Source organism: Gossypium raimondii, chromosome 10, assembly GCF_025698545.1.
Source record: "Gossypium raimondii isolate GPD5lz chromosome 10, ASM2569854v1, whole genome shotgun sequence".
NCBI lineage: Eukaryota > Viridiplantae > Streptophyta > Magnoliopsida > Malvales > Malvaceae > Gossypium > Gossypium raimondii.
In genome coordinates this window covers 16,757,733-16,829,821 of record NC_068574.1, presented here as the reverse complement: position 1 = coordinate 16,829,821, position 72,089 = coordinate 16,757,733, and the positions used below count along the sequence as shown (strand labels likewise).

The window sequence follows — 72,089 nt, the reverse complement described above, 5'->3', positions numbered from 1 at the left end:
ATTGTTTTCGCCCTTAATGTAGATGGGGTGGTTTTCGTGATCATTTGTTTTGGAACTTTTAGGTCTGTACTCTGTAAATTGGTTTGAACTTGTGTTGCATTTTGTTAACTCATCGATAACATCTGATTTCAAATGTGAAACCATAAAATCACACAAGTCGACAAAATGGATTTTGGTTTTCAAAATTAAAAAATCTGAAAAGATTTTTCCGCTATAAAATAATTCATACCTCAAATGATTTGTTGTAATTTCTCCAGATTTTGTCATAACTTTTGGGCTAGGTTTAGGGTGTTACATTTAGTGGTATCAGAGTCAAGTTGCAAAACTCGGGCTGTTATTTTTAGGTTCAAATCTCTCTGAAAAGTGTTTTAAGTAAACTGAATTTTTGATTGAATTTGATATTTGGGATTTATGGGAAGTGTTTGTCCAAATTTTGATTATTTTTGAGTTTGTCAAAAGAGAATTCGAGACTCCAACGTTGATCCTATAAATATCTTACTTTAGCTATACTGGACATCCTAGCGAAAACTGTAGCTCCAGGATTACTCTATCTTAGTTGAAGATTGTGGAAATTTTGTGAAAATCTTTGTTAGAACTTTAGGCTTGGGATTTCAATAAACCTAAGCTAACTTATAAAATTTCTGAAACTGTAGATTAGTATAATGAGTACTTGTGATCATGATGTGTGAGGATGTGGTGGATATAACCGAGCGACTTGAGCCAAGTCTTTTTTTTGGGGGCAATAAGCTTAATATGGAAATTTATGTGTCTGTTAGAACACTCGAATCTGAGGGCGATAGTTAAGGAGCTAGGGACACTGATGTGTCCCAAGATGTGTTTGAGGATTTGCAAAGGGGTCGATGTGACCCAATTTGGATTTGTAGGTCAAGAGTTTTTGATTGAGCGACCTCAGATAACTAAGAGAAGTGCAGGTACTATTGATTTGAATCCGCGCCCTAGGAAGCGGGCCAGAATAGTCAAGCCTCAACAAGTTGAGGATGTTGTAAACAAAGATCGAGTTCTGATTTGCGAATATTGTGGTATCAGATGTGGTTCTGTGAAGCATCAAGTTAGGAATTACTCAAGATAATCTTTTAGTCAGATACGAGCTTTGACTCGGAAACGAAATCAGAGACGGGGATATAAGACTAGGCATTGTGGAAGCTAGGATGTGTCAAAAAATGATACAGGTATTTTACAATCTGGTTCAATTTAGGTTTTTGTGATAAGTGTTCAGTTGTGTATTTGAGAATCTGAGTTAGAGAGGTAATTATTGATATTTTGTGATGAGTTCGTGTGATATTTTGTGTGATGAATGGAAGGTTGTTAGAAATATGGTTTGATTTTGTATTGTAGGAATGAGAATATTCCATATTTTGTGGTTTAGAGATTGATGAAATTGTGGGTATTTTAAGGACGAAATTCTTTTAAGAGGGAGAGTTGTAACATCCCAAAAATCAGGTTATAAGAGAGTTAATGAAACCAAGAGTGGTTATCTCTCGATTCTGAGGTAAGATTTTTAAAAGTTTGCAAGCAATTTGTTCTAGTTCATTGGTTAAGTGTTGTGCTTTTGTCTGTGAGGTTCTGGGCTCGAATCTTGTCTCTTGAATTTTTGTCAGTTGATTAAACCCCTATCTCTGGACATTTTAGTTATAAGTTATTTTCAATCTATTGATGACAAGAATAAGCCTGCTAGTTCAACGGTTAAGCTTTTGCATACCCTTTGGTCTTGTGTTCGAATCTTTGCGGAAGCAATAGGAAAACATTTATTTTTATGATTCTTATGAGTTGGTTTTTTTTCTTTTAAATTTAACTAAATTCCCAAGACTCCCTTTGTTTAGGATCATTTTCATTGTCTTTCTATCGTTCTTTTTCGTTTCTGTAACCTTCCAAACTCGGCCTAAACATTATGGTCGAATTGGAAAGGCCAAACTGGACACCTTAGTGTCGAACTTACCCTAATGATAGTTAAAAACCTTCACGTATTTCTTTTTATAAAACCGTGGTTTCTATTATTAGCTTTGGAAACGTCCATTTACTTAGTCCAACCATGCTTAGATCAAATTAGCAAATTAGGTGAGTTTTTGTAAAACCTTATTGACAGCGTTGCCTTTGAAAGATCTTTTTGTTATCTTCTTAGTAGTAGAAATGTACCATTACTAGTCAAATTATTAATTTAGTCATATATCATGCATAGTCCATTTCAACATATTATAAAAACCATGTATCTATACCAAATAGGTGTGCCATGCATGCATGAAAAACCCCAAAATCTCGAATAGTCCTAAACCACAGTTTAAAGAAACTTTACAATCCAAAACCAAATAATAATAATAAAATAACCTAATAATATAATTAAGTTAAAACAATATGACGAAGTAAAGTCCGAAGCCCTTCACACGTCTACATGCAAATTTCGATCCTAAGTTCAATCACTACCTGAGAAGTTGAGATAATGGGATGAGCTTAACAAGCTCAGTGTGAGACTAAACGAGAATTTAGCATTCATACAGGCAATTTCATAGAGGTACCAATAGCACAATCAAACATTAACAATAATAATTTTCAAATGCATATGATCGTGAAAAATGCACATGTGAGACCTTACCCATACCATCCGCTACACACCACGTGTTCCCCAGAACCCGTCTACCAAACTCCAACGTATGTTAGCAATGCTCAATGTTGTAAAGCCACCAATAATCAATAATGTAGTGAAACTGCCAAATATATAATGCGATATAATGGCCAATCCCCTCAGTACTCCAAATGCAGTGCACTGACTAAAAATATATGCGGACTTAATATGCCGCCGGTACTCCACGAAACTCCTCCATCAACCACAAAATCTCATCCCAATGCACATGCAATATGTCAAACAAATTCATACACAATTACATTTCAATACTTTTCACTTTTATTCGACATGCTCAACATGTCCTCAATAATCACATACTTTCAGAGAAAGAAAATAATGTTCCGATTTTCAAATTACCATTAAGATGGTATCCATCAATATTGTTCAATCACATACTTTATGAATTTCATTGTGCACTAATAGCAACCTCACGTATATATATCATATTAAACATTTCATGCATTTAAATCATGCATAAAACTAATATCTCAAAATTTCATACAATTCCATCAAACATTCTCATACCACATAATATAACTATGCATAACAATTTCAACTAAACATTCTTACAGTCAAACTAGCAATTTTGCCAACACATCAATCTTTTAAGGCTCGAAACGTACCTGGTTCGGGCACTCGCAAAACTAATATTTTGACTGCTATGTGGAAACACAAATTTATATACTTTTCATACCTAATTTTACTTAAAATCATGCATTTTCGATAGAATTTTTGTCATAAAATAATTAAATTGTATTAAAAATTTGAACATGTTAATTTTTAGTCAATTTTACAATTAGTTTTAGTGAATTTTTATTATTTTTGACAGATTTGTACAAAGGGAGAAATGGACTCGGAAGACACCGTTAGATGAACAAAACCGAGAAGCAATTCAAAGTAACAAGGAAAAATAATTTCCAGCCTAAGATGGTCCGAATATGTGTATTAATTCATAATATAATTAATTTTAATTTATTCCAAATTTAATTTGGGCTAAATAAATTGCTTTTAATTAATTATGAAAAAAGGGCCTAGTTGAACCGCACCAGTTGAACCAAATTTGAGCGAACAGAACCAGCCACCAATTGGGCAGCCCAGAATCGTTCAAATGCTGACCCAAATCAGCATTTTAGCTGATTAAATGAGGTGAAAAAGTGCCCTCAGAAGACTTCCAAATTGCATTCAAACCTCACCTTAAATTAAGGCTTTATGGATTTGCCCCAGGCTAATTTTAGCAAAGTTGAAAGTCTCAACTTTGCCATGTAGGATGGCAGACCATGAGGGGGCTCTTTGGCTGCTAAAATTTTCTATTTTTAGCAGCCACCTTCAGCTATATAAACCCCCCTTTTCTGCCCATTCAAAGCATCCCTCATTCACATCCCTTCTCTCACAACTCTTCTCTCCTCTCTCACTTTTTTCTCTCATTTTCCCATTCAAAGTTCATTACTCTTCTGTCGATTTCTCCTCTTGGGAAAGGGGTCTTCTTCAGCCATTTTGGAGCAGCAATTGAGTGTTCATAGCAGCCTTGACCGGCGAGGACAACAAAGAAGGAAGAACGGAGCAACCTAGTCAAGCCACGGAAAACTATCGGATTTGATTCTTGTTCCTTATCTCTTTAATTTTTGTTGTTTTTATGATGAACATATCTATGAATATTTATGATATTGGAATGGTTAATTTAATCAGCTTAGCTTGAATTTAATTCATGTTGGGTTGATTGCATTCCGTCCTCTTGATTTGTTAATTTTATGTTTATGCTATTATAAGCCTCTGTAAAATGTTTGATTAAGTAAAACCATGATTAAGTTATTCTTGCATTACAATCGTAAGATAACTGAAGAATTAATTATTTAAACGCATTGAAACTATAATTAATGGACACAGTACTTAATCAGTGCATGTTTAATTCTTCTCAGGTAGCTGAAGATTAGATTAGCATTGTATTTGGCGATACATATGCCTTGCATAACTTGCAAGATTATTGTCATTACACTGTTTCAAGGTAAGGATACTTTGTTACCTCACATAGTCTTTTATATGCTTATTAGGTTGAATTACTCATTTGAATCAACATAGGAATATGCGAGAGATTGTTTAATCTAATAAGTATGTATGTCCAATAACATGTTTTTCTTTATAAATTTATTTTATCGGTTGAATTGACATAGGAATGTGTACAAGAGATGAATGGATTTTGATTTGTAAATATGTTCATAAGTTAGCAAATTACCGAGTTACTGTGACTTATTATTAACAAGTATAAGCATAATTTTAATGATTCTAAGGTAAGGAAATGTAATTAATCCAACACAATTATATCATCTTGATTAAAATCAGCTTTTGAAATCGTGCATTAGAACTTTATTTTATTTTATTTTATTTTATTTTACTTTATTTTCTAGTTTTTAATCATTTCCCAAATCCAAATATGTTTCTTTCACCAAAGTCTTTAAACTTACTTTCATAAATAATTCTTTTACAGTCCCTGTGGGTACGATGACTCGACATTTACTTGTCACTTTATTACTTGTTGCGATTGTGTATGTCACGAACTTAGAGTTTTCCCACGTGATCCGTGCGGCCTTAGGCAGTTTTTTTTCTTAAAAATGCCTAAGTCAGCCTAACTCGTAACGATAAAGGATTCAATAGAATTCCCTCAAGGCTTCCACGAAGAACAGTAGAAGAACGAAGTAAGAACGACCTTTGAAAGATGAACAAAAGCAAGAACACTTGAGAGAAAAGTTTGAGTGAATACTCTCAAAATTCTTATTGACAACTGAATGAATTACAATGAGCAAAGAGGTCTCTATTTATAGTTGACCCTCAAAGTACATCAAGGGCTACAATTAAAAGCTATATACAATTAAAACGCTAAGACACAATTAGAAGTTGTATACAATTAGAACTCTAAGATTACATAATCATATCTTCTTGGATCATTTTCCATATTTACCAGGCTCTTGAGATGGGCTTTTAATCTCTTAAGGCACTGGGCCAGTTTGGTTGGGCCAAATGACCTCCCTCAAATACGATGGATCACACAAGCTTGTCATGGTTGCATGCACCCATGCGCAACCCATGACATTCTCCCCCACTTGTTCTAGCGACGCCCTCGTCGCATCCTCCTTATGGAACTGGTCAATCTTCCCCTGGAATTTCCACAATGCCTTGGCAGGTTCCCAACTTGCTTCGCTATCAGGAAGTCCCTTCCATCGAACTAAGTACTCATGCTGTGGTCGATGGTACTTTTGTCTAATTACCCGATCTGCCTCAATGTTTTCGACTTCACGATCATACGACACCTTTACCCCCATCAGTGCTCTTTCGGAGTTGCCTCGATTCGGATCCTCTTGATCCCCATGAAATGGCTTAAGCATACCTACATGGAAGATCGGGTGGACTTTAAGTTTTGCTGGTAGCTCAAGCTTGTAGGCCACCTTGCCTACTCTTTTCACAACTTTGAACGGCCCCTCATACCTTCGCACAAGACCCTTATGCAAGCCAGTATATCGCAAAATTAAGTGTAGTTTAGCGAGGACTGAGTCACCCACTTGAAATTACACATCCCTTCGTTTTTGATCAACCCACTTCTTGCTACGCTTACTTGCCTTGTGTAAACAAGCTCTAGCCAAGTCATTCTTCTCTTGCCAATCTTTTGCGAATCGATAGGCTGCCGGATTTGGTCCTTTATAATGGGTCACAACAGCGTTGGGTGTGAGTGGCTGTTGACCTGTCACTATTTCAAATGGACTTTGATTCGTGGCCCCACTTCGCTACAAGTTGTATGAAAATTGGGCCGCATCCAACAACTTTGGCCAATCCTTTTGTGTGGGACTTACGTAGTGTCGAAGATATGTCTCCAACAAGGCATTTACTCATTCAGTTTGCTCATCAGTTTGTGGATGCATGCTTGTGGAGAAGTTCAAATCTGAGCCCATTGACTTGAACAACTCCGTCCAGAACCGGCCCGTAAATCGCTCATCTCGATCACTGATAATAGATAGTGGCACTCCCTAATATTTCACCACGTGTCTAAGAAACAACCAAGATGCTTCCTCAGCAGGGCACTCCTTGGTCGCCGGAATAAATGTCGCATACTTTGAAAACCTGTCCACCACAACAAGAATACTCCCAAACCCTTTAGACTTAGGCAAACCAATAATAAAATCCATGGAAAAACTCTCCCATGGCCTTTCCGGAACTGGCAAGGGTTGAAACAAACTGGCTGGAGTCTTTAACTTAACCTTGTGTTGTTGGCACACTAGACAAGTTTTCACATAGGTTTTCACATCAGCACCCATGTGAGGCCAGTAATAACGTTCCTCCAAAAGGGCCAAAGTGCGATGCATCCCTGGATGGCCTGCCCATTTCGAGTCATGACACTCCTTCATGACTTCCTTACGGAGTTTCCCATAATGGGGCACATAGAGGCGGTGTCCATGAGTGTATAACAGCTCCCCATCAAGCCAAAATCTTCTTTTTTTTCCTTCCATGGTAAGCTCAATCAAATTTTTGGTCGTGGGATCATGGGACAATCCCTCTCGAAAGCGTTCCAACAAGGAACCATCAAGTTGACTGATTGCTGTGAATTCCATCTTTCGACTGAGTGCATCAGCCACAATGTTGGCACTTCCTGGTTTATATTCCATTGTAAAATCAAACTCCGCTAGTAAAACCTACCAACGAGCCTGCTTGGGAGACAACTTTTTCTGGGTTAGAAAGTAACTATTGGTAACATTATTAGTAAGGACCACGAACCTGGAACCCAATAGATAATGTCTCCATGTGCGCAAGTAGTATACTACCGCAGTCATCTCTTTCTCTTGGACCGTATATCTACGCTCCGTCTCATTAAGCTTTCGACTCTCGAAAGTAATTGGGTGCCCATCTTGCATCAGTACTCCTTCAATAGCATAATCCGATGCATCCATGCGTACCTCATAAGGCTTCACAAAATCCATCAAGGCAAGTACGGGTTCATTCATCATTTCTTGCTTCAATTGATTAAAGGCCTTCTCACATTTCGGTTTCCAATCCCATACCTTCCCCTTTTTCAACATGTCCGTCAAGGGAGTCGTAATTCTAGAGTAGCCTTCGACAAAGCGTCGATAGTAATTTGCCAACCCAAGGAAGGATCTCAACTTCGTTACCTTGGTTGGAGGCTCCCACTCTGAAATGGCTCGAACTTTGCTCTTATCCATTCGGATCTTACCACCTCCCACAATGTGTCGTAGGAATGACACCTCTTGTTGGACAAATGAGCATTTCTCCTCCTTGATGAACAGCTCATTTTCCCTCAAAGTTTGGAACACCTCCCTCAAGTGTCCCATGTGCTCTTCAAGAGATTTTCTATATACCACAATATCATCAAGGTAAACAACCACAAAACGATCAAGAAATGATTGAAGTACCTTATTCATTAGGGTGCAGAATGTAGCTGGGGCATTCGTGAGCCCGAAAGGCATCACAAGGAACTCATACGATCCGTACCGTGTCACACAAGCTGTCTTTGGTTCATCCCCCCCGGTTATCCGAACTTGATGATACCCCGATCTTAGATCTAACTTGGTAAACCATCTTGCACTACCAAGCTGATCAAACAAATCTGTAATAAGAGGAATAGGGTACCTATTCTTCACAGTGATCTTGTTTAGAGCTCGATAATCGATGCACATTCTCAAGGACCCATCATGTTTCTTTTGGAACAACATTGGGGCACCGTATGGGGATTTAGATGGTCTAATGAATCCCGCATCCAAAAGTTCCTTCAATTGTTTCCGCAACTCTTCTAATTCTGCTAGCGACATACGATAGGGGGCCCTTGCTGGCGGCACCACATTGGACTCTAGCTCGATTTTGTGGTCCACCTCCCTCTTGGGTGGCAAACTTTTAGGCAACTGAGCAGGCATTACATCTCAAAATGATTGCAACAATTGACCCACTTCTTTCGGGGTCTCACTAGCAGACTCAGCGGTCTCTTCGATCTTTAAGGTGGCTAAATATGAGACTTCATTTCTATGTACACCTTTAGCAAATTGAATTGCTGACAGTGTTTTTCCCTCAAAGCTTCTTTTCCTTGTCACTTTCACCATGCATTGATGTTTCACGTCCAAAATCACCATATAATTGCTCGAAGGGGAAATAAGAGCATTAACCTGATCAAGGAAGCTTAGTCCAACCACAAAATCATAATCATCAAGTGGTATTACCTTAATGGATACCTTCCCAGACCATTTGCCGAGCTGAAGATCCACTGCCTTTGTAACCCCCTTGATTGGAACACTTCCTGAGTTCACTGTTTTGATCTGACTCACTTCATTATCTATCTTGAGGCCCAGTTTACAAGCAGCCTCCTCGGACATGAACAAATCAGAAGCACTGTGTCAACGAGTGCATTCAATTTTCTGCCAGCCACGATGATGTCTACAAACATCAAACCATGGCTCATTCTATCTTCGACACCCCCTAGTATCGAACCAAGGTTGTTATCCTCCATATCGGACTCCCCCTTTGCTTCTATAGCCGTGAGAGCGGCCTTCTTTGGGCAATCCTTGATCATATGTGGACCATCACAGTGAAAGCAACTTATAGGCCCACTCTTTTTCTTGTCCCAAGGCTTCTTACCATTGTCATTCCTAGTGGACCTTTCTTTATCTCCCCCACTATTGCCCTTTTGATTAAATCTGGGCTTAGAAGAATTGGCATTGTCTTTCTTCCCACCAAATTCAGCAAGCGATTCTACTATGGACATAGCCTTGGTGAGTTCTTGAACTCCTCGGCGTTGCAGCTCCTGCTTCGTCCACGGTTTTAATCTACCCATGAAGGAAAAGGATGCCTTTTTCTCCCCCATATCTGAGATTTGAAGCATAAGTTCGCCAAACTCTTGCACATACTCCCTCACCGTGCCTTGTTGCGCAAGCTGACGCAACTTTGCCCGAGCCTCATCCTCAGCATACTCTGGGTAAAACTGTGCTTTGAACTCACATCGAAACTCCTCCCAAGTTCTGATTTCGGTCCCACCATGTCTCACATCAGTGGACCTATGATGCAACCATAACAAAGCAACGTCAGATAAATACATCGCAGTAGTAGTAACCTTAGTGACATCCTCTGTGATGCCTTTGGCACGGAAGTATTGCTCAATTCCCCACAAAAAGTTGTCCACATCTCTTGCGGACCTTGTTCCCTTGAACTCCTTGGGTTTTGGAACATCAATATTGGGCTTGGGTGCGACAGCAACTAACCTACCATTGCCCAAAGCAGCCTTGTAGATTGTGAGTTCACCCTTGAGCTCCACAATCTCCCCTTTCAAGACCTCCGCCATAGTCTCAATGGCATCATCTCTACCCGTTAACTGTTCCACACTGTCCAACAAATATACTTTGAGCTGCTCCTGCATGGACTGCAATCCATCATGGAGCCTATCATTGACATCATCAATCCTCTCCTTGATATCCCTCACGGAATTCTCGAGAGTGATGACACGATCCTCTAAAGCTGACAATATGTCCCTTGAGCAACTAGCTTTCCTAGCCCTCCCACGGGTCTCCATTCCCTCAACATTCCCAGCTACTTCTTTCGACATCTTTCAACGATCGCTTCGAACCTGGCTCAGATACCAACTGTCACAGACTTAGAGTTTTCCCACATGATCCGTGCGGCCTTAGGCAGTTTCTTTGCTTAAAAACGCCTAAGTCAGGCTAACTCGCAACGATAAAGGATTCAATAGAATTCCGTCAAGGCTTCCACGAAGAACAGCAAAAGAACGAAGTAAGAACGAGCTTTGAAAGATGAACAAAAGCAAGAACACTTGAGAGAAAAGTTTGAGTGAATACTCTCAAAATTCTTATTGACAACTGAATGAATTACAATGAGCAAAGAGGTCTCTATTTATAGTTGAGCCTCAAAGTACATCAAGGGCTACAATTAAAAGTTGTATACAATTAAAACTCTAAGACACAATTAGAAGCTGTATACAATTAGAACTCTAAGATTACATAATCATATCTTCTTGGATCACTTTTCATATTTACCAGGCTCTTGAGATGGGCTTTTAATCTCTCCAGGCACCGGGCCAGTTTGTATCACACAAGTTTGTCATGGTTGCATGCTCCCATACGCAACCCATGACATGTACACTTGCACATTTTCGTCGTTCCACTATGCCAAACTAATCAGCAAGCTAATTATCAAATATAACCTAACATTTATCATTATCAAACAAAATTTACAATTTTAAGACCCACACCTTATTTTTTGCTTTCTCGCAACAACACCCTAGTGAATCTTCCAATTTTCCTTAATAAACCTTTATACGATCCTAAACCAAAATTCAATATAAATTAAATCAATTTACCACTTAACCAACTCCCAATTACCCACTAATAGGTTCAAACCAATTGTTGAATTAATAACTATTTTACAAATTCAACTAGTTCGATTCCTTACCTCGTATCAATGCAAACCGTATGTACGATTGTTCTTCGGCTTTACGGTTGATTTGAGGCTTTTGGATCAGCATCTAACTCCATAATATACTAAAAATCAGTAGCTAATAATTATTTAATTCTTTCACTTAATCAATCCATAACATTTACCCTACAATTATGTCAAAACAACAATTATTTTTACACTTAACCGCACTTACGCTTCCCGATTTGTGATATTCGAATGCCCAAACGATCAAGAATATTTTTTCCCTAATTGACATAGGTTTAATAGATTATTAGGAGGGTTCAAGAACTCAAATTAAGGCTGGAATTAATTGGGCAATACTTAAGAAACAAAACAACCCCCTATTCTACACATATGCGCACGCACTACCATCCATGGTGGTCCAAATTGGGGATGAATTTTAAAATGATTTGAAACCTCATTAAAATCTGGAAAAATACATTGAAAAACATTTAAAATCCATAAATTCCAGATCTAGAAATTTATGTTTTTAATAGACAAGATTAATTAAGAAATTGAAGAGAGAAGAGACCTTACACAATCTAGTCGAGAGAAAAGACAATGGCCCTTCTAGGCGATGTTTGGTATCGATCTTGGAGTTTAAAATTTTAGATTTAGGGCTAATTTAATTGAGGGAAAATTTCAGCAATATAGAAATGGAGATGGTGCACAATATTGATGCAAATAGAAGAATATGATGATGATAAAAGGGGAGGTGTAGGCAACGACATCAATGGAGGAAAAAAGGGAAAAGAAAAAAATAAAGATGAAGACAGGGAGAGGGGGTTAGGGACGGCTAAGGTAGAAGAAAATGGATTAAAAGATTGATTATTTTGATAAAAATTTTATTTATACCTAGGTTTACTAAACTTGGATGCCAACACATAAAAAAACAAGGGAATTTGCAAAAACTTAATTTATTTTGGAAAAGTTGTGACTTGAACTTAGGACCTCCAACTAACCTTCAAGCTTTCACATTTAATGAATAACCATTGGGTCAATTCCCTATTTTTGATATATTTCTAAAATTTATGGAGCTAAATTTGGGATGTAACAGCTTTACGCTCCTTAAAGAAATTTCGTCCTCGAAATTACCTGTTTCGAAGAAATAAGGATACTGAAGCCGAACTAAGTCCTCCGGCTCCCAAGTAGCCTCTTCGATGCCATGATTTCTCCACAATACTTTAACTAATGGAATTTTCTTTCGTCTTAGCACATTGGTCTCACGTTCTAATATTCAAACCGGTTCTTCTTTAAATGATAAATTCGGTCTAACCTCAATCTCCTCAACTGAAACAATATGCAATGGATCGGATCGATACTGTCTCAACATCGAGACATGAAAGACATTGTGAATATGATCTAACTCAGGTGGCAACTCAAGTTGATAAGCCATAGAACCAACCCTTTTAAGCACTCGATAGGGACCAATTAATCTAGGGCTTAACTTGCCCTTTCGACCAAATCTCAAAACTTTCTTCCATGAAGAGACTTTAAGGAAAATGAAATCCACCACATTGAACTCAATGTCCTTGCGCTTCAAATCGGCATATGACTTTTTTCTATCAAAAGCTACCTTCAATCTTTCTTAAATTAATCGAATTTTATCCTCAGTTTCTATAATCAATTTTGGACCAATCAACTTCCTTTCGCCCACTTCAATCCAACATAAAGGCGAGCGACAATTACGACCATAAAGAGCTTCGTAAGGTGCCATTTGGATACTTGACTGAAAACTGTTATTATAGGCAAATTCTGCCATTGGTAAATGCTCCTCCCAACTGCCTTGGAAGTTGATTACACAACTCCTTAACATATCTTCCAATATCTGAATGACCTTTTCTGATTGACCATCGGATTGCGGATGGAAAGTCGTACTGAAATCCAATTGCGTACCCAAAGCCTCATCCAACTTCTTCCAGATCGAGACGTGAATCTAGGATCCAGATCTGAAATAATCGATACTGGCACACCATGCAATCTCACTATCTCAGAAACATAAAGCTTAGTTAACTTTTGGAGAGAGTAATCGGTACAAACAAGAACAAAATGGGCGGACTTAGTCAATCTATCAACCACAACCCAAACTGAATCTTTCTTAGTAGGTGTTAAGGGTAACCCACTAACAAAGTCTACTGTTACTCTCTCCCACTTCCACTGTGGAATTCGAATCAGTTGGAGCAACCCTGATGGAAACTGATGTTCAGCTTTAACCTGATGACAAGTCAAACATTTGGATACAAATTTGGTCACTTCACGTTTAAGACCCAGCCTCCAATACACTTCCCTCAAATCATGATACATCTTAGTACTACCAGGATGCATAGCATAAGGGCTGTTATGTGCTTCCTGAAGTACAGACTGTCTCAAATTCTGATCATTAGGCACACAATATATCCCCTTAAAGCTTAAAATTCCATCAGAATTAATCCCAAACACCTCAGTCGAACCATCCTCGACCTGTTTAAACTGAGTTATTAGAGTTTCATCCAAACTTTGTTTATCCTTGATTTCTTGAAGCCACGTAGGCCTTACTTGCAATTCAGCCAAGATACCTCCATCATCCAAAAGACTCAAGCGAGTGAACATAACCCTTAAATCAAACATTGCCTTTCTATTCAAGGCATCAACCATAAATTGGCCTTTCCGAGTTGATACTCAATCGTACAATCATAGTTCTTTAACAACTCAATCCACCTCCGTTGCCTCAAATTAGGTTCTTTCTAGGTGAGTAGATATTTGAGACTCCTGTAATCGGTGTAAATAATACACTTCTCACCATACAAGTAGTGTCTCCAAATTTTGAGAGCAAAAGCAACAACTGCCAACTCCAAATCATGAGTGGGGTAATTACATTCATGTGGCCTAAGTTATCTTGAGGCATATGCTACAACTTTACCATCTTGCATTAGAGCACAACGAAGCCCAACATGCGAAGTATCGTTATACACAACATATTCCTTACCAGATTCTGGTTGAATTAAGACTGGAGGTTCTGTCAACACGGACTTCAATTTTTTGAAACTGGCTTTTTGTCCGTCTTCCCACTGAAATGGAGCATTCTTCCTCAACAACTTAGTCAATGGGGCTGCTATCAAGGAAAAACCATCAGAAAACCTTCGATAATACCCAACAAGATCTAGAAAACTCTGAATTTCTAAAACATTCTTCGGTTACTTCCAATCTAGGATAACTTCAACCTTACTGGGATCTACGCAAATACCCTTAGCTGATACTACGTGACCCAAAAACATTTCCTTCAACCAAAATCCACACTTATTAAGTTTGGCAAAAAGTTGTTTTTCACGGAGTATCTGCACCACTCTTAAATGCTCATCATGCTCGATTTTTGTCTTAGAGTAAACAAGGATATTGTCAATGAAAACCACGACGAACTGATCAAGGAAAGGTTGGAAGACACGATTCATAAGATCCATGAAGGCTGTTGGTGCATTTGTCAACCCAAAAGGCATGACAAGGAACTCGTAATGTCCATAACGAGTCCTAAAAGCATTTTTAGGAATATCTGATTCTTTCACTTTGAGTTGGTAATACCCAGATCTTAAGTCAATTTTGGAAAAGACAGTTGCACCTCTGAACTGATTGAATAGGTCATCAATCCTTGGTAGAGGGTACTTATTCTTGATAGTTAATTTATTCGGTTGTCGATAATCAATGCACAACCGTAAGGTTCCATCTTTCTTCTTTACAAATAAAACTGGTGCACCCCATGGCGAAACACTAGGTCTAATAAAACCCTTATCCAATAGTTCTTCCAAGTGCACTTTCAACTCCTTAGGCTCTTTCGGTGCCATGCGGTAGGGAGCGATGCGCACCGGTGCCGTTCCTAGTAACAACTCAATTCCAAATTCCACTTCCCTCTTCGGAGGTAACCCTAGCAGTTCATCAGGAAACACATCGGGAAATTCCCTCACTGTACGAATACCTTCAACTACAGGGTCAACGAAGCTTGCATCTCGAACATAAGCCAAAAATGCTTCGCACTCTTTTCGAACCATCTTTTCTGCTACTAAAGTAGAGATAATATTAGACAAATAATTCCGACGTTCCCCTACCATAATAACTTCTTTCCCAAGCTTAGTTACCAAAGTCACCCTCTTCAATGCACAATCTAATCAAACTTAATGCTCAACCAACCAATCCATCCCCAAAATTAAATCGAATTCATTGAAAGGAAGTTCAATCAAATCGACAAGGAATACCTCTCCTTGGACCTCTAAAGGACATCTTTTATAAACTTTATTGACAAGTGTAGAGGATCCTAAAGGACTAACTACAATTACAGTGTTTTCGGTTTCCTCTACCCTAATCCCCAATTTTACAGCCACATTACAAGCAACATATGAATAGGTAGATCCTATGTCAATCAAAGAAAAATAGGGAATCGAGTAAATAGTGAAGGTACCTGCTATGATATTAGACGCATCTTTATCCTCTCGGTGCCTAGCCGCATAAACCAAGATAGGTTGTCTCGCCTCAACTCGGTTCGCACCTTGTGCTGGTGCTCTCTGACCTCGATTACCATTCTTATTTCGATTCTGATTATGGCCCCTCTGAGCACCCTGATTACCTCTCTGATTTTGACCCCCAATTGGGCCTTGATTCTGAGCTGGAGCTTACACCTGATACTGACGATGAGAAAAATCCCTAATCTTATACTCCATCGAACCAAAAACCAAACAAGCACCCATCCTCCTCCAACACTCACCCGGATGGCACCTCTAACAATACTGGAAAACCTGAATCTGCCCTTCTCTAGGGTCTACTGCTTCCCTATTCTACGATGGCCTAGCCTCTTTAGCTCGCTTAACAAGTCACGGATTTGGGCCAGTGGGGCCCGTTTCTCTTTTGGGATGATCTATTAGTTTCCCTTTCCTCTTACACTCTACGAGTTTAATCTCCTTAATAATTTTTGTCTTCTTAACCAAAGCCTCAAACACACACTCTTGGTGTGGAGCTACTTGAACCTTGAGGTCATAACTTAGACCTTCTTGAAAACGGAAACTCTTATCCTACTTAGACGCCACCATACTAGGTGCATAGCGGCTCAACCTTAGAAATTCTACCTCATACTCAGAAATTGTCTTGTCTCCCTGTTTAAGTTCAATAAATTTCAACCGTCGGGCCTCCACATAATGAGGGCCCACATATTTACCCTGAAAGGCCTCCTAAAAATAAGCCCAATCAATACGCTCTAGCAGCATTCCTCTAACCACTGATTGCCACCACTGATATGCCTCATCCCTTAATAGAGACACGGCACCCTTAAGTTTCTACTCTGTAGTGCATTCCAAATCCTCCAAAATTCATTCAGTGGTTTCCATCCAGTACTCAGCCACAATAGGAGTAGTTCCAACAATACCCTTAAACAATTTTGCCCCATTCGAGCAGAGCCTTTCAACAATCATCCCACGACTAACACCTCCTACTGAAGCCCCAACAACCCTATTCAAAGCCCTCAATAAAGCTTGAGTTACTGGATCATTCCCAACATGGTCATCATTCATATTCCCATTTTTCCATATTCCCACCCTTAGTAGAAGTTTCAATGTTAACCTCATTCTGTTCATTACCTAATTCTGGCCCTAATGATGCAGCTGACTCAACCGGAGCCTTTAGAGGTCGCCCCCTACGACCCCCTCTACCATGAGTTATCATTCCACGTGCATTCATTTCGGTGTTTTATGGATCTACAATTTTACAAGTAAGAGCTTTTAGTACCTTGTTTTAGTCTTTTACGCACTCACATTTTATAATTCTTTTATAAAAGTTTTATGCAATGGTCTCTATAGTCTTAATAGATTTTCAGTATTATTTCCATGGACTTGGCATCGGACCTACAGACTTCGTTTTTTCCTGTATAAAACATTTTCCAAATCCATTATGGTTTGTTTTTCCCCAAAATTTTCCCTTTTCATGTATGCATGCATGCAGACTAACTTAAGTAGACATAAAATCTCAGTCCAAGGTTTTGAACCAAGGTTGATACCACTAAATGTAACCTCTCAAACCCGGCCTAAACATTATGGTTGAATCGAGAAGGCCATACTGGACACTATCCTAATGATAGCTAAAAACCTTCAAGTACTTTTTTTTATAAAACCGTGGTTTCTATTATTAGCTTTGGAAAACGTCCATTTACTTAGTCCAACCATGCTTTAGATCAAATTAACGAATTAGGTGAGTTTTTATAAAACCTTACTGATGGTGTTGCCTTTGAAAAATCATTTTGTTATCTTCTTAGCAGTAAAAATGTACCATTACTAGTCAAATTATTAATTTAGTCATATATCATGCATAGTCCATTTCAACATATTACAAAAATCATGTATCTATACCAAATATGTGTGTCATACATGCATGAAAAACCCCAAAATCTCGAACAGCCCCAAACCACAATTTAAAGAAACTTTACAATACAAAACCAAATAATAATAATAAAATAACCTAAAAATATAATTAAGTTAAAATAATATGACGAAGTAAAGTCTGAAGCCCGTCATATGTCAGCATGCCAATTTCGAGCCTAAGTTCGATCATTACCTGAGAAGTTGAGATAATGGGGTAAGCTTAACAAGCTCAAGGTGAGACTAAGCGAGTATTTAGCATCCATACAGGCAATTTCATAGAGGTACCAATAGCACAATAATAATTTTCAAATGCACATGATCGTTAAAAATGCACATGTGAGATCCCCAGAACCCGTACCATCTGCTACCACACCACGAGTTCCCCAGAACCCATCTGCCAAACTCCAATGTATGTGAGCAATGCTCGATGTGGTAAAACCACCAATAATCAATAATGTAGTGAAACTGCCAAATATATAATGTGATATAATCGCCAATCCCCTCTGTACTCCAAATGCAGTGCACTGACTAAAAATATATGCGGATTTAATATGCCACCGGTACTCCAAGGAACTCTTCCGTCAACCACAAAATCTCACCCCAATGCACATGCAATATGTCATATAAATTATTTTTTAATGAAAATAGTGAAGAAGTGAGCTATGAGAGTATTATCTAGTTAATGTACTTATTTATAAGGTAAATGTGAGAGATGAGAGTGTTCTTTAGTCAATGTGGGATTGAAATTAAATTTTTAATGAAAATAAAGAAAAATTTATATTTATTTATAAGGTAAATGTGAGCATGTGAGTATTCTCTAAATAATTAAAATTAACTTTTAAAGGACTAAAATTAATTTTTAATGAAATAGTGAAAAAGTGAACCATGAGAGTATTTTATAGTCAATGTATGATTAAAATTAACTTTTTAATGAAGATAGTGAAAAAATATCACTTATTTATAAGGTAAATATGAGATATGGGAATGTTCTCCATCAATGTTGGATTAAAATTAAAATTTTAATTTCTTAAATTATATCTAAAACATGTATCTTTTTATTTTACCAATTTATCTAAAATAAAATAAAATAAATGGTAGTTCTAGGCTATTTCAAACCAATAGAGCTCTTCTATATTAATAAAATATTATATATAAATAATTTTAAACTATAACCTCTTTCTCATAAATTTCTTCAACGAAAATAAAAAACTCTAGATAATTTAAAAAATAATGAAGAAATTTACACTTATTTATTATAAGTGTGAGTTATGAGAGTGTTCTCTATTCAATGAGGGATTAAAAATTGGTTGTATAAACAATTGCCACATGTTAACAAAAAAAAGTATGTCATGTGTCAAGAAATTAGGTTGTCCACATCAGTAGGTCCCCTTAGCCTCTATTTATGTCCCTCCTTGTAAGGTAATTTTCGTCTAATACCAAGTAATGTTTTACATTAGGTGTGAGCAAAATTCAATTTGATTCAAGTTAATCAATTTGAGTAAGTCAAGTTATTTGAGTTTTCATATCAACTCAAATAATTATTTCGAGTTAGCCAAATCCATTTAACCAAAACCACGTTACTTTTGAGGCTTAGACATTTTTACATTTCTTGTTTTGATGTAAATATCTTTGGGGTCTCTGTCAATTTTAAAACCGAGCAAATTAATATTATATTTCTTTTTAATTTTAAAAATTTGACCAACTATAGTTTTAAAAGTTATATAATATTAAAATAATTTGGTCAAATTATTTGTTGGATTGTTTTATGGTTCACTAGCTAAATATAGAGGTGCGACCAGGTCGAGCCGAGTTGGATTTGGGTTAGTCCCATGCAAGGTATTTAGACCACGTTTTCAAGTCCGGACCTGACTCGAAAAAGGACATACTTTTTTCCCAAGCCCAACCCAAAAGGTAAACCCGAGCCCGACCATATTTGATATTTTTAATATATAAAAATAAAATTTTTAAAAAATATAATACACTAAATGCACTAAAAACTGCTAAAATAATTTTTTTCTAATACATTAAAAAAATTTTATATAAAAAAACACTACCATAAATATAATAAATGTTTAATTATATTAAAAATAAATATAATAAATATTTTTATTAAATATAATTTTTTAAAATTTTATATTTTGGGTTGGATTATTTAGTTGGGTAAGTTTTTTTTAGGTTTTGGGTAATAAGTTTAATTGTTATTGGGTTAGTGATCTAATATAAATGTAAATATATATAATTATTATTTAACATATATAATTAATATAATATTTTTATAACATAATATATTTAGGCTGAGGCCAAAAAATCTTGCTCAAGGTATGACCCATATAGAAAACGAGCATTAAAATTTACCTAAGCCCATTTTTTGGGCAATGTATTTTTGTTCAAACCCTCCCATTTTTTGGACGGACCTTCGGGCCTAAGTGAGTGGCCAACCCATGAACAGTTCTAGGTGAATATAGAGAAGAGATAGTTGATTGTTAATAATTGTATTAGGTTAAATTATGGTATTAGTTGTTGTGCTATGCGAAAGTTGTGGATTTAGTCCATATACTTTAATTTGGTCAAAGTCAGTCCCTATACCTTTAGAATTTTAAAATTTTAGTCTTGGCCAAATGGTAATTGTTAAATTCATTAAATTATGCTATTTTTAAAATTTGATACAACAAACATATTATTGCACATGTAATGTTATGTTGGCTTGATATTTCCACATATTATTTAAAAATCAGTTAATAGATTTAACGATTGTCATTTTGCATTAAAATTGAAAATTTGAAATTCAAAAATATAATGGCTAAGAATGATTCGGTTGGAGAACATTGACTAAATCTACAATTTTACGCATAATACAAGACTAAAAGTAGAATTTAACCAAATAGATTTAATTGTTACCATTTGGTTAGAAATAAAATTTCAAAAATTAAAAAGTACAAGGACTAAAATTAAACAAATTTAAATTTAAATTCTAAATCCACAACTTACGCAAAGTAGAGGTTTAATAGCATAATTTGACCATCGTATTATACTAAGTGAGCTTGAACAGTTGTATTAATCAAATTAGGCTTAATTTAATAAACAGCCCTCAAACCATACTACTTTTTTAGTTAAGCACCTCAACTTTTTTTGGTCTAAACTACAATTCCGTAACTATTATGGGCCCTTATTAATTTATCCATGTTAAAAAAACCTCTTGAGCCAATCAAGTGTTAACACGTCACATTTTTAGTAATATAAAAACATTAAATTTAATATTAAATAAAAATTAAATTATTATTTAATATAAGATTCTCTCTCACATAGATCTTCACCTTTTTCTCTCCCCTTTATTTGCAACACGAAAAATGAAAAAAGACGAGGGCCAGTGTACATGTAAAAGAATATATATGTAGGGGGGAAAAGAACACGAAAAACCCTAGATTTAATGGGAAAAAATCTGAAAAAACTGGGGGGTAGAAAAGAAAACGAAACAATGAGAAAAGAACGTGAAAGAAAAAGAAAAAAGAACATGGGTGATTTGAAGAAGAAGAACAGAGCTTGAGGGAGAGACCGGAAATAAAAATAATTTAATTTAATCTAATATATATTATTTAAATTAACATATTGGAACGTATATGGTGATATTCAGTTTTACCTAAGTTAAACATCTGCCAATTTTCACATTCTGATAGGTCGAAAACAAATTGAATGATGACATTTGCCTTATTAAATTAAATATAATATTTGAATAAAATGATCAAAATTACAACTAATATATTCAACATTTAATTACATGCACACCCATGAAGTAGTTTTTTATTGTTTATATTTATTTTACTGTTTATATTTAAAATTTGTGATTACCTCTTTTAATAATATATTTTTAAAAATTTGAATCTTATTCTCTTCTTGAGGACGCAATGTAATGTCATCGGTTGAGATAAGCTCAATTTTTATTTAAAAATAAATTATTTTCTATAATTTATCTAAATATATTTTAGTATTATACTTTTCCTGTCCTACTAAACTTCTTATAATTAAAAAATTCAAACTTTAATCTCTTATTCTTTAAAATTTATTATAAATAATCTTTAAAAATATATATTATAAAAGCATTCAATGAAGTATTAAGTAAATATATTTTTATAAAATTTAATTAATTAAAATGTTTGAATAATTGATATCAAAATTCAAAATTTGGCCTAAAAATGGAATTTTTACAACGATAGTGAAAGTAAAAAAAGTTAAAAAATAAAAAGCTACTTATATTGTAAATAAAAATTCAATTCAATTAATTGCATTTTTTTTTTTTGAACTTTTGACTGAATCCAACCAAACTGCAAATTCCATTATAGCAGAGCTTGGCAGATACAATGTAAAAAATGGCTACAAATTTTAATTACCCAATCTGCTACATAAGACTCTAATTGCCAATTACATATCCGCCTACAAATGTGATGATTTAGTATGGCTGCTTCACAACAATTTTGCTGTCATGAAATAAATTTTAGATCGCCCTACTAAGTATCCTATATATGGTGCACATTATAGTTCAACAAGATAATCATAAAAAGAAGAAGAAGATAGATTCATCAGTCCATGCACGACGAAAACTAAATAAGAATTAGATGCAGATATTTTACTAAATCAATATATACATTTGAAGAACGTGGCATATTATAATTATATATAAAAAGAGGTAGAGAAAGGTGAGCATTAGTTGAAAGCGCATCGCCTGCCATAGTATAAAGACATCAAATGATTATTTGCAGAATTGGTTTGAAGTGAGTAATGGTGGAAGGTGGATTCAGATTCAAGGAATCTAGGCAACCACACACTGTCTCTTACTTGCTTCAATGTTTGTGTATGCACCAATCTCTGCCCCATGCATGATATCTCTACCTGCCATGCATCCACATTAAGTTGCAATTTGAAACTAAGAATAGAAGAAATTAAAAAGAAAATTTGACCTTTCAACATTATTTTCAAGTCGAAAATTAATAGTCACATGATTATGATTAACTAATCTTACTATTAACAATGATGAAAAAACAATAAGATAAATTGTAATAATATAGTTTTAATTTTTCTTAAATTATATGCATAAAATTATGTTACAGACAAGCATAAAAGTTGTATAATAAGTATAGATAAAAATAGTATAAATAATTAATATTATATGATAATTTAATTAATATGATTCCTTAAAATTAAAATAATATACAAAATAATATTTGTATCTAGAATATTAATATAAGTAAAAATGGTGGGCAGAAAGATAGAGAAAATACAAAAACATACATAATGCAATTGATAGAATAGATAGAGAAGGTATGGTGGTTGTAGGGAATATAGAAAAGGTAGAGGACAAACAAGCTTACATATAATTGCCCAAAAAAGAATATGGAATTTATTTAAAGGGTCAGTTTCAGCGGGAAATCTCATCATCTATCTATGTCATAGATTTAGCCTCCATTCATTTTGAATATATACATTACAATTTTTATTTTACCTTTCTAGAAGTTTCTATGCATTTTAATATACTGATTTGTCGTTTTCCTATTGAAAAGTTATAGAGATTATGTGATACTATGCTACAATTCAATTCAGTGAAAACATATAAATAATTATATATTGAAAAAATAAAATTTAGAAAATATTTTTTTACTATTATTAATAAAGGAAAAGAATATCTTATTAAAAGTAAATGACATATTTATCCTTGATAATTATATTATAATGAAATTTTGATTTTTATAAAGTGGCACCAAACTTAATTTGTCAGTATAGATATAGATAGATAAACATCAATATTTTATATATTCTTCATAAATGTATATATAATAAAACATTTATATGCAAAAATATAAAGTTGGTAAATAGAATTATAATATGGATTGTTATTATTTGATATATTTACAGTGATAAAATTTCACAAATAGATTTAAGAAACCGTCCACTACTCTTAATTGATATTTTAAAAGAGTTAATATTTGGTACTTTATTCTATAAAAATCTTAAAAAATTTATTATGTATATCTCTTTTTTAAATATTTATTTTTTAATATTTTATTATATTTTTATGAGACACTTGTCAACCTTTAACCTTAATTATGGAGTCCACTAACAGTGTACCAAAAGAAAATATTTGGCAAATTGGCTACATATTTTTTTCTATAAACAACCTTAAAAAGATTATTATATTTTTTAATATTTTACTATATCCTTATAAAATATTTGTCAATAATTTAGTACTACTTGTAGAGTCTAAAAATTTCATCGAACATTATACCAAATATTATTCTTTTAAAAATAAAAACTAAATAGGAAATGTTTGTAATGAATGTAAAGGAGGTGTGCATACTTCTATCACGCATGCAACAATGGATTTGAAACCGTCAATTCTCATCCCTAAAATCTCATCATCATTTCAACCCTCTCCTCGGACAATCCCTAAAAATCTCATCATTTTCTTGTGTGATGAGATCAAGTTTGGATTATTTGATGTGTTGTGTCAAATTAAAATCCTCAAAAAGTGGGGAGAGACCCATCCAAATCTTTTAGAGTTTTAATTAAGAAAGGAGTAGCTACTATCCTCCAACACCCAGCCACAATAAAAAGAGGTGGTGTCAGAAATGGAGAAGTGAGGCAATCGAATGGTCTATATTTATATCCCCCAAAAACCCTAACTCAATCAAACCCAAAGGGCAAAATGAGTGAATCTGCCACTGCCGGCTGCCATGTGATTTGCTATTATTACCATATTTACATTATTATCATCTGCTTAAAAAACATGACCCACGTAACGCTAGAAACACCTTGTCACTTCAACCAACACAACAATCAACTTTCATGCACTACATTGCATTTGCATGCCTATTTCCTTTGTTGTCGGAATAATAATAATAATAGAAATAAAATAAAATAACAAGGAGCGTATTAATTACCTCAGCTTCGTTGGAGAGACCAAGCTTTCTAACCAGGTACTTTTTAACCATGAAAATCGTCACGTTCTCGTCCCTTTTTTTGATGTTTTCATTTTATTTAAAACAACAAAACAAAACCCAAAAAGAAAAGCAACGTCAGCTTTTTCTCACTCATTTTGCTGAACACCATCATTAGCTAGTTGAAAGATAGGAAAAAGAGAAAAACACACACACACACACGACAGTGATACGATCAACTAGTCACTGCTAACGTGCACCCACTTACTTCACTCTAATGTATGCCTTTGGTATTTGAGGCAGTGCTTCCCCGTTCCTGCCATTTCATAATGTAAATACCAATTAGCAACTAAATAGTACATTAAAGGCAGATTTAAATGGTAATTGCGGATGTATTATTTACAACAAATATGCGAAAACCATTACATCAACCCTGATTTAAATTAATATACGTGCATTAATTTCTTTCTGTGGGATCATCATTATGGAGCAAGGATTTTTGTTCCTTTTATTTCCTTTCATGCCATTACTCAAATGATGTGTTCTTTACATCTATAAACTAACCCACTACCTAAAACAATAGAAAACCAAAAAAAAAAAAACAAAAATCCTTTTTTCAGGTTTTGCTAAATGAAGAAAATTAATGTATGTAGGAAATGGAAAATGGTAGTATAGTACTGTGTAGAAAGGGAAGAAACGGAAAAATCTGAGAAAATAGATAAAAGAGGTTAATGATGAATTCAGATGAAGAAAACGAAACGTCGATGAGGGAATATAAGCAAAAAAAAAAAAAATGGAGCATGTGAAAGAGAGAGCGTGCGATGTGTATTAATGATGGTCAGATTGAAAAAAAAATAGAGCTCACCGGTTGGTATATGAGTGAAGGGTAAACCACAAGCCAGAGTGGGGTCTGGTTCTTGGTATGTAATGATGGGAGTTATTGGGAACCGGCACTTGCCAGTCATTGAAGCAACCTGAATTCATGTGGCACGGCCACCACCATGCCATGTCATCGTAATCATCATCATCATCACCATAATCATCGCCTCCATCTTGATTTCGCCACACGGCCATCTGCCCATAATTGCCACCTTCATCATCATCTTCATGAGTCTCTGAATCTATTCCTAGACTTAAACCTAGCTCCAACCCTTTAGTACTATTACTACTACTACAACCAGGTGGCTTCTGCTTGGCTTTGAGATGTGAAGAAGCAGCGGCTGAAACTGGAAAAGGAACGGCAATGTTAGGGTTGGGTTGATGTTGCCCGTCATCTTGTTTCTTTGGTGCAATGCTAAACCCTAACCCTAACTCAAGCCATTCATTCTCTTCTGAAGATGGGCAGTTGTGAGTATCCTTACTGGTTCTCTCAGAATGCGAAAGATAGGCCATTTCCACCACCCACTTGTTGAGGATTTGTTTGGCAAATGTTAAAAATGAGGTAGTGTTGGTTTCACCCTTTTAGAAAACGGCAAACTTTGCCTGCAGCAGGTTCTAAGTTCTAACCACACTCAGCCCCCAAATATTCACCCTCAAAATCAACCCTCATTTCTCGTATATATTCATTCCAGTTATTTATTTATATTTAATAATTTCAGAAAAAAATTATTTATTTTATTATTAACATGATATGTTCCGAGATCAATAATAAAAATATAAACTAACAACACTTCAAATACAGTTCTTATATTATATTTAAGATTGTATACATCAATCAAAACTAACAGTAAAAACTCAAGTAGACATGTCATGGCCGGTGAGATTGGACGTGAGTCGAATTATTTCCAATCCTATTGGTTCGGTTAGTAAAGAATTTATATTATTTTGATTTTTTTTCAAATCTAATTAAATTAATTTTAAACATATTATTTAACTATGGATTGCATTATAATAAAATCAATTTACCATAGTTAAATAATATGTTTAACCATATTTTAACCATATGTTAAATTTAACATATTATTTAACCATATTTGCTCTTAAAATCAATTAGAATTGCATTTGGATTAGAATATTTAATTTCAAAATAAAAGAATAATGATAAATAAGAGAATATTAATACATCAATTTCATGTACTATCAATAAATAATAATATAATATATTATTATTAAATAAAATATAAAATAGTGAAAATTTTATAAATAAATAATAAAAATAAATATTAAACTTCAAAACCCTAAATCTCAATTATAAATCCAAAAGTTATTAATATATATTTTAATAATTATAATTAATTAATATTTATTATATTTAAATAAAAATATTAGCATTTATTTATAATTCTTTCATTTAATAATGAGGTGTGCATGCATCAATAATTTATATTTGTAATTACAAATATTTTGGCGAAGGATTTGGTGATTATATTGGGTTGGAACTATATTAAAGTAAAATGACATTAGATGTTGAAAAAGAATTACAAGATTTAAAATTGACTTAAAAGAGAGAGAAAGTGTAGCCGTCGGTCAAGAGGTCATGATGATATACAGTATATAGTTGGATCCCTTGTTGTTGATGTGTTGTCTTAAAACTCCACACGGGGAAGTTACCCTATTCTTAGGGCGAATAGATTGCTCTTTTGTGAGCCCTCCATGCATCTCATGGTTTCATATCTTTCTCATGTCTCTACAGATAAAAGAAGAAACTATGGGTAGGATTGTGATTTTGTTGTTGGTTTCTGGTTTCTACATGTATCAGCACGCAACTCAAGACAAAATAATTACTAGTGTGTGTTTAGTGTAGGTGAAGAAGAAGATTTTGGGCTAAGCGTGGCTTTGCTTCTTGCTTTAGCCTTTAGTACGAATTGTAGCCATTGCATCGACCCATACCACAACCGATCCTACTAAACTTTGTCTTCCCTATAAAATCGGTAGCCCAGAGGCTCACCACTCAATCACCAGGTTTGGACAGGATTTGCTTTTGCTTGCTCTACTTTCAACTTCTTTTTTCACAATTGTAAAGAGTGTGAAAGCAAGATACTAGCATGTTTAAATCACTATGCTTTCATTTGAGAAACTCAATTTCAGTTCAATCTTTTCTCAAATTATGGCTTCAGTAGTTATTTTAATTAGTCTTGAAAATTCTCCTTACTATAAACAATTGAGTCTGAAGTTGAAATTTAAATAAATTCATTTTTATAATAATAATGTTTTATATATATAAAGATCTTATTGTTTAGCTTGTTAAAATCTGAATCAACCGAAACAAAGAGAGTAAATAGAGCTGACAAGTGTTGGACAGTGCTACAGCGAATTGCCAAGTAAGGAAGCTCGAAGAGAACAAAACGCTAAGAAAAGGGGGTAATTGGCAGAAATATGAAAGCATGGGTCAAAGTGGGGGCATATTGGTGCAAATTCAAGGGCTGAGAGGGACCGCAACCATGTTATATATATATGGAGTGTTATGTTCAACCAAGGATGGCCAAACCCACTGCCACCAAACATCGTTCAGCGTGTAATCTTTTGAGTAAAAACCATATGCATACATCAAGTTCCAATATAAGTCCTCCAACATAATCATGGCAGCCGGACCTACTACACACCACCAATTATTTTTTTTATGAGCTGCAAAATATGATAAAAAAGGAAATACATTTTCAATGAATTTGGTTTCAAAATTTTATTTAAAATAAATTCATTAATCCAAGCTCCCCCTTACACCTAATATATCAAAGAAACCAACCCTACAAAGACGAGTTTGGAATTAGAAAGAATATGAATTAAGATTATAGTTTTTTAGTTTTTTATATAATGTTTAGGATTATTTATAAGTATTTTTAATCTTTAAATAAGATAAAACATGCTTAAACTCTTATTTTCTAGGCTGACAATAATGTCAATACTAGTAAAAAACAAAATAGGGTTTTATTGGCATTGTTAACATATTGATAAATTATATAACTTTATACCTAGAAGATAAAATGTAAGGGTTATTTGTGACAGAAACTCTTCCACAATTGTTATAAAACCTCTTGCTTTTTTTAAAAAATTTAATCCCTATAGTTTTATAATCATTTTAATTCAAAATAAGAAATACCTTGTATGAACTTTTCATTAGAAAAAATAAATACTTTGACCAAGAAGGAATTTCTTCTTTAATATTTAAAGTAAAAATATTATGTGTTTAATTATAATTTTATAGTTATTGTACATTCTCTATATTATGCGTTTAATTTTTTAAATAAATCTTTTATTTGTTAAATTTGTTAATGTGGCATTTTGAAATAAAAAATACTCACTTCATAGCTATGTAACTAAAAAAGAATGTAATAAACTTGAATTTAATAAAATAAGTTTAAAAGTGTTACAATTGGACTTGAATTTTAAAATCTGAAAAGTAGGACTAAATTCCTAAAAATAAAATTATAGCAACAAAGACTTTACCTAATAAAATGGAAAGATGGAAAATTGAAAGTGATAAAAAAATATGATGGAAAATACAATTTTATTTCCATAAGTGTACTTGGTAGGAAAGATGAAAAATGGAAAGAAAAATTAATTTTCTTTCTATCCTTTACTTGGTAGAAGTGAAAAATAAAAGAAAGTAAACTAAAACCATTCGGAAAATGTATAATTTTAAATTAACATACGCATCTCTCTCATGCTTTCCTCTCACCATCTCAACTTATAAAGATTGATTTTTACACGTTAGGTTGGAAAATTGTTATCTCTCTTCTTTTTTTCCTCTCACTTTTTTTCGTACTAAGCGCACTCAAAATTTATTTTCTTTTCACTTTTCTACTTCCTCCTCTCACCCCTCCACTTTTCTACCCAATCAAGCACACCCTAAGGCTTTGCCTGGTAGAGTGGAATTTTTTAAAAAAGATGAAAATTTGAAGGGATTAAAAACTAGAAAGATGGCAACTACAATTTTTCTTCTCATAAGTGTGTTTGGTAGAAAATATGAAAAAATAGAAAAAAATAATAATTTCTTTCCATCCATTACTTGGTAGAGTTGAAAATGAAAAGAAAGAAAATAAAACATTTTAAAAATGCATAATTTTGAACTAACATACACATCTCTCTCACTTTCTCTCCTCTCATCATTCCAATTTGAAAGGATTAGGTTTTTATGCATTAAGATAGAAAATGATCGTCTCTTTTTTTTTTCCTCTTAATTTTCTTCCCTACTAAACACACTCTAAATTTATTTTCTTTCCACTTTTCCATTCCCTCCTATCCATCCACTGTAACACCCTCAACCCCTCTTTGTCATCAGATTAGGGTCACGGGCATTACTAACCAATCAAAACATTTAATTTCATCGCAAGCAATAGTGCAAGCTAAAAATTAACATCACATGATACAGGAGCAATGTATGCTAATTTAATATTTACATAATCGTGTCTTATACAATTTAATAATGAATCATGCTATATCATACTAATTCAAAGTAAAAGTTACTCTTACAGTCCTTAGTACTAGTTTATGGGAGCCTAAAAATAGTCTAAAAACAGGCAGGGACTAATTTGAAATAATTCTAGAAGTTTAGGGTGAAATCTCAAATGCCTAGAAACAGGGGAAACACGGTTGTGTGGCCAGGCTGTGTGGAATGCCCCAGACCGTGTGACTTTCGAAGTTGGGACATATGGCCGTGTCTAAGCTCGTGTAACTCACTGACTTGGGTCACATGGCCGTGTGTCAAACCATATGGAAACTACACTTATACTGTTATTCTACACATTTAGGGCACAAGCTCGTGTGTGTTGCCCGTGCGTGACACACAGCCGTGTGACAGACCGTGTCCCAGGCTGTATGTACGTAAATGTACCTTAAAACTCAAGTTTACCAAATTGTGTTTACTTGGACACTAAGCAACCAATTCACCAGCCATTTAACCTATTTAAAACTCGATTAAACATGCCCAAAACAAGCCAAAACAACCATCCTAAGTGCCTAACCATTGTACCCTCAGTGGTACCATATTTTATATCTTCAAACATATCAACAACACATCAACCATTCAAGGCTTTCATTCATACCAAATTTGTCAATATTGAACTAACATTTAGCTACTTATGATATCAAGCTTTAAGCTACAAACACATATCAAAAACTTAGGCCAAGCTAACATACCAAATATAGCTTCAACCAGAATTATATATATATATATATACAAATGACCATTATCGAGCTAGAAAACCAAAATATCGACAAATTATAAACAACTTCAATAAAGGACCTCCTAGGTACATACCATTGTAAAATAGATCATCACCACACTTGAGTCCGGGATTTATTGTTGGACGTTGAATCTGCGGCAAACCGAAAAGTACCTAACCTGCGCACGGAAAACAAAACCGCACGCTGAGTAAAAACTCAGTGGTATTTCTATAATCGAACAATAAAACATATTATAAAGGTTATAATGCATTTTAACATGTCAATATATAATTCCTATTATATCATCTAATTATTCAATCTATTTACATATCTTAAACCGAGCTTATAAACTAATATCTATTATCTACCCTTGTTTCAATTTCATTATACTCAATTTCTCATTTCTACAATATAATTTCATCAACCAATCATTAAATCACATATGTAACAGCATAATTCATCATTAATTGAACTCAATTGCACAATTATAATAATATATCATATTCAAATCTATTCAATTTAGTCCTTATCACAATAAGTAATTCGAATTAGTTCAATTCAACTTGTTCTAATATTTCCAACTTACCGTATGTCATTACCATGCAGCACAATTTGTGAATGTAACAATTGAAAAGATCCGAGTTATAGAAATACAAATCGTTATCTCTAATCTATTAGTCGACAACCTTGCCTTTTCCCTTATTTTTTGAGGAATTTGAGTCGACGTTAGCTACGGAAATAAATAAACCATACATATAATTTATACACAAACAATTTCACATTTAATTGCTAATTTATAAAACTTTTACACTTTATTCAATTTAGTCCTAAAGCTTAGCCTAACTTAACTTCCACATTTAACCCTAAATTTTAATACAAATTTCACTCCAAGCTAAATTTAGCTCCCTATTTTCAATTTTATCCTTTAATTTTGAATTTTTTCACAATTTAGTCCCTATTACTCAAAATCAATAATTAATTCTACAATTTAGTCCTTTTCCACTTTTAACTTAAAAATCTATCAATTTAATCCCAAAAACTCTAATTAACCAACAATGGTAACATCTTCAATCTTGAACAATACTAAAATTTATGACATGGGTCAAGTAGCTCTAAGTACCGGGATTCCGAAAACCTAAGAAATACAAGAAAATGGACTAAATTAACTAACCAATTGGAGTTTGAACCCTCAAAATTTCTTAGGTCGTGTGTGCTCTTCTCCCCCTTAAGATTTCAAATTGTTTGCATGTAAAAGAGAATGAAATCTTCTCTTTCTTTCATTTTGTTATTATTATTATTATTATAACATGTATATATATACATTAAATTAACATAATATTATATATATATCACAAATGCCACATTATGACCGTCCACTTAGAAGAGCAATGGTATAATTGCTACTTTAGTTCCTTTAATTTATTTCAATCTATAATGCAACTTTTAACCCTTACGCGATTCAGTACTTGTACCTTAACAACTCCTAATTTAATGAAAATTACTTATCCAAAATTCAACTTGCCTCTAATATAAATATTTACGAGTCTGGTTTACAAAAATAAGGTCCCGATACCTAAATTTCCAAAATCACCGACTTTAGAACCGATACACTTGTATCTTGTCTAACTTTTCAAATAATTAAAATTATTAGGCCAAACCTCAATATAATACCATAACACCCTTGTAAATATTAATAAATAATATTCACAAATTCTGTCATTGGAAAATAGCATTCCAAAATCACCGTTTCCAACTCCACTGAATTTCGGGTCGTTACATCCACTTTTCTACCCAACTAAGCATACTCTAAATTCTAAATTTATAAAAAGTATAGGGGGTTATGTCATATTTTAACCTATTTCTATGCTTTTCTAATTTTTCTCCAAGAAAAATCGTTGTTGCTCACTATTTCAAGGGGCATAACAATTTCTTAAGCAGTTTTCGACCAAACACTTCCTCCAACCATTATATCAAATTGATATTTGCTCTCTTAATCTAAACCAGCATAGAAATACTGTAATTGAATAATTTTGTTGATTCCACCCCCTAATGCCTTTTGTACAATTATCTTGAATTTGTCCCATGCTTGACCAAGTGTTTCAAAGGGGCTTTGTTTGAATTGCAATAGTTCTGCATTTGTCTTTAACCTTACGGGCATGGGTATGATCCTCTGTAAGAACCATTTTACAAAATCTTCCTATGTTGTAATAGTTCCCAAAGGTAAAGCTTCTAACCGTTCTCAGATTTGGCCTCCCAGGGGAAAAGGGATCAATAGCAATTTGATTGCCTCTTCTGAAACTCTAGCATAGCTCACTGTGCTATATATTTCTTCAAACTATCTAAGAAAAGCCATCAGTTCCATGGTTGAGTCATCGTTAAACTATATATTAGTCGATAACCATGTTAATAAAGAGGGATTAATCTCAAATGGAATCGTGCTCATAACAGGTCGAGTAATGTTGGGTTTTAGCCAATTTGTGTCGAATATAGTTTTCCCCATCAGAGTTGTTATAATAGTCTAAATCTACTAACAACAAAATAAATAAAATAAAATAAAATTATTTATAAGTCCTAATGTTTCTACTTATCTTATTGATCGTAAAAATTTTATTTTCAAGATTTAATGTCGAAACCCTCCAGCAACGACACCAACAACTTGATCGCTAACATGTTATTGTTTATAGTTTAAATATAACACCAAAATTATAAGAATTAAGAACGACGATGTCCGCAAGTGCAAAGGTCAAATTGTAATATAGTTGTACAATGAAATATCGAAAATATTTTGAGGATCGTAACCGAGGGAGTATGTAATAAAAAATGAAAACGCTTTTTACAATAATAAGTCTAAGTAGTAATAGTTAATTCCTATATTACGATAAATCAGAAAATAAGTTGAAGAAATAAAAATAAATAACTAAAAGAAGTAAATAACAGAAAATAAACAAACAAAATAAATCAATAAACCAGTCAAGAAGATTAACTCGCTTCAAGGTTTGTAACTAACTTCGGATTAGAGTTTTAGGATGGATTAGTAACCAATTAACTAATTATTACCTCCCAATCTCTAATTAATTAATCGATTGGTTGATACTCGCTTATCTATTGACCTCACTTTCTCAACCAGGATAAATTACGATTTACTCGGTTCAACTTATCTCCCAACCTCATCTAGCCTATGATAACATTTTAGGGTTGTCAAACCTAATAGTTTAAAAACACATAATTCATACCAACTAACCCCTCTTGAGAAACCCTAAATACTCTATTAATCACATCATCATCCACTAGTTAATTTTCTCTAAGGGATTTAGCCACTCATGTTATTCACGATCTCTCTCTCACTTGAAAAACCATGTAAAGAACATGATCAATTCGGAGAAGAAAAGAGAATTGAATAATCGTAGATTAAATATCGAACGGGGAATGGAGTAACAAATCTCTCGATTGGAATAAAGAAATAAAATGAATGCAAAGGAAAATATAAACTTAATAATTTAATTAACTAAACAAGCTCTTGGATCAAAACTGATTCAAGAAGGAAAAATACAAAAGTTATGAAAAGCCAAAAAGAAAATATATTAAAACTACTTCTTAACTACGAGGGATTTAAAGGCGACTAAGACGACTTAGTTACATAAATCCCATAATGTCTTATTTATAGAGGTGTTGGCAACCCAAATTATTTCTTTGGCATGCCCTAGGTCTTCAAATAAGTTTGATTGTGCGGACGAAAATAACCCTGATAAGCTTGGGCAGCACATCGGCCTTGTGTTGTGCCACACCCCTTACGTGGCGCGACACAACATGAAACTTCAGCCTAATGTTGTTCTTTTGGTGCTTTGACGCCAAAAAGCTTGTGCATCACTTGGTCTTTGCTTCCACGTCAATTGAGTCTTTATATCTTCATCTTACACGCTCAATTGAACCAAACAGCACAACCTAAGGCCCATGCCAGCCTATTGGTTCACAACACTTACAAAATGTGTTAAAAATACTTATTTCTATTAACTTTTTATCTTAAGGTCTAATTGCTGAAAACGTAAATTAAAATCCTTAATTGCTTAAAAACAAACTTCTTAAGTGCGAAATTGACCCGAATTGGCTACTACATTTGACAGCAGGTCAATAGTCCTAAAGAAGCCAACTTTATAACTTCTCCTAACTAAGGGGGAATTGTTATACCCCTATGTCAAAATATCTTTTTTGCCCTAGGAATTAAGGGAACATTGTCACAACACTCTCAAGGATAACCATCACTATAACACCCCTTACCCGTATTCGATGCCGAAATAGGGTATGAGGCATTACTAAAACACATACACTTGTATACGTATTAAACCGAGTTACAAAATTTCATCTGAATTAAAACTTTTTATATTATTAACGTGCTTTTATAATTCTTTACAACCTATCCTCGAAATATTGTATTCATAATAAATAGAGCCTATAAGACTCGATACAAACTCATTCATATACTCAATTTATCCATTAAATTATTTCAACCTTGAATAATCCACATTATACCAAAATCAACACTAATAACAATCATAAATCTCTTCATATTAATTTCACATATTACTACATTACATATCTCAAGCATATGCCAAAATTTTGTATATGCAACCATCAACAAACTCATTTCTCCTTTAGTCGACTAGTAAATTAGCCTTAAAATTCATATCAACCATTAAATCTCACAATTTTATAACATCTCATAACCAAATGATTCTAATAACAAGACACTTTATAATCATCCTTATGACTACAGATATTTCACAAAGCATGATTATCATCCAGCATTATCTATGTACCAAAATGACTAATTCACAAGCAATAACAATTCAATGTTTTATTTCAATTCCAATCAATTCATAACTCTTCGTGTTCACAATTCAAATTAATTTCTCAATCCAATTTGCATTTCAATACCACAATAATTCTTTTAATTCAAATCATATCAATAATAATTCCCATTCAACTCACAAACAATTCAATATTGATATTTATTTTATTTTTATCACTAACATATTATTCAAAATTTCAACAATTGCTATTAATAAATTCAATACCGATACGAATTTACTATTGAATTCGGCGTCTATCAATTATAAACGAGCATATAGCCAATTATACACAAATCATTCATATATTTTATTTTCTTTCCTCCTCCTCCTCTCCATTCCACATCCTTAGTGTACATAACACTATCAAAAATAACATTCTCTATAGTTTCACTATCCATTCAACTTCAAATAATCTGTCTAGTCGGGTTACAGTCACTAAATTATTTGTATCTGGAGCTACAGAGCTCCAAATTAAGTTATGTTAATTTCCTAGGAACTAGACTCACATATATTCTTACCATAAAATTTTTGGAATTTTTGGCTTGGCCAATTAGTACAGTTTATTCATTAAAGTCACCCCTGTTTCACTGGTCAACATCTCTGACCTCTCTTCACTAAAAATGAATTATCTCATTGTACAGAATTCAGATGATATTTCTGTTTATTTCTTTTGAAAATAGACTCATTAAGGATTCTAAGCATATAAATTATAACTCATAATTATTTTTTTACAATTTTTACTTATTTTCCAAAGTCAGAACAGGGAATTCCGAAATCAATCCGACCCTGCCTCACTAAAATTCAAATATCTCAAAATTTATACCTCTTTTTTTTGCTCTGTTTCTTTTATGTAAAAATAGACTCATTAAGCTTTCATTTCATGCTTATTCACTCTCTAATTCAATTTCCACCATTTTTGGTGATTTTTAAAATTTACACAACTGCTGTTGTCTAAACTGTTTTGTTGTAAAATGTATTATTTCATAATTTCACTTTTTCACTATCTCAATTCCGTTTAATTAATCACATCTCATTCCAATAGTTCATTTCAATTCATATACAATCCATTCAATTTATCACTATATTCAAAGCAATCCAATTTCTCATTTCCAATTTCAAGTCAATATTCAATTCAAATCTACATATATATATTCATCATTCAATTACACTTAGTCAATTTTCCCGATGAAATTATCGGAATAAAAACAGATTTCTCGGTGGCCTACACACAGTCTGTACCACCTTTGTGTAATAACAGACTCTCAGTGGCCTGCACATAGTCCGTGCCACCCTTGTATCTTAACAGAATATTGGTGACCTGCTCACAGTCCGTGCCACATATGCGACCTATCCGTCTGGTACACGTAGTGGCCTGCACTTAGTCCGTACCACACGTGACCTAATTACCATCATTCATATCTTTTCTATTCCGAGGTTCAATCGGGAAATTTTTACTTTTCAATATTTTACCAGCTCTTCTCTAACCAATCTTAATTCATAATTTGCATCAAATATTTGTTCCACGTATAGTACATTTCTTAAATAAAATAATCAAATGCTTAAGCATTAATAAAACAATAAATTATCTACATACAAACTTACTATCATATTTTCAAGGTCAATTTCTCGCCTTTCACCGCTTTTAACAACACATTTAACCTATTTAGAACTCATATTAATCAATTTGATCCAAAAATCATACTTAAAAAATTACATTTTTGCCCCAAAATTTTGCAAAATTACAATTTTGACCCTAGGCTCGGAAATTAAACTTTATTCCTTTTTCTTATGTTTTATAACATGCTGAACATTTTTCCCTTCTATAGCAACATCAAATTCTTGCTCTAACATGCACTTATGAACAATAATATTTTTTACCAATTATGTCGTTTCACTTGTTTTCACTAAAAATCGCTTAGCAAAAATTGTTTAACACAATTTCAAGCTTCATATTCTACCATAAATCATCAAAATAAACACATTTCACCTATGAGTATTTTTCCACATATAAACCTTAGGTTAAATTATTACTAGAATAAGCTAAATTAAGCTATCAGGACTTCAAAAACGTAAATAACATTAAAAACGGGGCTTGGAATCACTTATTATGGAGCTTGGAAGCTTGAAAACCCTAACCATGGTTTCCCCCTTGCTATTTTCATTCATCATGGAGAAGATGGATAAATTTTTGGCTATTTTGGCCTTTTTAATTCTTTTAATTACTAAATGACCAAAATGCCCCCAACTTAAAAATATCCTATTTCACTTATCTCTTGTCCATTTTTGTCCAAAAAGTTAAAAAATGATCTAATTACCATTTAAGGACCTCCAATTTAAAATTTCATAACAATTGGACACTTCTAACATGTAGAACTCAACTTTTTCACTTTTTACAATTTAGTCTTTTTGGCTAAATTGAGTGCCCAAACATCAAAATTTTTGAACGAAATTTTAAAAAAATCATTCCGTGAAATTGTAGACCATAAAAATATAATAAAAATAAATTTTTCCTTGTCGAATTTGTGGTCCCGAAACCACTGCTCCGACTTGGCCTAAAATCGGGTTGTTACAACTCTCCCCTTTAGGGATTTTCGTCCCCGAAAATCTTACCAAAAGAAATTATTTTCAACTCTCATGAAACGCTTTCACTAACTTTCCATAATCACTAATCAATTTAACTTCATAAAAAAAATTTCTGCATAAACCCCAAATTCTTCGGTACACGAATTCCATTTCGGAATAAGAATAACATAAATCAGGTCTCACCTAAAGTTTAGAATCAAAAGTCGATCCTCATTGTACTTATTTAGCTTATCACTTATTAACACATTTATGAGTTTCTCAAACTTGCAAAGGAAACATCACTTTAGTTTTTATTTATCTATAATTAGACCATTATAAAATAAAATCAATCGAATAACTAATCTGCACAAAATAAACGAGGATTTTCCATACAAGCATTTTTAATTACACTTGCCTTCCCACAGGTCAATCAATAATTATTCACAATATTTCAATAGCTCAAGTCATCAACACTGTCTTAAACTCAGATCTTTCTGTACCATTATATACATTAAACTTTGAAGTCAGACAATATATGGCAATTCTCGTCAAACAAACAATGTCATGAAATTCTCATTACAGACATAATAGTGACCGTCTTTAAGTCACTAGTCGAACAGTTCTTTTTAATATGACATTAACCGTCTGGAAACATGAACCATCACTTTATATTCTAGCAATAAAACTCATTCTAGTCCGTTCATTAGTACATCACTGAAAAATTATAATTTCATTACTCAATTCCAATTGAACTCAAAACCAGAGCTTCGGTTAATGTTACCTTCATTTGCTTTATCTTTTGCTAGCATGCCCAGATTATTCAAAATTTAAAATTGGGTTAACTTTGTTAACAGAACAGCTTTAATTCAGAATAACATCACCCGTTTAAAACAAATATAATAAGTATTTTTCTATATCATGCTTTCAAGAATATCAATTCTTCATTCAAACTACCTGTCTATGCACTCGTGAATGCACGAAATTCATTCTCTTAGCTGAGAACATGCTTAAATACATATAACTTATAGGGAAATAAGAATGAATATCTGAATAATTTCTTAGAGATACCTTGAAGAGAACGATACTTATCAGCTCTGGAATTTCATCATAGCATACATAATACACTTTTTAAATAGCCATATAAAACAGAACAATAACTGGTCATAAACCAACCAGACCAACAGGGCTTTCGTCTGTCATCACGAACCTCACATTATTCCATTCATTAACAAAAATCGATTTGGGAGAAATTTTCAGCAAACATATTTTTAGGCTTCATACTTATTTGAGTCGATTAGCCGAAATTAACCTCTTCCTTAACCATGACATTGCATAATCTATATAATCTTTAAAACATTCAAATATTTCTTCCAAAACTATTTTCACTTTCCAAACTATTCTTACCTCTGTATGCATTATTAATTATTTCACCACTGAACTCTTTAGTTTACACTTTTGAACTTATTCAACATAATTCTCGTCAAATTTTGTCATAAAGCAACACTAGTAAGGGGGTGAGATCGTAAAGCCTCTAACTTGGCTCTCATAAATACACATATGTAACTTAACGTTCATTTTCAACATAATATCATCACAAGCATATAATTCATTCCAAACAAATTAACACATCTATTTATTATAAATATTTTCTGTCACCCACAATTTCACAGAATGAATCTACTTATTCGTGCTCAATATTAATATCTAATTAAATTTCAACACTTGGTTTCCATTTTACTTACCGACGTTTGTCAAATTAGGGAACGTCTTACGGAATTGAGTACTTCGTTTTCACATTGTCAAAGTATAACTTGGTCTTGCACATCGTCACATCACATATCACACATCGAAGCCATAGCCCAGCTATGGTCTTACACGGAAACACATAATCACATTTCCATATATTGCCATGGTCAAACCATGGTCTTTTCTGTCAATTCATCATATATCATAGAACGAAAGTACTCACTCCTGCGTTCTACTCAATTTGATCTTTCAATTAAATTTTCATACTATTGTAATATTCATGGTTCAATAGTAAAGACATAAAACAAAACATCATATTATCTCTAATTTAACAATTTAACATAAGATTCTACCATATGAACGCATCGATTTCACTTATTCAAACAAATGTACATAAACGCACATTCATTCTATTTAAATAAATTCGCATACCATATTCACTTAATTTATTATATTGAACACATAGCATCATATGATCACCAACATACTTGGATGAGCTTATCACAACGTAAAGTTTTTTTTTCATCTTATGATCATCTCTTTTCATACATGATTACATGCATATTACGAATTTCTATTCTTACCTTTTCAAATTCCAACATAACGTAAGCATATTTCATTTATCTCAATATCATTTCAGCATTATCGAAAATTGCTTGATGGAAAATCATCTGTCTTAACAAAATAATTTCGTTAGAACCCAGAGATATATCACACTATCACGAGTACCAACATGGCATGTATAGCTAAACTCACATATGCTACGTTTGGTCCGAGAACCGACTAAATCATAGCTCTAATACCACTAAATGTAACACCCCTTACCCGTATTCGATGCCTCATACCCTATTTCGGCATCGAATACGGGTAAGGGGCGTTACAATCACATTAAGTTCAATATCATTTAATGATCCCAACTTTCAGTAATTCACTAACTCGCAACAATGTTACATTCGGCCTACACCATAAACTGAACCTAAAATTGGACTCTACTAGGAGGTCATAATGAGATAAGTAATCACTCCAAACTTTTATTCGTCTAGAAATATCCCCTCCTCCAAGAAGAATAGGAAAAGCAAAGAGAAAAATTCCAAAACTCTATTCTAGCATCTCCCCAACATTCTCTAACTATCAAATCAAGCAGCTCTTAAAACTTTACGTAGAGTGAACTGCCCTCAATGTAGTGACTCTTTACATCCCATATGATGTAAATCACCCTCATTGTATCGTTGAAGATACTATAAACAGTTTCTAATTTAGCTAACCATATAAACTATTTTTTTCTGTTTACTGCTTTTACTTTTATATTCGGCAATAGTATTTGAATGTATGGTCCCTAATAAATAAAACAAGTATATTGCTCAATTTCAATATAATTATAGCTTTTCACTGTTTTATTCTCGACTTCTCACATTTAAATATTAAAAAAATTCAAAAGATACATAGCTCAAGTTTAGTAATCTCATTTGAAGTTAAATAACTTCATGGAAAATTATACAAAAAAATATGACCTTTGGATAGTTTTAGTGGAAACAATATACGGGTAATTTACAAAAAAAAATGATTATATGCTTGAAAGTGAGATAAAAATAAAAGGTGGGGAAGTGGCCAGGAATGATATCTTTCAGAAAAAAAGAAGCAAACATGCACGGCTCCGCTCAAATGGGCTAAGGAAGGCAACAAGAACACAATTTTTTTTTTATCTTATGGCAGCTCAGTGTCAGTAACGGCAACAAAGCCCTAGAGATTTAAAATTCTCTAAGAAGCATTTGAGTGTATGTTGAAGGAAAATGTGATGAAATTCTTCCATGATTTTCATTCCCAAAGGAGTATAAGAAAAAATTTATCACTTTAATCCCAATGTGTGAATCACCCTCTACCATTACAGCATGTTTGGTTGGGTGTATTGGATTAGCCAATACACCCCTAATCCGTGGGCCCCACTAATCCCCACTTAATCCCGTGTTTGGCTTGATGTATTGCCTATTACAGGCTTATTACAACACGAATGTATTCCTCATTTTCTCTGCTTCAACAACGATTAGCCAATCCGTTTCAAAAGTAAGGATTAGCTAATCGCTTCGCTTTACCTCCCCACCAAAATCTGCCGCTCCACCCCACCCTCTCTCTCCCAACATCAACAAAGTAGCTTTTCTTGAACCAAATCTCCACCGTCTCGCTTTGGGAAGCGAGAAAGTGCGAGAAAAATGAGCGACCGGGAAGAAAGTCGTCGATGTCGCGTTCAAAGCATCAAAGAACATTGATTGGGAAGGATGGCTAAGCTTTTGGTCTCCGATGAGGCTCGCAAAGAGTTCGCTACTCTTCGTCGCACTTTTGATGAAGTTAACTCTACTTTACAAACCAAATTCAGCCAGTCTCTTTTCTTCTCTCTAATCCCTAGCTCCTTTTTATTCTCTCTATAAATCAATTGGGATGTTTTGGGTTGTCTCCTACACGATGGCGCAACCAAATTTGTGAAACGGTCATGAATTGGTTATCTTCCGTGGAGTTACGAGTTGTTACCAAGCAAATGTATAGCCCAATGAGAGATTCATGGTGATGCGGAAGTTAGTCCATTGCCTATTTCATCGTTATCCGCTTTTCAATGAATCTTTATTTGAAGTTGGTCTTTCAAATGGAAGAATCTTTATTTGTCAAGGTGTATTATCCTGAATAGAGTAATGTAATCTAATTTATAAATTGATCACTATTTTCTTGTAGGCTTAATTAATTTTATTTGGTCTTTGACAATTGGATCACTACCGATTTTCAAACTGTTTCTAATGCTTGGTATTGATTCGTTTGACGCAGTTGTTCCTAGTATTGCTATGTTTGAAACATACACCGATTGTTGCTCATTGCACCTCATTCGTTATTTTGTTCGCACTTCATTGTAACTTGCTTCCTTCTAATGTTATTATTTCTTATCTTTTAGAAGATTTCTTAGTAAAGGATTAGTGTCATGCGCTTTCGAGATTTGTGGTATAAATTTTGTCCATTGGAAAAGTTATTCCATCTCATTTTTAATGGAAGTCTTAAGAAGTAATTGCCACTTTCAATATACTTGTAACCTCATTCTTGCTCTCGGTGAAAGTAAGTCAATCATCCTACTAATTTGGAAAACAAATTTTGACTTATAATGACTTTATCTGTCAATATAATATTTGTTTTTCGATTTCTTGACATCTGCTCAAGATCATGCTACTTTTCATCCAAACCAACTAACTGACTAAATGTAACAATTCACCCTTTATTAAATCATTTAATTTAGAAAATTGCACTTTGGAAATTTCTTTCCAAACCCATTGTAACCATCCATTGGCAACTTATATAAGAGCCAATGATGATTTATGATCAATAGATGACTCCATGTAGTGGGAGAAGGCTTAGTTGTTGTCCGACTACCGATTTTTCAATTTAGACCAAAGCTAAAGTCCGATTTCCTTATTCTCTTTATGGATTTACAAAAATATATTGTCACTTGCTAATAGAATAATAGGATTTCTTTAAAATGCCTTCTTTGCAAGATTTGGCACAAAGGAATGCTTCTTTATTGAGCAAGCTCATGGTGACACTTCCGGTGCTTGAAATTGTCAACTATCGCCCGCTTCCACCGCATGGTGATCTTCGCATGGTTCATTCAGCCAAGATACTCCTCTCCCTTCTCTGGTCATAGCATGTGATAGTATTTAGAATGGAATTTGCGCTTCAGATTGAGCTTCGATTCTCGAGGATTTCGTGCCTTTGCTTTATATTGCTATTGCTTTATATTTCTCTGATCGCTTTTTACGGAAATATCAATGCCCGACCTATATCTCGACCATAGATATCGGATATGACCCTTCAAGGACCCTACAAATTCTTGGAAAAAGTTGAACATACCCATTTTGGACATTTAGCCCGATCCGACACTTGCACTCGAGTTTATGTAATACGCTTATCAATCATTTTCCACTCCAGATCTCCTTGATCTTTCCTAGATCAGTTCCATGCCCCATACTTCACCGAAAGTTAAATGGAAATCAATTGCCAATGAGGACATTGTTTAAATTGGTCGCTATTTTGTTTGCAAATACAATTTTATTTATGTGCAATTCACTTGTTGAATGCTATTAGCATTTAACAATTTCGATTAATGCCGTAGATGTTTCATTTCAATAATGCTATTATGTGATCGATTCTTCCGACACCAAAACTTGAGATACTCCTATACTTATGTTCAAAGTAGAATGAAGAAAATATAGACATCTAGCTACTCAATTCTCACTTGTCCGCAATTTCTAGCAATAAGTAATCATATTTATCATGCTTGTTATAAGGTTTGGATGGAGTTTTGAGGATTCACCGTTACAAATGTTATATACTCTTCCATTGCGGTGTAGAGATCCCCAAGTTTGTTGACACCGTCACTCCTCAATACAAACCAAAATTTGATGAATTGGTGAGAATCAACAGGATAATTGACTCTCTTTACCCTGTCTCCAAGTTTTTCCTCGAATGATGTGCTATTTATTTGTGGTTATAGCTTGTAGAATTGAAAGAGGCGGAGGAGAAATCCTTGAAAGAGTCTCGAGCGATTGGAGAAAGAAATTGCCGAGGTTCAAGAACTTAAGGTAATAAATAAAACAATGCCGGAATGTGTGTTGTTGTGTTCCAAATCACAATTGCTGAATTTTTATCTTTTTTATGAACAAAGAAAAGATCAAGACCATGACCGCAGACGAGTACTTTGAGAAACATCCAGAGCTTAAAAGAAATTCGATGATGAGATCCGAATGACTACTGGGGCTATTGACATTTTGTGAATTTAATGGCCAAGCTTTTGGTCTCGACTAGAATTTCGAACTGCTTCGTTGTTTTAACCCTTTTTCTCTTGTGCGGTGATCCGGTTGGAAAGATTAGGTCAGTAATGATAAGAAAATAATTGTGTGAGAAAAATTTATCCAATCATTTGAGAAACAAGGTGGATCTTGTAAGACATGCATTCTATTTAGCAGCATCCGCAATCATACTTTCATGGCAAAATTTTTACCGCCCCTCTTCATTCCATTCTGCTTTTATGTTTATTATTTGAATATTATCTAGATACAATTGAATTTGGACACCTATTTATCTTGATCCATTCTATATGTATTTTTTAATAAGTGGTTATTTATATTATTAGTATTTTGAAATTTTAAATTTTATAAATTAATATAAAAAGGTTTTTACATCAAGAATGAATTTATTGATTCAAGTGCATCTAGACAATCATTTATCCAAATTCATCGGACGTGCTTTTTAGTTCTTTTAATATTAATTATTTTAAATTGTATAAATTCATATAAGAAAATTTATTATCAAGAATTTTATGAAATTATATATTATTATTAAATTATATGTAATAATAATTATTTTAAATTATACAAATTCATATAAGATAATTTATTAGTTATAATTATTTTAAATTTTATTAAATCATATATTTTAATTAAAATATATTTAATATTAATTATTTCAAATTATCTTTTATGGTATCATATATTATGATTTGAGTAAATTCATACAAGAATATTAATTATTAAGAATTTTATTAAATTATATATTTTAATTATAATATATTTAATAATAATTATGTTTAAATATGATTAAAATATTTATTATTGATAATAATAATCTTATTAAAATTTAAATAACAATAACAATAATCATTTACCAAAACAAATTTATGCTAAGGGTATTCTAGTCATTTTAGTTTTTTCCACTATGCTATTACACCTCTATTCCATTCAACCAAACACAAGATTACTATTACGCTTCTATTCCATTACATTCAACCAAACAGTTGATTTGCTATTACACCTCTAATCCAATACACCTCTAATCCAATACACTTCTAATCCAATACACCTCTAATCCAATACAGCGAACCAAACGCACCCTAGCCTCTTTAAGCTAATTAGTTTGATACGTTGATAGAAACCAGTTCAGTTTTATTACAGGACGTCAAACCATCGACTTTGTTGTCTTTACTAATTGAGTGGAAGAATACATTAAGAATAAAAGTGGAGGTGGGGGGTTTTCAAAGTTGCTTTTGAGAAGACATATGATTGTGACTGTGTAGTAAAGATGGAGTAGATGTTGAATGTGAAGAGGGTTGTTAAGTGGTTTTACATGTAATTTTAGGATCCAAAGTTAATATAAAGACAAAATATTTGGCATCCAAAAGAATATGTTGGGATCTTTGGAAGGGCGTAGCAGAGAAGATGGAAATCTTGAATGTATCAACAAGAGGTAGACTGACTTTGATTAAATCGGTTCTCTCTAGTCTTGTGTTGCATATATGTAGGTGTTTCAATCCCCATTTTCCTTGGAAGATCATGGTAGGGAGGCTTGGATGTAAGACCGGCGGGCAAGGGCTTAGTCCTCCTAAAAATAAAAAATTGTAATTTAATTCTCTTAAAAATTATTAAATTATAAATTTATATATAATAAAATTATACTTTAAATTTCAAAAATTTTTAAAAAAATGTTTAACCTTTTTTAAATGATGATATTATAAATTAATATATTATAAAATTATATTTGAATTTCTCAAAATTTATAACTTAATTACCACTATGTTAAAAGCACCTTGGATGCTAAAAGAATTTCTAGCTTTCATTACACTTGATGATTCTACCAATTTGCTTTATTTTAAAAGTATTACCACTTAATTGCTCATTTTAAAAAAAACTAATTCGGTAAAATATATTTAGGATACAATTTATCAAATTAGTATTAAAACACTTCATGCTTATTCAAATTCAACTCAATTTGATTTTTGTCTAAATCCACTCATATTTGAATCCTTTTAAATTTATTTTTATAAAAATTATACTAATTTTAATTTAATAATTTTTTTAAAAGTTAAACAAAAACAACATATTTTTTAATTGGTAGATTGTAGTATTATATATTTAATTTGTATGTTATTTAAATTATATAATATATAAAATAAATAATATATTAATAATTAAAAATAAGTTGAATCAGATTGAACTTAAGCTCTAAATATTACAATTCAAGTTGGATTCATATTTTAAACGCTCTAAATTTATTTTTAAATTTTAGTATTTTTATTAAACTTTCTTAAATTTTGAAATTGGGCGAGTAACTTACTATAAATTTTTTAGAAAGTATTATTAGTACAATTAAAAGACAAATATAAATACATATCCAAGAAACCATAACTATTAAACTATAGTCTCATAGATATAATTGAAGATTTTTTATTAGTGGGGTTTCACCCACTAGAAAGCTAAACCAATTTTGCAAAAATCGACGGATGGATGCGAGCTTAGCATTGAAATTATAAAATTTGGTTGGCATTGTTGAACTTTTAATTAAATCGATAAAATTTATATAAGATGGAATGGCCGGCTGCAGGTACAAAAAGGCAAAAGGGATGCAGCAGCATGAAATGAGTTAGGGAATAGCGAGGAAGAATGGAGTTGGAAAGAGCGAAGAAATATCTGGAGAAAGGTGTGGATGGCAATGCCGATGGCAATGAAGGAATGTTCGAAAACTTCATGATGCAAGGTCTTGGTCTGCTCCTCGACTCCATCGAACGTGGCCGAGTGCTTTGCTCCATGAAAGTCCCCGTTCGACTTCTGGTTGCTTTTCTCTCTCAATTTTTTTTCTTTTAATTTTGAAATTAATGGGGTTGGTTGGTTTAATTGTGTTTTTTTAAATAAAAAAAGAACCCAGGGAATACGTTTCATGGGGGAGCCACAACATCACTGGTGGACCTGATTGGCTCCGCGGTTATACTCACTTATGGACTTACTTCCACCGGTGTTTCTGTGGAGATTACCCTCTCTTTACTGGATGCTGCTTTCGCTAATGTACCCCTCTCTCTCCCTAATTTAGTTTTATTTGTGTGTGTTGCATAAAAGGAAATTATAGATGCAAAAATATGCAGGAGGAAATAGAGATAGAAGGGAGGGCATTGCGCATTGGGAAGACGGTTGCGGTTGTGAATGTCGAATTTCGCAAGAAAAGCACTGCCAAAATATTTGCACAGGCGCGTCATACTAAGTACCTCCATCTCCCACCACCACCACCTGTTCAAACCAAAATGTAAATGCCATGCCCATCTTTCAATCATGATTGTATTTTTATAACCATTTTAAGGCGCCTCACTTTTTAGTTCTACGACCCATGCTTGTAATAAGAGACCTTTTCTTGGATTCCTTTGCAATATATACACTACTTGCATGCTCCTCATGTTCACTGCACGCATGCATGTGATATGGTATAATATATATATATTGCTTGTTTGAAATGCTCCATTATCATTAATCTTACCATTTGGTCAGCTCCCCAACACTTGAAAAGCTCGAGCTAAGCTCAACTAAATTCATTTTTTCTTTCTCATTCATTATACTTTTGCATATATAATTTTAAATATTTGAAATATTTATTAAAATTAAAAATGTTTGATTAGGCTTTCAAGCCATGTGAATGAAGTATTAAGAAGACCAAATTCAACTCAATAATTATCGAATTGAATTCAAATTCTTTTCAAGTTACACTCAAGTTATTTATAAGCACAAGTGTTTCGTTTATATTTCTATGAACACATACGTCTGCCTTTAAGTTTCCTAATATGCAAAAAATATGATAAATGATTTTATCATTGTTACGAGGTGATATTCACGAATTATATTTTTTCTACATTACACAATAGAAATTACATCTTTTATATTTCATATAGTCTTTGGGTCAAATTCAAATAGTATAATTTAGGAACAATGTGTTTCAAGTCATTAAGATAATACCATTCAAATTCTAAACTAATAACTACTAATTTTTTAAAAAAATTAATTAAATTTAAATTTAAAAGTTAAACAAAATTTTAAATTCAAATTAATTTGTGCACTTCATGAATTATATAACATATTCTATTATCTTGTAACTAAAGGCACCTATATGTGCAACTACCATTTACCTTGGAACACAATTTCACTGATTGATCTTTTCACTAATATTCAAATTAAAAAAAATGCTTTCAATCTATAAATCTTGAATCAAGACCTTCCTAAGATGGCTCATCCTCTAATAAACTAATTACCTCAACATTTGGGATAGAAAAGGCATCTTTCGCCACAATGTTGATATATTAAACATTGGGTCACTCGTAGATATTTGGAAGGGTCTTGAGAAAAACTAGTCAATTTGCTACAAGATCAATTTGCTGTTTACACATATGTTCATATGTGAGTTTGAACAAATAACGAAACAAAAACAAAAACAAAGAAAGTAAAGAGAGATTTGCACACAATCGTTTATCAACGCAGTTCAGAAACAATCTACTTTATGATGCCTTACTCTATGAATGGTTTCATTTCACAATTGATTCAACCACCTACTGGCTAAACCCCAATCTATTGCTCAATGAGTAGTTTCAATCCTAATAGCTAGCTCTAACTTGTTACAACAACTTACCCAAAACCTCACTTGTAAAGGTTCAATCTCTCACAAAAAAAAATGCTTACAAATAGAGTGTGAAATACAAAGAAAAATAACAAAGATAGCTTAATCAAATCAACACAACACTCCCTTAATCAATGCATCTTCCATGCATATTGATTGTCTATTTATAGGCTTAATATGACAACCTATTCAATTAGCATAGTTTAAGATAAACTCTTCTTCTTCAATATAATAATCAAGATAAATAGCACCCAATTTATCCCAAGATAAAGTAGGATTAATCTCCTTAAAATTAGCCTATAAATCTGTCAAGATAAGTGCAAAAGATAAGCACAACCTTATCCACAAAATTAAGTTAATCTCAACCTCTTCAATAACTCCAAATTTGATCATGACTGTAAGGCACAGTAAATCATGTCCATAAAACACATCTTAGAAGTCCATTTGCTTATAGAAACATCACATGAAAAAGTCTAAGTCAAATAAGCCAACAAATAAAACACCTAGGTTGTCTTAGCATCTTGAGTGATCAGTCATCGAGTCTTCAGTGCTTGGACAACCTTGGTCCTAACAATTTCACCCTTTAGCTTTTTGACAAAACATAAGCAAATGGTATATGTTCCCCCTATCAACATGTCATCACTTCTCAATATATACCAATAAAATTGTAGCATAAATGTTTAAAACATCTGAGAGTCCAGCTAAACACAAGTTTAGATAATATCATAAAGAAATCAATAAAGCAACAGCACGTCAATATATCTCCTCTTCACACCTGTAGCCATTCTCCCCCTTTCACCATGCCAAGACCTTCAAGAGATGACGCTTAAAAGAGTGCACAACCATTAAACACAAAGGCATGTTTAATAATGAAAGAATTCATTAATAGAGGACAGTAAAAAAAATAAAGATCTTCAATGTAGTAGCAACAATACAACTTCATTTTTAAAAAATAGCTCAGTTCCCCTTAAAAAAAACAACAATAGCAAACCAAAATTAACAACCCATAACGACCAAGAATAAAAAAATAATAATAGCTCATCAAGCTCAAAATAGCCTACAGCAACCAATATTAACCAAAAATAGTAGCTCATCAAGTTTGAACTCCTAACATCAACACATGTCATAGTCTCCCATTTTTTTTGTCAAAAAGCTTAAAGCAACTCCCTCTACAAGGGTATTCTCTTAGATAAGCCTAACCAAACTAGTAAAAATGTCTTTCTCAACAATGATCTTTTCTCAAACTATTCTTTCATCTATTTCTTCTTCTGTTTAATCTCTTGTTTGAAATGGCATCTAGTCAGGTTCAATCTCAAGTTATTTTTCACCTGATGCTTCAACAACTTATCAGTTCTTAAGCCTATTCATCAATATGAGAAAGACTTTCTTTGATAGTTTTGCTTGTTTGCCCATGTGTTTCCTTATCATTCTATATCTCCATGGGAGAAGAAAAGGTTCCTAACTTTTCTTTGATGTACGTTTCTCTATACCATTTGAACCAAGAAAGTAATTCTTTGAGAGTCTTAAGGGGAAAGAAAATTATAGAAAATAAGTATTTCAGTTGAATAAAAAAGATTAGGGTGAAAATTTTTCCCTTTTCACCACCAAGTGACGTATGTAATGCTACCAAAACAACCTAAATTTTCACTTTTAAACCTAACCCCTAAAATAATTCCTAAAGATAAGAATAAACATAAGATAAATATGCCATAAAATCATAAATAACAGAAGAAAAATAGGCACTTGATTTGGAAATTGTGTGTAACACTCCATTACCCGACCCAATCGCCAGGTCTAAGTTATTAGGTGCCATATTCATTGCTGAAACAACTATAATCAAATTACATTCAATTACAATACATTAAATATTCAAATATAACTAAAACAATTGTATAAAATGATACATAATCTGTCATACTCGAACTCAAAAAAGAGTTGAGGAGCCGATTGTATAGAAATACAAATTTGCATGCTCTAATTAGCCGGTTAGGAATGGTTAGATTTCAATCCTGGTTTAGCTAGATTGGAACGAATGGTTCTATAGTGGGAGGCAAATTATTAGGATTGAGTTGTGGTATTGGACTGTGGAAACCGTGCCAATGGAGTATATATATATAGGTGTGTGTGGAAACAAAATTCTTCTAAATTCTGTTTACCAATTTTTTTCTCTTTCAAAAGCATCGTCTTCTTCAAACGCTCTGAAAAATAAGATGATGTAGCTGAAGAAAGCTCTAGATGTCACAATCGTCATGAGAATTGTAGTCTGGTAGTAGAAAAGTTGATGAACTGATAAACTTCCTTACCTCTATGTACTTATAGATTGAAGAGAGAAGTAGAGTAAGAATACTTAAAAGCTTCTATATAATTATGGATTATGGGTTTTTAAGGGTTGAACACATTTAGTTTAACCAATAAATGGTTGTCATGCTTAGCTTTGCATGTCACAACCATCATGAGAACTGAAGTCTGGTATTAGATAAGTTGAGGAACTGGTAAACTTCCTTACCTCTCTGTACTTGTGGATTGAAGAGAGAAGTAGAGTAAAACCTCTTAAAAGCTTCTATATAATTATGGATTCTATGTTTTTAAGGGTTGAACACATTTAGTTTAACCGATAAATGGTTGTCATGCTTAGCTATCAGGACAAAGGAGGCTCTAACATTTGGACAAGCTAAGATGTCAAGGATAAAGGAAACAAGATGAGATTTTGTAACCTATATTTGGATGTTTTGAGGTGTCGTGCCTTTTGATTAAAACCCCTTCATGACTAATATGTATTGTGCTTACAATTTGATTATGCATGAAAAATGATGAATAAGTATGCTATGAGTGCATAGACTAGTAGAAGTATGTGAATGTTGTAAGAATGATTGTTGTTTGTTTACGAAAATGTCTCGGTGTTGAATATTTGGCATACCGTGTGTGCGTATATAGTGTCAAAGTATGTTTGAAATGCATGGATTGCATGTTTTTATTGGTGGAGTAAGAAGAGGGCATTATTGATAGGTTAGACGAAGTTAAGATTTGGGAATGGTGTTTCTGTATACCGTCATCAAGGATTAGGGGGTACAAATCGTGATATGTAACAACTTAATTTTTGTGGTGTTGAAAATAGTGGTTTCGATACCAGAAATCTAATCAATAAGTTTGTAAAAATTAGCATTTAAATTATACGAGTGAAGTATAGTTTTAAATTAAATTTTGACTTGATGAATTTTAGCTAACTAAAATTTGTAACTAAGTAGAAGTGGTTGTTCCAAAAGTCAAGTGGTTTCGGGAATAAGGTATCGGGACCTCGTTTCTGTAAACTGAGCTTGTAATTATTTTTATTAAATATTTACAGAGTTACTGTTTAGGTATATAAAAGAACAATTTAGAAATTTTAATGTTTAAATAGCTAATTAATTAAAAAGGATTAAGTTGTAAAAGATAAAATTTAATCACTATTGAATTTTAATGATTTAATGGTTTATTTAGTAATTGTAGGAGGTTTTATATTGCAAATATACTATGTTATAAGCTAGTGGACGGTTCTAGGTTCGTGATTAATTAAAATGTATGTTTCAATAAAGGTAAACTAGTAATTAAGTAATTAAACATAAGCAAAATAAAAATAAGAAAACATCATCATCTTCCAAAAGGCTTGGCTACCGAAATTGAAAGAGGAAGAACACCATTGTTTTAAGCTTAAGCTTCGGTTATCAAGTATCCATTGCATGTAAGTGAATTTTTTATCCATTTCTTGTAAATTTTATGTTTTCGTGATCGTTGTAGCTTAATTTAGCTAACCCGATGACTATTTTGTAAAATTGTTAAAGGTTTTAGAATTTACCATTGATGAATTTTAGGTATTTTGAAGTTAAATGATGTATTTGTAATCTTGGTTGTGGTTTAGGATTATTTTGTAAAGGAATTTTTGTTAGTTTTAGTTAAATGACTAAGTTGATAAAATATTAAAATTTACATGGAATTCTTATGAATTTTGAAAATTAATGGATTGTACTAGTTTAGAAAGAAATTGCTAGCTTGGGAATCTATTAGATTTTGGTAAATTTGGAATTTTGGATTTGAGGACTAATTATATAAAATGTAAAAGTTCAGGGTAAAAGTCTAAAATTTTATTGAAGGGGCTAAAATGTAAATTTAATTACATTATGATATCGAATTGGTTAATTGAAATAAAATTATTATATTTAGATCAATAAACGGAACAATCGATTGATAAGCGTGGAAAAGAAAAGGTCGTTGAGTAGTCATCGTCGTGTGTGGAAGTAAGTTCATAGTATAAATGAATGAATTTGTATATGTATATATATTAATTGATGTGGTCTGAATTAATTAGGTTGAATTGTTGTATATATTTGACATTTAAATGTTAATTGCGTATTGGTGAAAAATTAATAAAAGTTTAGTGTGAATTTACTTGAGAAATAGTTGTGATTATGAACTATGAAATCTTAAAATGAATATAGAAAATGCGTATAGAAATACGGAAGTGCATATAAGTGATTAATGTTGTGAATTCGGTTAAATTGCCCAGTTGAATGTAGTAAATGATTAGGATAATATTGGCATGTCGATAAGATTAGTACGTGTGCTTGTACAGGATTGTACTTCGATGCCTCTATTTGCACTTTGGTGCAACTGTATTTGCACTATGGTGCCTCTATTAGTATTTTGATGTTCTTTGGCGTGTTTTGGGGCAAACCCGAGTATCCGAGTCAATTTGCTATAGTTCAACGAGCCATGAAACCTTACATTTAAATGTTAAATTACTCTTTGAGTTGGGTTTACGTATAATGATATGTTTGTATATATAAGTATATGTAAGAAAGCATGGATTGCTCTAATTTGAGAAAATGTGTATATTGAAATATATGAATGAATGTTTTATACTAATGGTATGTGACTTTGGAAATGGTTGTCAGGGTTATAATGATTTAAGTTTAATTAGTGATCAGTTATAAGTTAAGGTAAGTTAAATTGAATTTAACTATGAACTTACTAAGCTTCATAAGCTTACCCGCTTGGTTTTTTTTTGTAGTTAACATTTTGTGGAACGGGTCGAACGGATCATCTTCTACGCTCACACTATCCAGACTCTTTTTCGGTAGCTTTTGTTTTTGAGTCATAGGGTTTGAATTGGTTAAGGTTAATGTAAAACCCCTAACCCGTATCCGTCGTCAGATTAGGTTTACGGAGCATTACCGTACAATCAGAAACATTTAAACTTAACTTCATTTAATAATATAAACTAATCATAAATCAATCATATACATACATATTGTCCCTAAATCGAGCCCTCAAGGCCCTAAAAATACCTTAGAAACGCTTAGGGAACAATTTGAAATCATTTGAAAAGTTTAGGAAAAAGTTACAAATTTTGGAATACAGGGGTCACACGGCTAAGACACACGCCCGTGTCTCAAGCCATGTAACCTTCAAACTAGGGACACACAACCATGTCCCATCTTGTGTCCTCACCCGTGTAACTCTCTGAGTAGGGTCGCATGGCTGTGTCACACGGCCATGTGCTAGGCTGTGTAACTCTCGAAATATCCCCACACACCTGTGTGCCAGGCCGTGTGTTAGGCCGTGTAACTCACTGACTTGCATACAAAGGAACCTTCAGGAGACACACGGCCATGTTTCCAAGCTGCGTGTCACACACGGTTGAGTTACACACCCATGTCTCAGGCCGTGTGGACCTAAAATTCACATAAAACAAGCCATTCCCAACACCATTTCATGCATAATCATTTAAACCATTTGTGCACACTTAAAAAGCATCAAACCATACCTAAACATATATATGCATATGCCATTTCAAGACTCTAATTCAACTAACCAATATGTCATTCAAATGCACTTCAAAAGCAATCATCAAAAATTTACCTGAACATGTCAACTTACCAAATTTCAAACATCAATATCTAGTTCAATACCTTCCAAAACATGCCACAACTTGACCATGATCTTACCAATTCAATACATACCATTTGAGCCATTCAAAACATGCAACATAATGTAGCCACAATGTCACAATCTAGTAAGGCATCAAATGTACCAACAAGTTAACTTACACAACTTACATACCAAAACATCAACTAAACACCATTATAAGTCCACCTATACATGCCATTACAACTGTAACAGCTCGATTTTGAGTCTAGTCAGAATAGTAGTTTTTGGACCACAGATCCGATGAGGAAAAATGTAATGGCCTGAATTTTCAGAGGTGTCGGAACGGTGATTTGAGATCACTAAATTCAAAAAATGAGTAGAAAATAATATTAATTTAGTGAGTATAAGTTAAATGTGAAGTTAGGAAAATTTTTGAAATAGTGAATAGTGCACTAGAAATAAATATTAAAATAATTAGAATAAAAAACGAGGTATCGAGACCTGGAAGATTTTAAACCGAGCCATAAATATTTTTATAAATATTTTTATAGATATTTATGGAGTGTTAAAAAGTTAGTATTAAAGTTTCGTTAAGAAATTTTAAAGTTCCGATAATTAATTGAACAAAAAGGACTAAATTGTAATAAATGTAAAATTATGGGAAATTATTAAATAGCTTAAATGATAAAAGGAAGAGGGCTTAAAAGGAAAATAGACCCAAGGTCTATTTGGGCTGGACGGAAAAGATACAAAATCAGCAAGAAAATAAGGAGAATTAAGGGCAAAATTGGAATATTACAAAATTTACTTAATAAAGCTAGGATTGAAGTGGAATTATCTAGATTTTTCTTTATTTTTCTGCATTGTCATCAGCTAAAAAACTATAGAAGGGTTTCCTTAAGCTGGTTCTTCATATTTTTACTGCAATTAAGTTCAATTCTTGATTATTTCTTGAAATTTTTGTGTTTTTGTGACTTTTATAACTAAGCCCACTTGTTGTATTCATTAGTTTTTGATTCCATGAAAGAAGTTGAAAGTTGCTATGAATACATGCTGGAAGTATATGATGATTTAGCATGGAATTAGAGCTTTAAATTGTTCCTATGCTGCTTTTATTGAAAGAATTGAATAGAAAGTGAATGTTTGAGACCTAATAGTAAAAGAGTTTGAAGTTAGGGTTATATGTGGAAATTCTGAATTTCAATAGTTGTGAAATAACTTATAATGTCTAGGTAAAGTACTAATTGAGAAAAATTAGCTTAATTGAGGGGTTAATTGAGCAAGGACTGAATTGTATGAACTGTGAAATTTGGGGCAAAATGAAAATCAACATTTTGCACTAAAACAGTTTTGGACAGTAGCAGTGGTTTAACTTTTAAAAATTACCAAAATTTGTGGAAATTGAATTAGAGGGTGAATAAAATATTAAATTAAATCTTATTGAGTCTAGTTTCTCATAGAAGAAACAATGTAAGTAATGAAATTTTAAATTATGAGATATAATAAATTTTGTGAGACAATGTCAGAATGATTTTGTGTTCCCCTGTTTCGACTTTAGAAAATCATCAAAAATTAAGAAAAATAATTATGAGTTATAAATTATATTCTTAGAATTTTTAATGAGTCTATTTTCAAAAGAAACAAACAGAAACATCATCGAGTTCAGTAAAATTAGATAATTCATTTTAGTGAAGAGTGGTCAAAATTGTTAGACAAAGAAAACAGGGAAACTTTAAATAATAAACTATACTATTTTTCTAAACCAAAAATTCTGAAAATTTTATGGTAAGAAGATATATTAGTCTAGTTTCAGTGAAAATTAATATATCTTAATTTGGATCTCTCTAGCTCTGGATAAAAATAATTTAGTGACTCTAACTCGGATAAACAACTTTGAATATACATGTGAGTGAATAGTGAAATTATAGTTAATGTTATTTAAGTGTGTTATACACATTAAAGATGTGGAATGGAGAAGAAGAGGAGGAAAATTGGGAAATATATGAATGATTTTTGTATAATTGGTCATATGCTTGACTATAATTGATAAACGATGAAATAGAAGTGATGCTTATATTTGTGCATTATTGGTCATGGTTTAAGCTCATGTGTGAAAATAAATTTTCATAGTATGTGTGTATGGTATATTCGGTATATGATTTGGCATGAAATAATGTCATGAATGGTTTATAAATTAACACATGTTGGTAGGCGTGATACATGAATAAATGTTGTGCTCATCCATGCTTATAATGCTTATGCTATATGTGTATTTGGCTAACATATTTGGTGTATATGCTTAGGCTTTGGCCAAGTAGTGGCTAGATTATGCCACGTTAAATTTATAAGTTATGCATTGAAATGGTAAGTGCCTAATTGAAAATATGCTTGTGATCATGAAAAGGGTGGTAAGGTTTAAATTATGTAATCTCTAGTGAAATGGTTTATCATGTGGTTAGTTCAAAAAAAGAGTTATGTTTAAATACACCAGCTTGCGACTATGGTTGAATGATATGTTTATATCTTGTGTGATGTGCATAGGAAACGAGTGTGGAAAGGTAATGAAATAGTAAGTTCATATGGCAGAAATTTAATGATTAAATGTTAATTTCATAAATTATATGGTATATGATGATATATATTTGTTGATGGATTGAAAATAAAATAAAAATGTGAAAACCGAATAAATGATCAAATTGAGCAGAACGCCGGATTTGAGTACTTCTGATCAGTGACAAGTGACAAGTGATAAGGAGTAGCTTTAGCTACAGTTATATGATCAGTACAATTGACAAGTGATAAGTGGTAGCTTTAGCTACACTTATCTGATCAGTGACAAGTGACAAGTGATAAGTGGTAGCTTTAGCTACACTTATCTGATCAGTGACAAGTAACAAGTGATAAGTGGTAGCTTTAGCTACACTTATCTGATCAGTGACAAGTAACAAGTGATAGGTGGTAGCTTTAGCTACACTTATCTGATCAGGGACAAGTGACAAGTGATAAATGTGATCCGTGTAAGACCGTGGCAGTGTTATGGCTTCGGAAAGTGATAAGTGATCATATGCAAGACCATAGTTATACTATGGCAAAGTGGAAGTGAAGTACTCAATTTTCCATAGCCGTTCTCTAATTTGATTAAGGATGGTAAGTGACAAATGGGCCCAAAAGAATTAAAGTAAATGGATAACTGGTAGTGTATTTATACCAGGATGATGTTGTTATTTAAGCTAAAGTGATATTTTCATTGCAAAATTGAGAATTTCATAAATGTGTTAGTGAATGGTATAATCGATAAACGTTGAGTTAAATGGTAAATGCGTATTAGTGTTAAACTTAATGACATTGAATTGTATGTGAATTAAATGGAAATTACTAGTGATATGATTTAAATTGTTAGCATGAGAAATTGCAAATTGAATGAAATGGAAATGAAGCATTGAATTGCATGAGTAAGTATCGGGTCCCGTAGGCTCTATTTATTAAATTTATAATATTTTGAGGATATATTGTGAAGAGTTATAAAAGCATGTTAATAATTTTGAAAGTTTTAATTTAGATGAAATTTTATAACTCGGTTAAATACATTTACAAGTGTATGTGTTCTGGTAATGCCTCGTACCCTATTCTGGTGTTGGATATGGGTAAAGGGTGTTACAACAACCTTGGCCAAACATTCAAAAACTACCGATATATATGTTGGATAGTGTGATAGATCTCCGACGAGCTTCCAAACCAATCAAGCTTCTAATAATCTATAAAACATAGGAAAGAAAATACATAAGCATTTAATGCTTAGTAAGTTTGTATAACAAAAACAAAACTTACCATTTCATTTGCATAATGTAAATAGCATAATTATAATACCAAATAAAACTATAAGCTTGGTACAATGCCTATACAACATCACCAAATACACAAGTTAGTGCATTTATACATGGTTCAAATGAATTCATCCGTAACAAGTAACTTACACATTTGTTCATCTCATTTAGGTCACCATTTCCTTTTTATAAGTTCATGATATACTCCATTTGAACACTTAGTATCTCGTTTCCTTTTTATACCCGTTGAACCATCTAGAATTTTATCAGATACTTGGGAAAGCTCACACGAAGTGTGCCTTTACATAACCGTAACCTTTCTGTTTCATCATTGCTCACACGAGTTGTGAAATGGGTCTACTCACACGAGTTGTGGGTCGAAAAATAAGCTACACAATGCTACTCACACGAGCTGTGGAGTATCTGCAAAAAATGCTGGACGTCAGCCATTAGTAGGACATTCAAGACCAGCCCTCAAAACATGAAATCTCTAATGACATGTCATTTGTATCCTATGAATACTTAAGGTTCAACCGAGACTCAACATCCGTCAAATCATCATAAATTTGGTATGATTATACATCGATCCTTTTACATTAATATAACATAATAAACATTAAAATTAACAACATTAGTTCAATAACCGTTCATACGAACTTACCTCGACAACTAGGGCGTAGAAGTTAAACGAGCTATTCCAAAACTTTTGCTTTGCCACGATCTAGTCCGTGCATGGTCTATCTTGATCTAAATAGAAAAATTTCAATCCATTTAATACTTATAGTATTCAATTTAGTCCACATTTCATATTTATGTAAAATTAATATTTTTCCCCTAACATTTTAACTTTTCACAATTTAGTCCTTAAGCTCATAAATTCAAATCTAAACATTTTAATCCCTCATTCAAGCTAACTGAACATATTAAGGACTTATATCAACCCATACAAACCATCATTTCATTAATTTGCCATGAACTTTTACTATTTTTACTAACAAATCCCTAAATGCAAATTTCATCAAAAATCATTTTACAAAATTTTTTTATTTATCAACAAGGACTCATAATCTACCATTAAACATCAAGAATCATTCAAAAACATTGATGGCAAAACCCTCAATCTTTAACAGTTTTACAACTTGACCCTTAGGCTAGCTAGATTAATCTAAAATGGCCTCAAAAACATAGAAAACATTAAAAACGAGGTTGAAAATCATACCATGCAAGCAAGGGAGCTTAATCAAACCTTCAAACTTCTACAATGGGGTTTCCTATCCCTAATTTCTATGGAGATAAAGAAGATGATACTATTTTCATTTCGTTTGTTTTAACCTTAATTACCTAATTACCATTTTAAACTTTAAAAACTTTAATAATTTCATCAAAACCTCCATAAACATCCACTATCACCTCATTTGGTCTAATTACCATCCAAGTTCTTTAGTTTAAAGCTTCATAACCATTTGACCCTTTTAACTAATAGAACTCTACTTTTACACTTTTTACGATTTAGTCCTTTTCACTTAATTAATCATGCAAACATCTTAACAAAATTTTAACACAGCCCTAATATATTCTTGTAAAAATTAAAATAATAAAATAAAAATTTACTCATCGGATTTGTGGTCCCAAAACTACTGTTCTGATTTCACTGAAAATGGGCTGTTACAGTTAATGTTTAATTGAAAATGTAACTAAATAAATGTTTAGATACGTTGAAAGTTGTGCCTCATGATCATTTTTGGTTTAGGTGTGTTTTTTTGTTATTGAAATGTGAAGTATGTTTTGGTCTTGAGCTTATGTTTATGAATGGTTGAATATGAGAAGGAACAAATGGTAGATTGGCATAGAATAAGTATGAAATTTATAAACGTGAATGCAACTTATTTGGCGTGATTTGTGGATATATTTTGTTATTTGAATTGTGGTGTCATTAAGGGCACATTGGTTAATCATTTAAGTGTTAAAATAGATTGTAATACCCAATTTTAGCCCGGGCTCACATATGGAAACATAATCTTCAAGGACATGTAATCTTAGATATGATATGCAATCTTAGATATGATATATGCAATCTTAGAAGATATGATTTTGTAATCTTAGAAATTTAATTTGTAGATACCCTTTAATCTTAGCCGTTGATGTAATTGATCTGTACCGTTGGATTTGGGGAGGCTCAACTATAAATAGAGGCCTCTCCCTTCATTGTAAGAGACTGAAGTTGGGAGTAATAATAACTCTTAAGAGTATTTCCTCAAATTTCTCTCTCTCTTGCGTTCTTATTTTGTTGATTTGTGTATAATTTATTTATTGATTTGTATATTGTTGATTTCAAATCTCTTTTTCCCTTATTATTTATTTTCAAATTCATTATTTTCAAATTTTTTACATTTTATTTGGCCTTATATATTTTTTATTTTATACTCTTTGTTTTAAATTCATTGGTCTTTGATTATTGATGCTATTTAATCCTCTATTTGTTATTTTAGTTTTTTATTCTTAAATTAATTATTTTAAGATTATTAATACTATTATGTGGCATCATTAATCTTGTATCATTATTATTATTATTATTATTATTTTTATTTTTATTTTTATATTCATGCATGCATCGCTTTTTATGTAATATATATATATATATTGTTTTATATATAGTATACATATGTTTATATATATTTTATACATATGTTTTTATTTTATTTTACTTCCTAACTTTTATATACATATATATACTTTTATATTTAGTTTCAATTTTTTTTACTTTTGTATATATGTACATGTATGTATTTATATATTTTCTAATGAATATTTTTTATATATATATACGCATGTGTCTATGTTTTTATTTGCTTAAATACAAACTTATATTTTCAACACATACGTTATAATATATATATGTATATTTATATATTTTCTTTATTTTCGTAAATGCATTATATATATTTTGTTATAAATTCTATAGTCCAAAATTTTATATGTAAACCCATGTGTGTGTCTTTTATTATTTATAATTTCATGTATATATTTTGTACCTTTTTTTTCTTTATATTTTTTGTTTATTTCCTTCATTTGCTTATTGATTTATGTTTTCATTTATATTTTGTTCATTTGATACTTTACACGTCGTTGTTTTTATGTACATTAATTTCGTTTATTTCTATGCCATTATTGTATTTATTATTGTATTTTACACTTAATGTAGCATTACATCATTTTTTACAAGATTTTAAAATTTTCTAAATTGAGATAATACTCGATTTAGGATTTTCAAGGAAATTGAGCCCTAACGTATTGGGTTCCAATTTTCTTCGTTAAATCTAACAATCGAGAATTTCTCATTAATCAATAAATAAAATGAAAAGGTTGTTGTCGGGAATTTAATATGTTGTATCCTAACGTATTGGATGTGACGTATTGATTTCTCAAGACAAAGATTTTTTTTTTAAATAATAACAAAGGAAATGTTCCAAGTTTAGGATTTTGAGAAATTGTGCCCTAACGTATTGGGCCGCGATTTCTTTATAAATCTTAAACAAATGAATATTCTTTTAAATTTTATTACATGAGTATTTTGGACTAATTCATTTTTGAGGAATTAGAATGTTGTGCCCTAACGTGTTGGGTGTGACATTTTCTTTCTACGAAATGATAAGAGTCTTAATAAGTAACGTTTTTTAAGTTTTTATTAAGGATCATATTTTTAAATTTTCGACATTAAGACACTAATTAATTAACTAGGTACCAATTTTAGGCGTTACGAGGGTGCTAATCCTTCCTCATACGTAACCGACTCCCGGATCCATTTTTCTAAAACTTATAGACCAAAGCTATTTTTTAGGTGACTAATCACACCTCAATAAAAGATTGGTGGCGACTCCCAATTTTTGTTTTTTTAAAGTCGACAACTAATTTGTTTTTTTCTCAAAATAAAAAATGGTTTCGATATAGATAATATTATTGTCTTTTTTGGTAGGTGGAATTTTACCATTTTCAAGTTAAGTATCGATACTTTGGCATATGGTATTGATACTTGACCAAATGAATAGTTTTAAAACAAACAAAATGCCAAAATGGTATCAATTTTTATTTGAGTATCGATACTTTTCATAAAATATCGATACCCTGTAATAATTATCATACCCTTATTTTGCAAATAAAATGTAATTGAATTTTGGTATCAATTTTCAACAAGGTATTGATTTAGTATCGATACCAACTATAGATTTTCAATATTGATTTTAAAACTTAATGATTTTGTAATTCAATCCTATTGTATGTTTGGATTTCACATTTAGATCCTTATAGAGTTCAAATTTAATTATATTTGTTTACATGAGATTTAAGTTATAAACATACGAGTTTTTGTTTAATAAATTATTTATCAATTGTTGAGTTTTGTCGTAGCATCGTTTTACTCATGTTCAGGACTGAGCTAGGTAATGGGTGTTACATGATGTGTGAAGCTCCAATCCTTGCAAATGGGACATTGTTGTGTTCGAGCATCAAGGTTAAGTGTGAAACAAAATGATATCGACTGGTCCTTCAAGGCGACACCGTGATAATGGTAAGGTCCTTCGGGGCAACACCTCCAATGAGGTATAAGGTATAAGACCATAGCTCAGCTATGGAAACTAATAAAGTTCATCAGGATAGTAAACACGGGGATTATAAGGTGTAAGACCATAGCTCTGCTATGACAACTAATAGAGTTTATCGAGGCAGTAAACACGGGGATTATAAGCTATGAAAACTGATAGAGTTATTCAAAATAGTAAACACGGGGATTATAAGGTGTATGACCATAGCTCAGCTATGGAAACCATTACAGTCCACCAAGACATAAGACACGGGATAAGCCATCAGGACATTCAACATGGGACCATACTAAGTAACATCGTAGCTCGATTATGGCCTTAGGTACAGTCCGCCAAAAGGGATGAACTCGAAAGCTGACAGGACAAGGTAATGGAGATAGTGGTACAACTCGCTCGAAAGAGAGCGTGTAAATGAGGCATCTCAAAGATCCTCCAAAATGTAAGAATAAGGAAAAAGGGGTAGAAAAGCCTGATGTTGTAGGAGGATTAACTATGTTAAGTTGTGGAGAACTCACAGGTATGATGCTCAGGTCTTTAGCAAATAACCCTGAACGACGGCTATAATAGATGACCAAGAGGAACCTAATTCATAGGGGTCACACGAAGGTCAAATTAATATGTTTAATAGAATGAGTCTGCCAAGGGCTACTTAGGATGGATCACCCGTTGAGAAGTGGCATGTTACAGTACGTTAGAAACTAGATGTTCAGTTCTGTTATCCCAAAGATTGGAGAAAGATAAAATAAGAGCCTGGGGCCAAACTGTAAGGATAAGGACCCGAGATTAATGAGATTATTAATGGAAGACAACCAACGGTAGGCAAATGAACATGTAACCAATTGTGTGAGGTGATTGTCGCCAAACATACTAACATCTAGATTGGAAATACTGAAACAAAAAGATATAAAATTAAGAAGCGGTGTCCGCAAGTATACTAGTCAAATTGTAATATAGGTTAGTGTTGCAATGAAACACTCCAGGAAGTATTCCGAAGATCATACCCAATGGAGATTAAATTAAACTAAAATTAATTCTTGACACTAATAAGTCTAAATACTACCAATTTAAAATTATATTACTAAAAATCAAATTAACATCAATTAACCTAATTAACCTAAAATTTATTTAAAATAAAAATCAACCAATTTAACATTTAAAAATAATCCAATAAAACAGTCTGAAGCTTAACTCACTTCAGTGATCCTAATTAACTTCAGAACTTGGGTTTTATCAAGTTAGCTATCAATTAACTAGTTATTGCCTCTTGACCTCAATTTCTTGTTCAAGATAAATTATGAGGTACTCGGAAAACTTATCTCTTGATATTGTTTATCCTAAATTACTTCCTAAATGCGTCACTTCCTAAGGTTTAACCGCACATAATTTAAACCAACTAACTCAAATTTCAGCCCTCGTTCATTTGTTAATTATTCACATATCTGTTTGTTAAACTCCTTAAGGAAATTAGCTACACATGGATCTAAATAGAATAATTCTTAAACTCATATTTAACATGAAAAATAAGAAATTAAATAAAAGTAAGGAGTAGAGAAATAAATCAGTTTTTGATATCGATTGAAGCTCGGAAGTGAAATCTCCTTTCACAATCACGAAGATTACCTTGATTGAAATTGGAATCAACACCAAAATAATGAAAAAAATAAGATATTAAAGCCTTGGATTGAAATCGAATCCAAGTTAAAACATTAACAAAAGTATAAAATGGACTAAACTGAAAGGAAATAAAAACTAAACTGAAAACCCTAAAATACTAAAACGACTCACTTGGCTAAGCCTCCCCAAATGAGACTTAACATGTCTAATTATAGAGTTTATGCTCAAACCTAATTAAGGTTGCTAAGCAACCCAAAATTCTTATTAAGATACATTGTGAGGAAAAAATACCCTTAATTAAAAATCCTATTCGTCACTCGATGTCACGACACCATAGGACCAGTGTCGCAATGCTGCAGTCATTTCTCGTCTTCTAAGCCCAAAAGTAGTGTCCTACACACTAGATAGAGTCATTAGATCATGCTTGGGCCCATAGTATCCCATTAGGTCATTACATAACTCAAAATTGCGTAAAAATGCTTATTTTGCATAAATTAAACATAAAGCAACAAAAATTGAAAATGAAATAAAAACATATAAAAATGTTATAAAACAAGCTCGTTAAGTGCTGGAAAGACCTTGATTGCGGCTGATTAAACTCCCTCACACTTAAGTCATTGCTTATCCTCAAGAAATAAGATAAAAAGCAACAAAATAAAACACACAGAAGAAAATAAAATCAAATAGTGCTGAAGCATGTCATATACAAAGACTAGATCAGAGCTATGTACATAAAAATGTGAACAAATATGTAACTTTAACACTATATAAAATTGACTCTCGACCTTCAATATCACACACATTAGTTCCCAAAATTGCAAAACAAACAAATTTAAGATTGTTAAGTACAGTGATACATCGAAACATGTACACAAAATATACATTTATGCTCGAAGAAAACAAGTAACTGGAAATGTCAAATTTTAGTAATTTTTCATCCATAAACTGTATCACTTAGGTCACATAGGTCTTTTGACTGGTAACATTTTGTGGCTTAGGTTGGTTCAAAATCAAGGAATAGACACACAAAATGGTTAAAGCACGAAAATAATTGGCACATTATATTGACCCTAATACTTCCCCGATTAAACCTTTTAGCTCGCCACATTCTATCCCTTTCTCTAACCAACCTTTTCTCTTTGATTCTTAAGGTATGTTAAAGTATTAGTGAATAAAATCATCCTAGCGAGACTAATGTGCAAAAATGAGGAATTCTTCTTTTCTTTTTTCTTTTACTTTTCTCTTTCACTCATTTTGCTTTTCTATATTCTCAAGTACTTCTCGTTCGACTATTTTAGTCTTCTCAAACTTTTTCTTTTGATCAATTCTCAAAAGAAATTTCTATTTAAGCACAAGTTTGTAAGACTCCTATACTCACCTTATTATACTATCTCTTAAGTTTACTCTTATTTTTCTTTTATTTTGGAAACCACTGTGTTGTATCTACATAGCCCTCAATATCAATGGCCCGACGTCTAAATTCGTGCAGGGGCCAAGAAAATTGAGTCAATAGATTATATTTTACGGCTTAGGGCTTCCGTTGTGGTTCATCAAGAAATAGGAATTTAGGCTCAAAATTAGGGTACTAGGGATTTTAAATTAAGGTCGACTTTTTTTGCTCAAAAAATCTACCAAACAATGTCCATAAGTGTCTCAATTCATAGATTACAATTAACTAAATATTAACACACTAACACATGTCATTCAAACAAACATATATTATTTTCATGTACCTATTGGTCACTTGTTTCACCTAAAACAATATCACCTATTCAAATTGTAATAAAATGAACTAAGTAGTGTAAAATTGAACAGCCTAAAATCAATTGCTATTACTAAATTTACAATTCAACACACAATCCTATTTACATACTCCTATCCAATCACTTGTATTGCTACAAGGTCGTGCACAAGCAAACACACACAAAAAAAAAACTAATAAAAACACAAAAGTTTGAAAATTTTCTATGTTACCCCCACACACCTTATTTGGTGTCCTTAATGTGCATCCCGAAAGATAAGAAAAAAGACTTCTCTCTTTTATCGTTAAAGGTCCTAAGATATGGTCGGGTGGTCTTCCTCGTGTCAATTTAGCTCCAAAATGTAGTGCCTTATATCGTACAGGGTTCCTACATAGAAATTAGTTAAACAAAACTAAAGCGAAAATTAAATAACGTAATGCCCCAGAATTTTTATTTTTGTTCTTGCGAAGGTGTGACACAACTGTGTATCTGCTTCAATGGTTAAGTGTTCTGGGTGTGTGAGAGGTCCCAAGTTCAAGCCAGGACTTGGGCAAATTTTGGTATTATCTTTGGTCAGTAGGATTTTAAGTAAAAGTTGGCAAATAATTAACAGAATGGGCCTGCTGGTCTGGTGGATAAGTGGAGTGTTGGTGTGAAGGAGGTCATGTGTTCAATTCTCTGTGATGGCGTGGGGACAGTAGTTTTGCTCCAATTTCAGCTAAGAGTTGTGTTGGGGCAAAATTCTGAGTAGTTGTGCTTTAGTGGGTTAATAGGGAGTGATTTTCAGAGATAATGAGGGAGAGGTTATCAAAAAATAATATGATTATCTTTTTGTTGCAAAAAAAAGTAGAGTTTCGGTTTTCTCTCCAATTACCCAAAATTTTTTTGACGTTTTCTTCTTTTTTCCCTCCTCTACCGATTCTTTCCCCTAGTTGCAGCTAAAATTCTATTATTTTTTCCCCTTCCGTTTCTTTCTTTATTTTCCAATTGATTTGGTTGTTCATCGTTGATTGTGTGTGTTCGGTAAGTAACGATTTTGACTATTGTTAATCGTTCTTGGTTAATCTCTGAAAGGGTAATTCCTTTTTGGTGTTTAGGAGTTAATCAAGGGGCTGGTGGTTTTGAATCGACACTATGATTGTGCGAAGTCGTGGTTACTTAAGTGAGGTAAGGGTTTTGTTAGGTTTTTAGTCAAGTTCCTTCCAAAATTGTTTGATTAAAAATGAATGAAGCGATTAATCTGGAGATTTGTTGGTCGATTTTTATGTTCTTGAGACTTAGGAGTGCTTACGCATCAGAAACGATACTAGGTGTGTACCCAAAACGTAGAAAATGAGATTTGGTGAAAAGTCAAAATTGCTTGCTGTCGAGTAATAAGAGAAATAAGAGAAAATGATGCGAAAAAAATTGTAGAAAAAGGAAATAAGTGTGTTATAAACTTGGAAATCAACATTTTGCACCAAAATAGTTTTGGACAGCAGCAGTAGTCTAAATTTGAAAATTATCAAAAATAGTGGAAATTGAGTTAGAGGTTGAATAAAATATGAAATTAAATTTTACTGAGTCTAGGTTTTCATGGAAGAAATAGTGTAAGCAATGAAATTGTAAATTATTAGTTGTAATAAATTTTGTGAGACAAGGTCAGAATGATTCCGGGTTCCCCTTTTTTGACTTTGGAAAATCATCAAAAATTTTGAAAAAATAATTAGGGGCTTAAATTTATATGTTTAAATACTTAATGAGTTTATTTTCAAGAGAAATAAACAGAAACATCATCTAAATTTCGTACTAAGAGATAAATAATTTTTAGTAAGGAAAGGTTAAAGTTGTCAAATAGTAGAATAGGGATAACTTTGAAGATTTTACTGTACTTATTTGATAAGCTATGAAAAAGAGATGTTAGTTCTCGGTTGGTGTTTCCAAAAGCCTTTCCCCTCAGTTAAATATGTACAAATCTTGTCTATATCTGTCTTTCTAAAATAATTAATATCTAGTGCGTCTAACGCATCAGAGACATAGTATGGTGCATTATAAAAATTACATATTTCTCGAGGAGTACATAAGACCTCCTTACCTCGGACAATCACGTGAGTGTGCACGTCATGTTGGGATTTATTCTTTTCTCGTTCTTGTAATGAAGCACAAAATTTGTTCACCACCAAGTCGATCATTGACTCTTTCGATGTAAGGAAAAAGTCAATCCATTGATTTGCTCAAATTAAATCCCAAATTTTGTCGTTCAAATAGAACGAGGGGTCAAACTTGTGTTGTTGGATAAATTTTTTGCCTTGGATTTCTAAGAAGAATTTTTCAACTTCTTAAATTTGAAATCGGGTAGAATTGAATTCTCCTAATTCGGCCAATTGTGCGGTTTTATGAACTTTTCTCGATGCTATGGATAATGCAATAAAAGGCTAATAAAAAATTTTATAAAATGATGAAATAAAAATAAATAAAAGAGAGTGAAATAACTTTATCAACAAAAATTTTGATGGATTCAACTATCAAGGAGGAGGTCAACAGTGGCGGCGGTAATTGTGTGAGGAGAAGTAGTGGTTAACGGTAATCGTTGAAAATTCTAAGCAATGGAGAGTTAGGAGAGGTGTGGTTGCGGTTAGTGGTGCTTGAGGGGTGATTATAGAGTGTTTAAAGTAAGAAAAATAGGTTTTAGGTCTATTTAGTATTTATACTATACAGTCGGGTTGTGTAGAAATTTAGGTCTAGAATTGTATACTCAACATCGATGTCGCGATACCGTACTTCGAATGCTCTAAGTTTTGGTTTTTGAGTGTTGTGTCGTGACACTAAGACATGGTGTCGCGACACTGACTTAAAACTTAAAATTAATTTAGGTTTGAAATGTTGTGTCAAGACATTGAGGTGCAATGTCGCGGCACGAGGTAAAATTTGAGAAGATTTTAGGTTTGAAGTGCGATGTCGTGACACTGAGATATGGGGTCACGACACTGCCCTAAATTTCTCCAGTTCTAAATATTGGATGTGTTGGTCCGTATGTTTTACCCCTTATTTCAATTGAATCGCTAATAGACTCCCTCTAGCTGCCTACGACCGAAATCCTATCTAATTAAAGCTTCCTAACCTAAATAAAATTTAAAATTCAAATGTAAAAAATTTACACAATTTTCAAAGTTTTAATTCAAAATTAAGTGTGGCTACCGGATGAGCGTTCCATTCATCGCAAGTTTTCTCCTTCTGCGATCATCTTGGTCCATCCAACAACTGAATTTTCGTCTGAGGTCTATCCACTTATCACGCTCCCTTAATCCTTTTTTACCTACACACGTTGAGCTAGAAACATACCTTTGACCAAGTTCTTTAGAGGCATTAAAGGAAATTACGTAACACTCCTCCCTTATTTTGTCCTCGTATTCTGTCTTTTGGGAATCATGGCCACATTTAAATATCTCTATTTCACCATTATCTTCATTATTTATTCATTCTTCTCAATATAAATGGTAGATTTAGACATAAACAAAAATGGCCGACCCAACAAAATGGGAATGTCTTGGTCCTCCTTGAAGTCTAGGATAAAAAAATTGACGGGGATTATAAACCTCTAACTTTAACCAAAACATCTTCAAGTACACCCTTGGGATGTACGAGAGGCCTATCAGCCAATTGTAGCGTAATTGATATATTTTTCAAATCCCACAATCTAAGTTTTAAATATGTGGATAAGTGCATCAAATTTATGTTGGCCCCTAAGTCACAAATGGCCTTGCTAAAATGTTTGTTCCCTATCGCCACGAGAATTATAAAATTTCTTAGATCTTTTAGCCTTGAGGATATTTTACGAGCAATTATTGTACTACAAGAGGCGTCGATTTTTATTTGTGCACATTTCTTTAACTTTTTTGGCCTATACATAATCTCTTTTAAGTATTTGGCATACTTAAGTAATTTAGCAATTAGCTCAAGCAGTGGCAAATTCACGTTAAGGGATTTAAAAAGGTTTAGAAAACTTCGGAATTCCTCCTCATCCCTTCGTTGTTTGTCCTCCAACCTTGAAAGGAATGGTATGTTCTTTTGCACTAGTTCCAAACGTGGATTATTTTTTGGCTCAGCCACCAGTTTAGGTCTTTTCTCCGTTTGGACTTCAAGTTTTAGCTCATCAAAGTTTTTGTCCTCCGTTTTTACCTCATCATCCTCCTTATTAGTGGGCTTTTTCGAGTTTACTAGTATTTTCCTCAAATAGAGTGCAATAGCATTAACATGCTCTTTTCCATCCTTTTGGGGAATTTTTTCAGTATTACTTAGAATACCCGTACCCATTTGTCTCTATATCTCATTCAACGCGCTCATAATATTGCGTATTTCTTCCTTTAGTTTGCCAACATCCGCGCGAGTTTGTGTGCATTCAATCTTTACATGTTGAATGACAAACCTCATAAGTTGTATCTCTTTTTCAATTTGATCCAAACGTTGACCACAACTAACGTGATCATTACCCATGGATTTCTCTTGAGATCTTTGCAAATGCAAAGGTTGATATGGAGGGTTTGGTCAATTCAGAACTGAGTTTCTACTACCTTGATTGCCTCCCCACTTTAGATCTGGATGGTGCATCCAATCAGGGTTATGTGTTTGAATAAAGATTTCCACCTCTATTACCCAAGTATTTTACCTCCTCCGATTAGGTCTCCAGGTATGACGTGTAGCTTCGAGCGACATCTTTCATCGATGACTTCACAATGGTCTCTAGACGATGTAATTTTTTCAAGATTTGTTGATACTTATCATCTTCCTTTACCACCTTAGTCGTTGACGGCTTCTGGTTATATGAAAAGCGCTCGCCCGGCCACATATATGAGTTCATCACCAAGTCCTCAATTAATTAACAGGCTCGCTCATATGCGTTATTCATAAAGGTTCCGACCAGTGCACCAACTAAATCGGCTCTTAAGCTCTCCCCCAATTCGTTATAAAAAAATTGCAATGGAAACCAATCTTGCATACTGTGGTGTGGGCACTTCCTAAGTAGCGACTTGAAGCGTTCCTAAGCTTCATATAAATACTCGCTTTTGAATTGCTTAAAATTAGCAATATCGTGCCTCAATTGGATGGTTCGACTAATGGGGAAACTTTTGTGTAAAAGTTTCCGTGCTAAGTCATCCCATGTCATGATGGAACCTAGTTCTTGGGAATTGAGCCATTCATAAGTGTTGTCACAAATCAAGAATGGAAACAACCATAGACAAATCAAATTTAGAAAACATATTCAAACATGATATCTAAAAATTTACATAAGATCACAACTTGACAACCTAACCATTTAAGACATTAAACC

At 32.9% G+C, this 72,089-nt stretch overlaps 3 protein-coding genes across 4 annotated transcripts; 2 read left to right on the top strand and 1 right to left on the bottom strand.

Annotated features, from left to right (window-relative positions):
* Positions 1-22,074: 22,074 nt before the first annotated feature.
* On the bottom strand, positions 22,075-25,942 carry LOC105775033 (uncharacterized). Of its 2 annotated transcripts, XM_012597579.2 has the most exons (5): positions 25,255-25,942; positions 24,658-24,705; positions 24,393-24,465; positions 22,294-22,347; positions 22,075-22,180 (listed from the first exon to the last, which is right to left on the bottom strand). In XM_012597579.2, exons 1-5 carry the CDS (start codon positions 25,779-25,781, stop codon positions 22,088-22,090), a joined length of 795 nt encoding a protein of 264 aa, XP_012453033.1. In that variant the 5' UTR covers positions 25,782-25,942; the 3' UTR covers positions 22,075-22,087. The 2 variants fall into 2 exon arrangements, with proteins under 2 accessions (XP_012453033.1, XP_012453032.1); XM_012597578.2 differs by having other exon boundaries at positions 22,075-22,347; positions 25,255-25,939.
* A 17,215-nt stretch (positions 25,943-43,157) lies between these two features.
* LOC105777750 (ATP synthase subunit d, mitochondrial) lies at positions 43,158-44,441 on the top strand. The gene is given in 7 exon segments (XM_052622384.1): positions 43,158-43,266; positions 43,966-44,087; positions 44,172-44,216; positions 44,218-44,259; positions 44,348-44,393; positions 44,396-44,416; positions 44,419-44,441. Coding segments are annotated over 7 exon segments (408 nt in total).
* Positions 44,442-47,080: 2,639 nt separating this feature from the next.
* Positions 47,081-47,958, top strand: LOC105776052 (uncharacterized). The gene is made up of 3 exons (XM_012598515.2): positions 47,081-47,280; positions 47,368-47,511; positions 47,589-47,958. Exons 1-3 carry the CDS (start codon positions 47,113-47,115, stop codon positions 47,748-47,750), a joined length of 474 nt encoding a protein of 157 aa, XP_012453969.1. The 5' UTR covers positions 47,081-47,112; the 3' UTR covers positions 47,751-47,958.
* Positions 47,959-72,089: the final 24,131 nt, after the last annotated feature.

Bases quoted from the DNA above. Each gene is read 5' to 3' on its own strand.
- LOC105775033 (XM_012597578.2), bottom strand. From the start codon at position 25,781: ATGGCCTATCTTTCGCATTCTGAGAGAACCAGTAAGGATACTCACAAC. The intron at 24,706-25,254 runs GTGAGCTCTATT...ATGAAATGGCAG, and splicing joins CTTCACTCATATACCAACCG to GAACGGGGAAGCACTGCCTC. The intron at 22,348-24,392 runs GTAATTAATACG...GATGCATGGCAG, and splicing joins GTCTCTCCAACGAAGCTGAG to GTAGAGATATCATGCATGGG.
- LOC105776052 (XM_012598515.2), top strand. From the start codon at position 47,113: ATGGAGTTGGAAAGAGCGAAGAAATATCTGGAGAAAGGTGTGGATGGC. The intron at 47,281-47,367 runs GTTGCTTTTCTC...AAATAAAAAAAG, and splicing joins AAGTCCCCGTTCGACTTCTG to AACCCAGGGAATACGTTTCA. The intron at 47,512-47,588 runs GTACCCCTCTCT...AAAAATATGCAG, and splicing joins TGGATGCTGCTTTCGCTAAT to GAGGAAATAGAGATAGAAGG.